Raw genomic sequence first — 72089 nt, 5'->3', positions numbered from 1 at the left:
CAAGATATTATCATGCTGGATGCAAAACGTTATCTTATTGTTAATGCTGACACAATTACAAGATGAATCGATCCACCAATTGCCGACAATTCTGATAATTGATTAATCATTTATGCCATTTATTTGCTGGTACAAACTTCATATAATCGTCAATTTAATATATTTGGGCTTTGGACCGTGCAATTCAAGCACTTAGTAAATATCAACTTGGGCTCTGGGAAATTGTGATGGAGATCCTTTACCATTAGATGAGATTTTATGAACTGAACAATCAATCTTTTTGTTTTAATCCCTCGATTCTGTCCAAGTTGCTATTTTTAGATACATTTCACGACAAAGATAAGTCTGACTGATTGACTCTAAGTCAGCATTGGCCTGCGAGGATCAAGGCTGATTTAACACGGTAAATTGTGTGTTGAGCCATTTGTTTTGAACCCATGAAAAATTGATTTTTATACATTTCTAAAGAAATGTTGATATTAACACCAGCATTGCTTTGTTTCATCACATTAGTCATATTATTTAGTTTACAGCTCAAAAAACAAGTTTAAGTGTGCAGTACCTCATTATCCACTAGCTGACAAGATTGGTGCCTTAATGGGGCTTTCATGCAGACACAGACCTTTAAGGTGGGCCAGCTATTCTTATTTTTAGTGAGAAGCAATTATTAATAGTAGTTAATAATCTATAGTAGGTGAGTTTATAATTGTATTTTGTGAAAGTGAATATGAAAGTTTGGAACATGTGTTTTTTTACTTGTGACTTGTGCAGTCCTTCTGGAATGATTTGCAGAGTTGGTTACAGTCCAAGGGGATTGAGTTGTCACGACGACATTGGCGTAACATAAACGACAGGTGGTATTTATTGTAGTCCCTCCCAAACAGAAAAAGGCTAACATAAATTATGAAAGTGAAATGAAAAGACAATTCAAAATCAAATCTGTTGTACTAACCTGAGAAATTAAGAAGAATGGATAAGACCTTAGCATTGTAGATGATGTACACTACCACTTAGGGGAAATGTGTTGGAATCAATAAAAGAAGCTCTCACAGAGGTTTGGAATTCCTCTGGGATTTCTCTTCTCAAATCCAACAAGCTGGGATTTCAAGAGCTCATCACATTACAATATTGATCATGAAATAATTATCCACTCCTTGTTTGTTCTCTCTGTCTCTCTCTCATCTCACAAGCAATGCATGCAGTCGTAGCCATTAAATTGTTGCCGTTTTCATAAACATAATAACCTCTCTAGTCAGACATTTCTGCACGTCACAAACCCCTTCCTTGCTGTCATTTTCCATTTAGCTTCACTTGTGCCAAACTGTGATGATTTTATCTCCCTGTTTACCATTTGGGGCACACTGCTTGAAAACAGTTTTTTCCTGCCTTATAATGGAATATTCCATTAGGAAGTGAAATTGTTTTTTCATGCCCCCCTGTCTCTTTGTGTGTACATTTGGAGGTGGCGGTGAATTGAAATAAAACTCTGCAGATAATTGTCCTTCCTGCAGACCCCCAAGGCTCATTAAAGTGCTACAGTGCCAGGAGACCATTTGTCTCTGAGTGGTGAATACACAGTGGAGGCAGAGGAGTGATGGCACAGCGAGCTGTGTGGTCTCTGTCTCTGCTGTGGAGGCGGTGCAGGAGGTGGGAGGTGTTTTTATGTCTGTGTGTGTTTGAGTGTGTGTGAGTGGTGTTTGTCGACCTGCGTGTTCACAACTTGCACACACATTTTCACTCTCTAATTTTCTCTGCTTAAATAATGTGCTTCATTTGAATCCAAGGTCACACTGCTTCTAATAGAATAGATTCAAATACCTGCAGCCCAGTCAATATTAGCTACAGTAGAATTAGAGGAATGCAGATTCCAAGGCAGGGAAATGGATTTCTGACTGTAGCCTATTCTGCATTGACATGGTTTAATGTGGTAAACATGGATCCTGCCTAAGCGGAGCGCATGCTCTCTGTTGTAACCTTTTTGAAAAAGACAGAATTTCTTATTGCTGCTGTTGAGCGAAACCCCAATCACTGCAATTTAGTGCTTTTGGTCTCTTTATTTCAGCTCAAACTTTCTTAAGAAAAAAGTATACATCATCATTAAAGTTGTACTTGTTATAGTGGCGCTGGTTGGCCGATTTTGTCTTTTTTTGTCTGTACCTTTGGACAAAGCCAAGCTACCTCCCCCTGTGTCCACTGTCTATGCTGAGCTAAGCTAACCGTCTCCTGGCTGGGGCTTCATATTTAAATGGCAGTGTGAGTAGTGTATAGTAGTGTATCTCATCTAACCCTCAACAAGGAAAGCTTAAACTTGTTTCCCTGTTCCTTTTTAATTCAGAAGAAGAGTTTTCTGATGTTTGTGTACTGGATGTAATGTTAGATTCAGTGTTTTCTAATACAACAATAATATTTGAACAGCTAGAATGAAATAAAGTAACATTAAAAAACAATGTTGAGAAAGCTGAGTTCTAAAACACCAAACAGGTTTGGTTCTATGTGGATTCAGCAATAATGTAGTATATTTAAGATTCCACAAATACCTTTTTATAAGAATTATTTACATGTTATTATCAATAATGATGGCTATGAAGTCACGCAAGTAACCTTCAATAGTTTATGTTCATAATCGGTGAGGTTTTGTTTTTGGTAGCAATTCATCTTTGGTGCTCTGGAAAAGAGTTTGGTCAGCAAACTAATCATTTTACAATTTTGCAAAATTACTGATCCCTTCAAAATCATCACCACATATCACATGATGTATTTTCTAATATGCCAAGTCAAGCATCACAGCTGAAGGACACAATATAAGTGCAGTGGGTTATCATTGCAAAGAGACACTGTTCCTCAACATACTTCCCCCTCCCCAACACACACACACACGCACACTTCTAATAATAATAGGGTGGGATGCCCGAGGAATGTGTCCAGGCAAGCAAAAACATTATACCGCTGGTTTGGCAGGAACTGACTGCCGAGTCTTTTAATTTACCCTCCTACTATTTTCTCCCTCTAGTGCAATCAGGGGTTTGTGTATTTCCATGTTTAGCAGGGTTAGACAAGACAGCGAGCTGCGTCTATTTATTTAGATTCAGTCAGGGTTTGTTGGTGCGTGACTGGGAGACATGCTCTGGAGGCAATGCTGACTAAAGCAGACATGGTGCGAGGATTCAGCTCATCTTTAGCCAGGATTCTATCCATTGCCAAACCGCAATACAAAACGAGTTATTGTTTGCTAATAGCAGTAGAAAACAGCAGGGGAAAGATCAGATACTCAACATGTAGCTGCAATATCAGCACAGATCGCAAATACCGCAGTGTGCATGATGGTGTGCTGTGACTGTTAAATGTTCAGATATACACTAAAATTGAATTAATTCAGGAATATTATCAGGACCCAAAATCAAGCCTGAATCTGTGTTTAGGGAGTGTTCCTGACATGGCGAGGTCATCCGTTCACCCTTCCTCTAAACAATTGTTAACCGTGCCAAACCTTTACATGCTGCACACATGGAAGTGGTTGTAAATGCATGCGCGTTGAGGAAGAATTCAAGTTTGTGTATAATTCACGTAATTGTACCATGGTTTTCCTTTCCTGTCTGAAAGAAAAGGGGAAATACTTGCTTTGCAGTTGTGTTGTGAAAACATTTCATGCCGCTTTCCTGCCTTTCATTTTCCAGCTTGGTCAAGCAAAATGTATTCTTGTCAGGGCAAATTCAATGTGTTTGTATTGGGAGTAGCGCAATTCATGGGGACAGAGCATGCTGTCAGAAAATGACAAATTGCCCAAAATATGCTATTACATTGTCAATTTCCTGTCTAGTCATTGTGTTTTTGAACTGGGGTGAAAATGGGCCAGGACAGTTTAATTTGGATGCTCTATTCCTCATCAGACCACAGGCAGCTTGTATGGTGCTTTTTTTAGTTTACATTTCAGACATGTTTTCAGCACATCCATTCTTTGAGCCGTGCTCTGCTGCACACTTTGACACCTTTGAGCTGCCCTGTCTAAAACCTGTTTGGATTGAGCGTAGGAGGGCATTGTGAGTGTACCTTGATGATAGTTGTTGAGAGAGGAGAGACCATTACCTCGCCTCTCTCATCACCACGGTTTTTGCAGTATGGTCTTGGGGATTGAGACCTCTCAACCTTGGAAAGTTTAATATTGTTGTGGCATGAATTCATAAAGTGATGTTCATTGCATTGCTGCCAATGCAATAGCACACTTGTGACCCTTAAAATCTCAAACCAGTGTCTACTAGAGATTCTTCATCACATGCATATCAATGATTTATGAGCAGCAAAGAGTGACTTTACCTTCTAAGACTATTTCCTTTGTTTTATTTTTTGAGGCCTGAAGATGTGAAACTATGCAGTATTAACCGTGAAAAGGCAAAAAATAAATAAGTCACAAAAATAAATGTATTGTAAAATGTAGTTTCTTTTCTTGTTTCCTCAACCGATAATCTTGCGAGTCATTTCATCTTGCAACACCTTCCTGACCTCCTGGTTGGGAACCAGTGGTCTATATCACCACCAAACACCAACATGTATATTCTGCAAGTTTGGGCAATTGATAATGAAAGGTTTACGATATTGTTCCTGCAGAGTTTAGTGTTTTTTTAACAATATATCTATTGTTATCTGAAACAAACAAACAAGAAACGTAGCTAAGAAGCCCACTGAACAATGGCCACGTTGGCTAAAACGTACATTATCTCTGTCAGTCCTAGTTGACGACACTTTTTGTAATCATGTAAAAAAACTAAACAACATGGTTCTTTTTGCCTTCTGTATCTTGGACATGTGGTGTTTAGTCTAACCTTGTCTGTTTCCAGCAGTGAAGTCAGCAGACAGATAATAATCCCCTCCACCTGGCTAATTCCCCTAAACAGGGTGTTGTCACACCTATCTGCTTAACCTTACATGGCTCACTTTAATCACAACCTAGGCAGCATGGTGGCCTTAGCTTGCTGTTACTCTTCCGGACCCACAGCGGTCCCCAGTCCTTTGAGCTTTCCCAGCCATTCATCATTCAGACACAAACTAATGCTCTGCCTTTCCTGCACTGAGGAATTACTGTATGGGGACTTTTTTCCACATAACTGTCTTGCTCAGCAAGACCTATGCTGGCGATAGTGTAAAAGTAGTCGGTTTATTATGATCAATAATCCATTATTAGCGTTAATGTACCTATTATAGGCCTCAGGGTTAGGCAAGGTAATGGAGGATTAGGGGTGCACTATCGAGCTAGAAAGCATTGGGCTCATACAGTGCTGAGTAGTGTTAGATATAATATAGAATGTGTCCTCTATTCGGATATACTGATGACAGCACACCTGAAGGTCCCCTTACATTATAGAAATATACTACTGAAAAGCTCATAACTATCAAATGATGACCACCGGTGGGCCTGAAAGCAGTTTGAGAAGTACAGAAAAACTGACATATACTAAATGTATTTTGCTGCAGGAGGGGTTTGAGTAGTTTCTATGGATCTTGTTATATTATATTATATTATCTTATTATCTTTCTAAAGTCTGACGTTGTCAGTTTGGGCTTTAGACTTCATGTTAAAGAAATGTGGGCATTTATTGAAAATGCAGTGACTTGCATTGTAGGAACTGTAGGATCCTGGATCTGACTAGGGATTAAAAGTCACTGTATTTTGGCCTCTCCTACTTTGATTTCTTTTTTAAAGTGTATCTGTTGTGCTTGCAGAGTCAAATGCTAATGTACAGTAGTGCCTCTTTAAAACTAGAAGTGGAGAATTACTTCAAGAACCAAAACTGTAACTTCATGAAAGCATAAAAGTACTTATTTGTACTTGGCTATATTCCATACTTACTAATATTATCTTTTTCTGTATTTGACTGTGCGTTTGAAGTTTTTGAAGTTGGGGAGATAGTGATGCTACCACAGAGGATTATAGATTTTGTGTTTGGCTGTCTGTGTCCCTGAAACCATTGACGCGCATTAATTTGTGATGAGCTACTGGACTGCCGTTCTTTACCCCTGAGTATCACAGCAGGGGCATGAAGCTCAGGATGTCCGCTGCCGTTGGCCATACCCTGTGGTAAACCTCAACTAGGAGGTCTCTGTGTTCTTGGCTTTTTTTGCGGCCCTCCTTGTGTCTTCCTGACGTCATGCCTAAGCCGAGGAGAATACCATCTGTTGTCGTCGCGGAGACAGTGCAGTCAGGAAACCCCCCCCTCCGGGGTCTAGAACATGTCCCTCGCCTCCACTTTGAGGCAGCACAGGTAAAGCAACTATGAACAGGTCAGGTATCAACAAGTATGTGAAGTGCAAACCGGTTGGAAAAAAAGAGGCCTATGATGATAAATCAAACAACTTAAGGTAGTTGCAGAGTGGGAATGAATGAATTACAAACTAAAGGGATGAAGAGTTTTTAGCAGAAATATGGGGAATGTTGTAGAAAAGTGTCATTCTTTCCCCTGTCCTCTTCTCAGGTAGCAAATACAAAAGAAAACAAAGGAGAGACAACTTGTTCTCCCCCCCTCCTCCTCCGGGCTCCAGAGGAATATCAAATGCTGTTGCCCTTGCAGTCTGTATAGATTGTGAATTCTGGTTATGGCGCGTCGATCATTGGTATGCAGAGTGTAGGGCACAAGTAGCGGATGTGCCGGGCGGAATCGACATGTACAGGTTTATTGAAATGCTCTCCTCATTCTCCCGGTAATTGCTCTCGCTCTTGCCTCCGCTCTCCTGCTTCCCTCTCTTTCTCTCCGTCTCCCGACAGTCTCTCAATTTCTCTCATCCTGTTGCTTGGTCCTTGTCCTTCTTCCTGCTCGGTCTCCCATTATTAAGTACAGCCCTTGTTACTCCCTCCACTACCTCTATTTATCAATTTTTTTTTTAATCCACTCTGTCTCCCTTACCTTCCTCTGCTGCTTCCCTTTCTCCATTTTCATCTTTATTATCATTCTCCCCAACCTCACCTCAGCGTTCCTCTTTTGTAACCTGTAAGATTGGAGCGGAGGATAACTGAGATTTCATCATGGCTCTCATGAATAGGTTATGCAGATGTCACTGACACCACTGCACCTCATAAATACACAGCTTATTACCTGCCTCTTCTGCAGCGCACGTATAAGGCCTCGCGTTCATCTCGCCTAACTAGCTCTCATAAAGTATATTGAATTTATGCGCCATATGGCATTCAGAGTAGCGCCACAGCCAATGTATGCAAAGCACATCTCCAGCTCACCTGTGCTGGATGGCATTCTCACTCTTCTGTTTGTCTCTGAGAGCAGACGGTATGTAACTGCTGCTTTCAACCCAGCCTCTTTCACAGCCTCAGCTAAAACAAACATGAGCAGTGTGCTCCGTTCACAGCTGGTATTCTCTGAATCTCCTCTGTTGTTGCCGTTGTTCCTTTTCTCTATTTCATGAGTTCCACTCTGCCTTTTCTACTCTAGATGTTTTTACAGGAAGCCTCGCTCCCGGGTTCTCACTGACTGTCTTTTATTTTCTCTCAGGCTCTGTCTCCTGTACCCCTCTCTTTTTTTTTTTTAGGACATTCCAGGGCTGTCCCAAAGAGACTAGTTAGCTTGTGTATGTGCAAGTTGCAACACCAAAATGTGACAGAGGTATGCATCACACACCCAGTGTAGTTAATCTTGCTCCAGTAGTGGAGGTGATATAGAGTTCATCGTGGGGTGACATCTCAGCCTGGGATGAGTGTGGGTCTGGAGGCAGACCTGGGTTGTTAACAAAGACAGGATTATGAACAGGATTCCCTAGTGCAGACAGGAAGAGGCTGAATATCACCCTGACCAGTTTAACCCCGTAATCAGCTGAGGACTGTGGAGAATCCTCCTCTTTATGTCACTATCTCATGCGCCATGAGGGAGCCAGAGATAAGGAAAAGGGAGAGGATGGGGCAAGAGTACATTTTCTGGTGTCTGTTGGCGATTTGTCAGCATTATCGGGGGTCTATGCAGCTTTAAACATTACATGAATAATCTTGATTGGCGTTCATTGTGAAGCATAGCAGCATAACTGTGGGATAACAAACTTCACATCATGCAGCAGAGCTAGTGGTCATCCCCAGATGGCCTGAAGCCGACACCCAGTTTGACTTTGCTTTGCTCAATGATGCATAAAAACCACATTGACCACCAGTGTGATCATCTGACCTCGCGTCCCATTGCCCTGTCTGTGTCATTGCCCATATTCAAGGATTTTCCAAACGGTGTGTGCTTTGTCACTGTTTATTTGACCTACAATTATTAATGTTCAATATGTTGCTTTTGATGTAAAATCTGTTAAATTAACAAAAAACAGCAGAGTTGGTGCATAATTGGCCGCTAATAAACGGGTGCTGGAAGTGCACAACATTAGGAACTTGCTGATATGATATTGAAATATTGTCCTAAGGCTTCAGTAATCTCTGTTTATCTTGTCTTTTCCCCTCTTCATCTACTCCTTTTCACAACTAAAGAGGATTAGTTTGGAAAATGAAATGCTTAATTTGGGTTTATCTAATCAGTCCATCTCTTTTAAAAGTTTCTTCAAATAATGCAAACTCACGTGTTGGATAAATCTACAATTCCGCTGCAGGCTCACACAACATAAACATCGCTTCCACAGTTTCCATGCGTCCCACTGACAGAAGGCTAGAGCACATCTAGGACATAACCAACCTTTCTGAAGTCTAATAAAAGAAAAGACGTTCTTGTTGGAATATATTCACAGCAGTAAATGGGAAGTAATGAGGTGGAAAACAAAGGCTGCGAATGGTTGAGCCGGGTGTCGAGAGGGCAGGGCATCAGTACCAGGGAACAGGATGAAGCTGAAGGAAGGGATACCAGTGAGTGTGATGGGTTGATGGATGGATGAGGAAAGTGTGTAGAGAGGCGTGGAGGGAGAGCGGAGGGGCTCTATCTGCCTGCTGCCTCTCCCCATAGGAACAGCTGTCTCTCAGTCTGCAGCAGATGTAGATTCGCAGAGGGGGCCGGACAACTCCCTTGGTCTTTCTTGCTAGTCTTTATCTACTGAATAAAGTATCTATATATCTGAGTTAGCTTTAATTTCCTGATGAAACAATACTTTGACATTGGAGATCCTACACTCTATTTCTATACCATCATCAAAACATTTTTAAATGCCTCCCTACCAGCTGTAATTTCTGATATTTATATATATATATACACTTCAGTGGTCCATAGTGTAGGAAACATTCTCTGCAGTCCACCGTAACCAGTCTCAGTGTGTGCTGTCTAAACTGGAAGCTCCTGTAATGAACAGTTTAAATTTGATCAGTCCAAGCCCTGTCGACTGGTAAGAGATGTTTTTAATTATTTAGTTTCTATTTGTTTACTTCCCTAAGGCTTCCAATGGATAATAGATTGAAGTTGTCTGGTAAGAGATTGTCTGTCTGTCTGCTTTGTTTTGATTACCGGATGAGGAGGGAACTGATTGTAATCAATTGTTTGGTTCATAGAGAATACTGTTTCGTGACTCATAATGTAATAATGCTGTATAATGTAATAATGCTGTATGATGTAATAACCTGGACAAATGTAATACAATTACCTTTTTAAAAGCTATTGAATTGCTAAAGAGCTTGGTACGTTGAAGGTAATTCAGATATTGTGTAAGAAACAAATAACCTTTTATCACATCCTTTTAAACTTCAAATATTTTATTTGCTTTTAAGTCAGTGAATCAGTAGTCATTATAATTCTCATCATCCAAAATGTAACACTCCAGTAGTGCTAATCAGAAGTTGTGTAGTGTAGCATACTGGATGTTATATTAATGAACAGTAATTATATTTCATTATTCAGGATTCATGTTATATTAATGTACACCATTAAGAGTGTCAAAATATGTATGATGTTCCTTAAAACAGGCAGGAAATGTAAAAGTATTTACATTAGATAGAGTAGCTACCAATTTATTAAAGCTGTGTACGCAAAAAGGATTTTGGTTTCACACGGTACTCCAACTGCCGCCCCTTTGTTGAAATTCCTGCCTTCACCCAGCCATCCATCCTGACCTCCACTTCACGCAGACTTCCACAGACTATGATTGTAAACGTATTTGTGATACGTCAAAAACAAAGTTAATCCCGGAGAAAGTTTCCCTCCAAACGTTATTGACTCAGTTTCGTTGAATGGGAACTTCATTTTCATGAGGCCAGGCTGACCTTCAAGTCCACAGACCCTCTGGCAAATCCATCTTCACGTTGTGCAGAGAAATATTGTTCCAGATTTTTAAAAGAACAGTATCAAATATATCAGGCTGAACTAAATGGAACTCTGTACTATAAATATTCAGAATTTTCTTTTTTCCATCCCACTTCCCTCAGCATAAGCGTGGTATAGCTTCCTTAGTGAATCGTTATGTGGAAAAACAGCCTTTAATCTTACTATGAAGCTACTTTAGGGGAAATTTGACAGAAATATCAAAAACGTTAGGTCTCAAATGGTAAAATATAATGCTAAATTGTAGTTTGCTGAAATTATCATGTACTGCTTATTGTCTCTTCCTGCATTCTGAGATCCAAGACCTTTTGTACAAGCTATCAAATCCCTCATGTTTCAAGGCTGATATACTAACCTAGTTTCGGTTTCAACTGCAGCAAGTTCTCTTCCCTTTCTGGCCCCATTTGGGGTTTGTTTAAAGGATAGTGTGAGTGTGTCTGTGCATGTGATTGTGTGTGTGTGTGTTTGTGTGTGTGTGTGTGTGTGTGTGTGTGTGTGTGTGTGTGTGTGTGTGTGTGTGTGTGTGTGTGTGTGTGTGTGTGTGTGTGTGTGTGTGTGTGTGTGTGTGTGTGTGTGTGTGTGTTGCATGCAAGCATTCGTGCTTGTGCGATTGCATGTGTGTTTTCTTCCATTATAGCGAATTATCTTCTTCATTAATTTCGACACACAAGGAAATCGGCCTGTTCTCTGCTTGAGGCTACGTCTAAATTAGAGCAAATTGGGCTAATCCAGAGATTTCAAGGGCTTGAGAGACTAAGCCTATTCTAGGCTCACATAGTCACATAAAAAAAGGTGGTTATCAGCCTGCCTGGGCAGACGCACTGTGATGTTTCTGTTGTCGCTTTTATTTTCAGCATCTCTGTCTGTCTGTGTCTAATTAGTGTTGAAACAGGTTTGAAAGGTTGGTTCCTCAGCTTTGCGCCATCATTCCTCTCCCCATCCCTTCTTCATTTTCCCCATCTGTCATCCTTTCCCTTGTTCAGCTCGCCTATGTTTGTCTATTGTGTGGGATGTGGGGAAGGCAGACTGACTCTCTGGAGAGCGGGAGGCAGATTCAAAACACAAGACATTTGACTTGCGTGTCAGAGGATGTGCGCTAAGATACTTGACTGTTGAACTGCCCACCCAGAGGCCTGTCTGAACAGCAGTCAGCCCAGACACAATGGAGCATGGGAAAGCAGGAGGAGAGAAGAGGAGGAGGAGGAGGTTAACAGCTGAGACAGCCATGTACTGTGCAGCATACTGCCCTATGGGAGGTCTATTGAGTGAAAGCTCACGGTGCTCCAGTGGTTTGCAGTACAGCTCGGTATTGTGCTGAGCACAAGCACTATGTTGCATGTGGATTAGATTCTCTTTTATTTTATTTAGTTCCTTCTTGTGCGGTTCTTGTTTTCTGCCTACAGAGATACCTCAGTTGTTTAAACCTCAACATATGCAGTCTGTACTTTCATTCTAATCCCATCCCAGTTCAATTTAACTCTGAGGTTGTGTACAGTTTGCAGTTTGTCTCAGTTACAAAAACAGGTTTGTTTGCTGGGGTGTTTCACCGCTTCCCTGACTTGTGCCAAATTATGTTTGTTTTGAACCGACCAGCTCAAACATTTCATAGGAGTTTAGCATCAGAGCTATTCAAACATAGTCATAAGAGACGGGTAGCTCTGTTCTGGGCTGTTACATCACCCCACCAGGTCGTATGCCTGTGACCATAAACCTGTTTTTGGTTGTGGCAAGGAACCGTCACAACAGAAAACTTGCTGCTTTTAGTCAAAGCATTATCACTAATGTGTCCCTAATACAGATATAATCTGCCAAATTCAGTCCAGGTCCCTTGTCAGATGTAATTTTGGACTCATGACTGTCAACTTCCTTTTAAGCAAAAATGGCTCAAAACAAGATCCGGTGCAAGAGATGACATTTAAACAGACAGAGCTCTTTCTGCATGAGACATGGTTGATTTGCTTTAATGGTCAAATTACATGGACATCAACCAGGTGAAGCTCATTGAGATGGCGTGTGGCCAGCCAGCACAGCATGAAGCCAATCTTCCCACCCTGACTGACTTATCTCTGCAAAGTTAATCAATAATTAACTGTAGGACATGCTGCGATGTGGACGGTAATGGCCCCTTTAGTAAGATAGCACCTTGCTATCACTCTGTTTACCTTCTCTAATGGTGTAATGTGCATGTACAACAGACCCAAACTGGCATCCTTGAAAAGTTGGTTCACTTTCTCTTTTTTTGTCTCTCTATTTAAGCGGTGACAACCTCGGAAAAGCGTGGATGTTTAAAAGGTTCACTTTTTGTTGCTATGAAGCATCGATGTTATTCTAGTGGGCTTCTATGTTCACGTTAGACATTTTCACAACCTGATGGAAATTAAGCAAAAGCATGAAAATCACCAAAACTGCAGGATTTTACAGTATTTTATAGTCATGTGTATCTGTGTCTGCTGTTAACACAGTGGGAGTGTTTTGAAATTACTTAAAAAAACTGGACCCTTCTTAATAATTCAGGGAGGCTTTAGTAGCTGTTTAAACAGTTAAAGCTGTAGTACATTGACCTTCTGCATTGCGGTCACGTAAACTGATCACCATGAAGTTAAAACTAGTAGTACATGTACGGCCATGTGCTTGTGTTTAACTAAAGTTCAGATCACATGTATCGCTCCCATGATCTGATACTGTAGGTCTCCTGAAGGAGAGATCACATGACTCAAATAGATTCTCCGTTAGCGGTTGACATAGATTCACTTTTTTCCCACAGAAACCTCTGAAGTTTAAATCAGTCATAACTAATAGATTTTAGTTCTGTTGCCAAGTCAGTGTAAGTGTCGGTTTCCTGAGCCGTTCTGAACACAAATAAATATTCCAGCTCGAGCTGCGGGAGACAGCTAGATGAAAAGATTGTACCTAGCTGTCATCATCTATCAATAACAAATGGATGTCTCTGAACCATTGTTCTTTGAAGTGCTGAGGCAAACTGGTGTGTGCAGAAGATGTGGAACAATAGTTGATGAAACAAATCAGCTTATCTCTCCATAACTGATGTATTTCCAACTGGAGATTCCGTTTTCTTCTCTCTGTGTCAGTCTCGTCCCATATCCACAACTGAATCTAGGTTACATCACTTTTTCGAGATTGTACCAAGCATCATTTTGCTATGTGCCTTCATTTTCTCTCCTTTACTTTAAGATTTTATTCAAATTGGATGTTAGCTTTAGTCACATGAGTAGCAACCATGTTAATAAAGTATGTTAATGAATTCAGGAAATGTAGCTCTGGTCTGTTTTCTCTTCAGGTTAAACTGAGTGAGCATTTGGCAGCTGTCCTTTGTTGCCTCTGAAACTCTTTAAGCTATGTTTTTGTCACTGACAAGACCTCACAGAGAAGAAAAAAAACAAACCAAGCAAGCAAAGTGGTCCAAACAGATGCATTATTAATAGAGCTAACAAGACATTCCGCCTCTGCCGAACTGGCTCTTTTCAAAACGAGCCGCCGAGGGACCTGAGTGGGAATCCAAAGATGTAAAGAATCATGGAGCAGCTCCCTCAAGCTGTCAGTTGTTCATCTTTACCTTTTTGAGTCTAAACTTTGTTATGGTAATAAAGATACAAGTTTGTTGCTGCACACCTCCAGAGCAGAAGCATTCTTTTGGTTTACCCACATTGTGTTGTGTTGGATTTTTCCTCTAGATGAAATGTGTTGCACCATAAATATTCTATTCAAATGAAAGGGGACTGGCACAATAACAACCAAAGCCTTGAGTCCAATCTCTGCGGTCGTGGTGCGCATTTTTTGTCACTCTTGTTTTGTTGTAGTTCGTCTTTGCCACAAGAAAATTGTCGAGCTGCTCATTAGAAATGGCCTTTCATTCCCACTGGTGTCCCAGCACTCCTAACCCACGGCTGCCTTGTTGTTCATGCTGAGCTACCCTCAGCTAACCATCCCACCGGGGACAGTCAGGGCCACGCACAGCAGCACCAGTCACACCAAAAGCAGCAGGCACATGAAATAGAGTGAGTTAGACAATGCTTCGGCTCAATCAATCAAGAATCAATATCACACATGCGTACTGTTTTGTGTGGCCTTTGCCACAGAGCTAATATAACTTGAAGGTTGGTTGAAATTCTACTCCTTCTGCATGCATTTTATCAGCAGCACTTAATGAAGATTATACTTGATATAGCCCGGCCAAATCCACAATTTTAAAACATCTTTCCTATACACATCTTGTACGTCTTTCATAGGCAGGAGTGAGTGTATGTGAACAACAGAATGCAAATCTATAATCACGATAATCTCTAGAACACATGCATGAATACCAACACATACACACCCATGTCTAGCTTTCTGCTTTATCTTCTCCCATTATGTGAGCTGAATGCTTAATATTCATTTTTGATATGCAGTAAAGCTAGTGGCTCCTAACTATGGGCTTCATCTATTTTCATAAATGATTGCCCATATGCAAGTGTTAGTTCGTGATCTTCTCTTCTTCTTGCATCTCTGTGTCCGCTTGTACTGTAAGTGTGTGTGTTTATTGTATCTCTGCTTTTACATCTCAAAGATGAAAGAAAATATACTCCCTTGCTGCTTCCCAAAACTGCATCAAAACCTTTCATCTTGCTGGAATTACGATGCATCCATTGAGTATAAGTGTGTTATTTTTAACATGTTTTTGGGGCTAGCCTGTGATCAGAATGATTTGGATTTAAATGAGTACAACTAGGCTAACACAAGTCTTTCAGAGTCTTTTCATTCAGTGCAGCTGCAAGTTGAAGTGTGCTCTCAAAATAGCTCAAATAATGGGACCCTATTCATTCCATGTGTCTGACTGATTCTTGAACAGATCTCAAAGATAAACAAGTTTAAAGTTGTAATTTAGGAAGTGCTTAACTGCCAGGCTCAGTAACGAGATTCGACAAAGAAATGTATTGAATATTCAATCTTCAAATTTTAGCCCATTGTCAATGTTTTCTTCTGCCTGTTCTACCCTGCAGTTTAAAGGTGCTGCCATTGTATCCTTTCAGATGAGCAGCACAAATGGCAATTACAGCATATGCCAGCGGTATCATTTTCATGTAAATTGCCTTTTTATTTATCCAATGTCAGTTTTCAACCTAACCCAACCCTGAATTTTGTGTTTGGTCTGTTGCCTATTAGCCTGTGCCTCTGTGGGACCAACTCATATGCTGCTTTTTTACTTTAAACACTGGCATGTATTAGTAAAAAGTGGCAATGTATTTAAACAGGAAATTATGAGTTTGAAGAGCAACTGTGTCTGTTTTTTTTTTATTATCAGTCACTCCATTTATCTACGAAGATGAGGAAATGTACACCTAATGCTCGAGTTAGGATAAATCTGGTGACCGCTTTGTGTGTTCTTCCATTTAGCTGGGTGAGTATGCCGTCTGCTAACATTATTAACTGGTGGTTTCCAACAGAATGTAGTCGTGGTTATGTGTAGTCACTACATAGAAAGTAAAGGGTAAACTTCTTTGCACAGCTTGCATTTCATTGAACCGAGTAAAAAAAGACATCCTGGTTCTCTTTTATTGCTCTTTAATAGGAAGCACTCTCAGCTTCTGTTTTATTGCCTGATACCTTTCATTGTGTGTAAGCAAGGGAAAAAACTAAATGCATGAGATAGTTAATATGTAACAAATTGTATGATGCTGAGTCTCAAGTGATAAGTAAAGGAGAGGCAATTCTTGCCACTGAGTGAGGACTCAGTAGCACTTTCTTCTTAGTACATGGTGTGTTCTGTCTCACTGTTTTTACTGGCGCAATTGGTTAGAAAACAAACAAACTAGCCTGTTACTTCAAAGTGTGAAACATCATAGCAGAGTCTGGGTGGTTGTGTGGAGGTTGCACTACATTTTTTGTTATTTTAAGCTGAGCCATTTTCTATTTTTCTGTAATGTCTCATGTCCGTTGTGTTTGTTGTTATTGCATTGTTGGTTATTAGTTTAATTTAACTGTCATGTTAATCTCACAGTATTCATTTTATTGTTATATTGTTGTTTGTTGGATAATTGCATGAGATATAGGATGGCAAGATCAATAAAGTAAATTTTGGTAGTAACTAATTCATTACTTGTTCAAAAGCAGGAGCCAAAACTAAATCATCTTAAGGAAGTTAATATTAATTAAACCTGGAATAAGCCCTCAGTAAACATACAGACTTTGTAAAAGTGAAATGTTAACAGGTTTTCTTTGCATGGACAATTTTAGTATTCCTGGAATACCAATACATGTATTTGCAGTAAGCTTTAAGCACATTCCTCTAAATCTGCAGAATACATCCATTTTATTTCTTTAATCTGCCCTCAAGGGGACAAGGATTTCTCCTGTGTGACTCTGCATATCTTAGCCCCCTCCACATAAAGCCAGTTATTTGCCGTAAATAGCCAGCCCTCTACAGGGAATGCTTTATGGCATGTGGCTGCAGTACTTTACTGTCTACTAGTGTGCTCTTCAATCTATCCGTGTTCCTCCAAAATGTTTTCGTGTTTTTGCTCTACTCTTAAAATTATTAGATTAAAAGGAATTATTCCGTTAAAAAAACCCTTTACAACTGTAAATATTTTATATTTATCATTGCATATTTTATGAAATGGTTTACTCAACTCCGCTGTATGGAAATGCTTAGACGATGATGGAACTTGTATTTGAAAGCAAAATCACTCCCAGTTTTTACTTGCTGAAATGAATCAAAATGCGTATTAGAACATGTTAATGTATTAGTTGGTGGATACTTCAAAAAGATTCATTGTAATAACTTCAAAAACTGATTATCTTATGATAGGAAGGATAACAAATGCAATACAAATATATAATTTTGGCATTATCAGTAAGTGATATGAGTCAGTTACAAATCCATGACACACTATTTTTTTCCCAACCATAAGTAAACATTACAATATAAAGATTACAATAGTACAGGTTAGCCAATACAAATGACTCATATTTGTTAAAGTCTGAATGACACGGAAGTCAGAACGTCTTTTAGTTTCTGTACTGTGGTGTATTTCACAGTGAAACCAATTATTTGAGCGATGTACAGTTACAAGAGGGATGGAGATCAAATCCATTACATTAATTTGGACCGCTAAAAAGTGGTCGGATTCAGAGATTAGCGCCATACAGAGCTAAAGGGGACTGTGGGCGTCAAACACACCTCCCTCACCTGACAAGGGAGAGGTCAAAGGACACTCTTCCGACTTTCAAGCGACTCTGTGTCACTGCAGTGTGGGCAGTACAAGCAGTATGAACGGCGCCCAGTCTCCCTCCACGCCACCAGTCTCAGAGTTCCCACGCTCATCCTCCTGCAAAACTCCAACGGTCGTTTCAAGTCACCCGGCGGATGTTTATCTGCTTTACTGCCCGCTCTGAAGTGTGTGACACATGCCCCCCCCTCCCCCAACTTTTCATGACTCACATTTCGTCCTGCTCTGCCCACGTCCACAATGAATTGAGATTAAAATATCTCACCCTCTCAGCTGTAATTGGACCAAAGATCACAGCTTCACTTCGGTGCATAACTAAGCCACCACCAACGCTTGTACTGAACACGCTGCTCTCACACACGCCCTGCAGTTTAAACAGCCCGTTACGAAATACAGCTAGCCGGTTCACACAAACACAGCTGCAGCCTTATAAGCAATCCCAGCAGGTAGACAGCTTAGACATGAAACAGGCTTTGGGGATGTGCAGTGCTCTAGGCAATGTTACAGCATTTGGAATGAGACCTATACTGACTTTTTTTTAATGCAAAGGGAGAAACAACAATGCAGAGAGGCAGAGGAGTATGACATTGTTTGAGTGAAAACCTCCCCTAATACTGCTGACAGGGAAATTACTTTTCTTTTCTGGTATGTGGAATGCGTTTCCCTCAGCAGGTGACCTTGTTTATGCTAAAGATGTGCAGTGGCTGTATTTGGAGCTCTTCTCCTTTTTGTCCTTCTTTGAGAGGAGAAATTGTGTTTACAGTTGACGTATTTATCTTGAAGATCCCTTGAAATATTAACCCCCCCCCCCGCCTCCACAAAGACAATAGTTAGTGTTGCACTATAACCACAAAGAATATCTGCATGGCAATCAGAACACAAATGCGGGATTCTTATATAAATTCATGTGACACCCCCGCAGCAAAGCATTTGTTCATGCATTTAAATAGGAGTATTATTATAATGATGGATACATTCTACTTGTAGATTCTGCTAGTCAGCCAGTCTGTTAACGCTTCCGCATGCCACTGAACATTACTCTGTAATTGGTTTGAGGGTGTCGACGGCCCCGTAGAGAAAATGTGCTCAAACATTTGACCCCTCGCTGTTCACTCTCTGTTGTAGTTCCCAACGATTCCACCATCAATCTCCTATTCATGCCAGCGCTTTCACAGATGAACCATTACGGATATCGAGATGTGGAAAGCTAACCATTACAAAATGTCAGTATTAAAACTGGCTCGGAAGCAGAAGAGGGAGATGGATCTTGGAAGACATCTGTGCTGTTTCTCAGGTGCTGAATGAGAAATCCTATACATGAGCTTGTGAGAAAAGTAAGCCTACTCTGATTTTAAAAAAAACAACGTTTTCTCTACACTCTAGGGATAGCTCATCATGTTCCTGAGAGGATGAATCCTAATGACTTTGTGTTTAGGGCTAATAAACAAATGTTAGCATGCAAACACTCAAAACTAAAATGAAGCGAGCATTATACCTGCCAGACATCAACATGTAAGCATTGTCATTGTTGATGTTGGCATCAAACTCGAAGCAAACACAGCTTCACAGAACTGCTAGCATTGCTATGGACTTCATAGGTTGATTCATTTGATCCCAACCAAAGGGATAAAAATGACACAATATGCGTTTTAGTTATACAGACTAAAAGGTAACACCTGCATCATCAGGACCCACGTGAGGAAATCAAAGTCTTGTGACTGACTATGCAGCACTTTAATGCTTCTGACGTGTATATTTATGTTCTTTGGTGTCACAAAGGGCTCAAGAACAAATAACGGATTATTTGCGTTGAAAGTAGCCTATTATTACGCTGCACATAAACTGCATATTGTGAATAATGGCATGGTAGAGACAACAGTTTACAAAAGCCCTTTGTGGACTCCCAGATGACTGGTGCAAACGTCGCAGAGTGCACAGACATCTGCATTAGGCGTCGTCTACACCCTGATCAGACAGAGATACGTTGCTAGAAATGTGTCACCAGCAAAACCGTTGTTTTCTTATGGTACAGTGTGCCTTAGCATGCGTTAGTGTCTTGCAGTTTTTAAACACGCATCAAAGTTAAAATATTCTCAAGTTTTGAGCGAAAGATGTGGAGTCGCAATGACCGTCAATGTCACACTTAGCCCAGGCAGCGAATCAAATCAGGCGAGAGGCGGGCTTTACTGCTTGAACACTTCCTTCTTTTTTATGCCGGTAGATGTGGTATAAACATGCTTTTACCCTTTCACACTTTAATGGACTTAATGAACTGACAAAGAACAGAGTTGGATACAAGCGCAAGCACATCAGCAGATGGATTTTTATTAATTTAGCTTTTGAAATCATGCTAAAACCATATATCGTGAAAATCTTGGGGTTGGTTCCTTTGCTTTCACACGACAAACAAACCTCAACAGAGACCCACCTTTTCAAACGGTCTCAGTCTGGTTGTTAGGTCGACACTGGGGTTTGATTTACATTTGTCACCCCCAGCCTAAATCGTTTAAGTCCGTTTAAACAAACTCGGGGCAAATGACCTGAGTTTGTTTTAACCGACCCAAACGCGTTAGGAGTGAAAGCCCCCATAGTGTTTAACAAATCTTTCAAAGTGTAAACAGAGTTATTTGTTTTGCATTAAAAAAAACAGTAAATCATACATGTATTAGTGCTACAGGGAAAGGCAGTATATGAAGAGGCATAACTAGGATTTGTTAAAATATAAGTAAATCTTGCACAGCCTCTGAGTGGTTGTTTTCTCTAAAAAAACACCTTCACCTTACTAGCAACAACAATTGTTTTGACAGGACCGACGGGTTTTCATGCCACCACAGCTAAATGTAGGCTAATACAAACAGACAGTAATTGCATAGCAGACCGCTTATTCTGTCAACTCCTCATTCATCCCTCAGCCATACCTTGATGTTCACTTTTTGCGCTGCTTTTTTTTACCCACAAGCCTCCTGTGGCAATGTCCCTTCCTGGGTATGGTACCTTTCTGTAGGCTCTTACGATTCTGTATTTCATATCTCAGTGATGTTTTCTGTGTAAGTTGTGCTCTGGTTCCCCCAAGGGATCTAATGTTCCTTACTGAGTGCTCAGTATTCTGTGTGGATTCATATGGGGGACCAGAAGCTGTTATTGCCGAACACCCAACTGTATTGCTATATTGCTACAGTAGTGTAGAGTGTGCTGGAGCAATTACTTTGCTGTCTTAAGAATGTTTCATCATTAAGAATGTTTCATCATTTAAACACTTGAGTTTCCTAACAAACCAGGTTCCAATAAGCCCAATGTGTGTTCCATAAAATAGAATAAAGTAGCTCAGATGCAGCTTCTGATCTGCCCAAACAAGCTTCTGAAATCATACAGAGAGCAGTCTCACTGAGATCAAACAGCATCCGTCAGACCTCGATGGACCAGTTTGAAAATGTGCTTTTGGAAGTTGGAAGATTGTGTGTGTGTGTGTGTGTGTGTACATGCACAAGCGGTAGTGCATGAGGCTTTCTGAGTTGCATGCTGTAAGGTGAGACTTTCAGGTCCCGGGGGTTCTGTGCAGTACATCAAAAGTAGTGGAGCCATTTCTCCACTTAATTGTGTAGCATGTTTGAAGGAGCTTACTTGAGCAGAAAATTGAATACAAAACACTTAAGTCATCAGACCAGACCCATACATTATCTTTTTAGAGCAGAGGGGAGTGTTTGCAACAGGGTGACTTCTGCGGAGATGAGAACCAGATTATAGCAGAGGTTCTTTGAAGGATGTTGTTGTTGTTGGCATCTTCAACAGACAAAAGCAATTTTATGACTCGCTTATGCTAAATCATTCTGGTGTAGGCCGTGAAAAATAATGCACCACCCTCTCCCCCGCTGTGTCCTCACATCTAACCAAAATCCCTTGTGCGTGTTCATTGCATCTCACATTGCCTCCACACTATGAGCTTTGTATATATCGTGTTTAGCTTTATCACAAATCCATCCTCCCTTTTCTTGGTATTCAGTTTCCTGTAAAATCAATATTTTCTTCTTCCTTTGGAGCGTTGAGCAAACTTCCCTCAGCAGTGCCAGAAATGTGTGAATTATTTGAGAGAAAAAAAAGTATCTCGGGTCAACTAGAGCACAGTAGAATTGATCTCATTAGTCATGAAGTCTTTATTTACAGTTTTTACATGAGCATTGGAGAGATGTTGCTTGTCAAAACATTGAAGTCATTTACAGAAAAAAAAAATGGTTGCTTGGTTGGTTGGGTAGACCCAAGAAATGGCATAATGACTGTGTATCTTAGAGTCCTCCCCACAGATATGAGGTCATTATGAGCGATCAATATCCTGTATTAGGTCAATGTGGACAAAATAATGGAGACACCTTCCGATATAATACAGTCCATGTAATAACTCAAATACAAGTGATGAATATTCACCTTTCTGACACCATCTTAAGAAAAACTGAAGGTTATAAAGATTATTATGTTTACAGGTGTTTATTATATTGCATCCATCTCCAGTATTGTCAGATATATTAGGAAATATCATGCAGAAAATGCAATGAAAGTGTTATATTTGTATCATATAGTATATTTATAAATACTTTTGCATTAAATTCCCTGTATAAGCAGGGCAGAATATAAAATATAATCACTGCACTATTGACTTTACAGGGAGATATTGGACTTGACATTGGAAGAGAGACGCTTCATGCTCATGCGTCTGGCAATATCATCCAAGTGACCTCATATTTCTTTCTTGAGCATGTTTTCCTCTTTAATTATGGAGTTAAATGTTAACAGTGTACCATAACAGATGAGGTGATCTTCCTGAGACCGAGCTCATAGTCAGACATCGAATCAGTTCTGATTGATGTGTCACGCACTTGTTGGGAACTCGCTTGAGTTATGATGGACTCCTCATCCACAGCCATCATTGTCACCAATAATGACCCCTAATGAAAAATGGACCTTTATTCTTTCCATCTGTCTTCTCTGCGACACTGCAGAGATTAATACAGCCATTGAACCTTGTGTTCGATAACCCATTTACTTTTCACCTTGCTCTTCATATGTCATGGATCTGTGGCAGTAAAGTAAGGTTTATATATTCTAAGATGCTAGTGATTTCGATAAATCATTTTAATTATGCACATTTTCAGTTATTGTCTATCAGCAATCATCCTCTATCCACATTATCCCCATGATCTGTTTACCCACCAATACATTATACCATCACATAGACCCTGAGGACCTGGTGGATAGGTCAAATGCTCAGAGCCCTATTCATTAATATAACATGTTAAGCAACCTGGGCATGCAGCCATCATTTCCCCTTCCATTTGAGACTAGATTTATTGCAGTGAGACTCTGTGGCCGCTGTGTCTAATTGCTCTTTTGTTGCCAGTCCTCCTGAGGTACAGACACTGGGAAAGGGTGGACCCGCAGATTAGTACCAACTCTCTACTTAATGCATAGTGTCTTCTTCTCCCAGCTCCGAATACCAAATGTACAGTGTTAACGCTGTGTTAACTTACTCTTTTTTTAATTTCATTTAAATTCTAAAAAATATTCCATCGTCCACTTTCGGTTCTTTTTTTTTCATCCATTCTTTTGGGTAAAAAATAAATAAATAATAATTAAATATTCCTGATATAGTACGTCTGTTGGGGTGAGTCTGCTTTACTGTATGGCTGTCAGATGTGTGTGTGTACGTCTGTTGGGGTGAGTCTGCTTTACTGTATGGCTGTCAGATAAGAAATAAAGTAAACTCCTCTTAAAAAGAAACATCTGTTTTCATTTATCATCAATCATTAATGGGAAGGTTCTGTCCGTTATTTCATCTAAATTTTAGAAGAAAAAAACAGCCCAACATATCTGCATAATGATTCATTCATTTTCAATCACCTTGTTTTAATTAAGAAGGAAACGAGGTCTGTGGAAAAAAAGGAGCTAATCTTTATTAATTGGGCTTTCTGCACCACTGCTTTGCTGAGGGGATTGTTATAAAACATTCTCTGAAGTCACATGACAGTTCATTTATCATCAGCTGGAAACCTTGCCTTCAGCGTGTATAGCTCCGCACACACACACACACACACACACACACACACACACACACACACACACACACACACACACACACACACACACACACACACACACACACACACACACACACACACTGTCATACTGGAATCAGTTCAAAAGTCTGGGATTCTTTTTCCCATTTCTATCGCCTTGTCTTTTATTGTCTCTCAGGATTTGATTACATGTCTGGTGCAATTCATCTGTCCTCGGCAATGAAACAATCTTTAAGAGATCTTCTGAATGTTCAGTTTAGCAGTCATCTCTCAGCAAGCCGCCATGTTTGCCAGTTAAACCTCATGCCTCTGGGTGTCATTTTGCTGTGAGGTTAGTCGTAGATCATGAGGTGATGTGGCTGGCTGAGATTGCCTTTAGCCAATATCTACTGTCAGAGATCCTCAAGCCCGTCTCTAGCCAGACTCTGACCCCTCTAGATTATCCTTATATCTGTAATTAAAGGCAGCTGAGGAGAGGAGAGATTGGAGGCATTCATATTTTATCACCAGGCAGACAGACACATTAACTAATTTACAGCTCTTTTTATCTCCAGCTTTAATATCAACAGGTGTGTTAGGGGTCTCTGGAGGTTGTTGTGTGTTTAGGTCTATGTTTGTGAGAGAGAGAAAAGAGATGGAAACAGAAATAGAGTAAATATTCGTATCAAACGTATCAAGGATCAAATGTATTTTGTGCATGTACCACTGTATTTTTAATTATGCGTGACCATTGACTGACTGTGAAAATGCTTGCCAGGGTTTCAGCACAAGTACAAGCACAAGTAGAAAAATATGCCACACATTTATGCATTATATCACAACTCACAGTTGCATGTCTCAAACTGCCAGTGGCCAAGTGTCAAACATTTGCATATGTGCATAATCCACTTATGTTGCTGTGCTGGGTCGGTGCATGGCCGTCCATACTAATTACATGGACTCTGGTCCACCGTGGTGGCGTATCAGTGCAGTGGACTGGGTATTAAGTTGTGGTTGCTGTGGGCATGACGATGCCCTTTGAGCCACCCAATCTCTCCTACAACTACTTTGGCTGCTGCAGAGTCGGGTCACAGGTTAGCTGGGTCTTATTAAAGTACTGCCAGAGGCATTAACAGGAGACATATTGCATGATAACTCTCTCTTTGGTAAAGCCTGGGCTTCCATGATAACAGCTTAAGACGACAAAGCTCAGCTTGGTTTCTTAGGTTACTTGGTTTGTGGGAATCGTGGGATTTTGGCCTTTTTCTGTTCAGCTCTGACTTCTGTTTTTAATACGGTTCAACACAAATAAGCTTAGTGCAAACACATAATGTTTGGAGACAGTCTGACCCATTTAAATAGTAATTCATTTATTACCTGGTATGAAAGCAGTTTCTGTGTTTTGCCGAAATGTTTTCAGCTCATTAGCCTGCCATGTGGGTTTTTAATTCTCGGCATAATAAACACAATAAATTTTAACTGCTAGTTTGCACCAAGAGTAATTTTAATTAGCAATGTCTTTACTGAAGTGGGTCTCAGCACATGCACATGCACTGCACAAACTATCTCTTTTTAAGTGCCTCCTGGTTTGTTCCTTGGGAAAGGCTTTCAGGCTATTAATGTATACTGCCAGTTTATAACCAGATTGGAAGTGGCTGAAAGGATGCCAAAGACTTTCTGTTCTGAGCAGAGTCAATAAGAAAAAAAAAACAAAGATCTGTATCACTGTTCTGCAGCTACTTTTTTTTCTGCTTCAAATATCCATGGCCGCAAGGCTCCCTCCAGCCCTGTTCTGGAGCTCAAACTCTAGTGTGTTGCAGGAGAAAAGGTTAATATGAAATGAAGTCTACACTCCACTGAAGCAACTCACCACTATAGTCTGATCAGAGATCTGTCCATTACCTCCCGCGACTCTTATTGAACCACAGGCCAGTGGAAGTTGAGGCGTTGGCTTCCAACTGCAACTCAAAGTAACGGTTTGATTGACGGCATCACGTTTATTGCACCAGTGGGAACGTTAACACTGACATCTAACCTGTTGACTTACCAGATATATTCTGTGGGCTGATTGACAGCTGTCGGTGGCTGATAAGCTTAGACATGCAATCCTTGCATTAACCCCAAGCTGCCACCCGTCTCTCCCTGTGGGTTTGGGGATGTTTAGGTTGATATTGAGCTGCCAGCGGAGTGGCAGCTAGTCCTGACTGATGCTTCACCTCTGGTCTCTGGAGATTGCAGCCCAGACAGAGCAAGCTCTTTCCTGCTCTCTTTTTTTATTGAAGATACCAGAATGCTAAAGGTAGAATCCACTAGATGCCCCAGACCACCGACCGCCGAGGAGAGCTCCTTCATTTTTAAGCTGAAAAGATAGGTTGCTCAGCTTTTGCCTTGCATTGCATCCCAAGACAATAAACAGTGCAATTTTCCACAGATTTTTAGGTTCACCACAAAACTACTCATAATAATAATTTCTCCTCTTATGCTTCAATTTTTTCTCATGTTTCCCTTTTCAATTCTGAGCAATTATCTTCATGGTAAATTTATTTTTCAATGTGAAGCTCGTGTTATCTAGGAACATTGGGATACTTCCTAGTATTCTTGTTTAAGCCAAATGTGATATGCAGCAATCACAGGCAATCATCAGCTCACTTGCAGGACTGTTTCCTGTGGTCTTGGCTGTTGCTGAAGAATCATCTCCAGCCAACCCCTGAAATCTGCAACGGAAAGAGAGGGATACAAAAAAAAAAGAAAAGAAAAGGCAATCCAACTATACAACTGCCCACTGTGCATTAAGAAAAGTAACTGTGTAATGTTTATTGTTGCCATTTAAAGTTTTTTACACAATAATTTCATTTGGAAATCATATATTTGTATTCAATAGTGCTATGGCAACATGACAATTTGACAATATATCCCTGCAGATGTTGCTTGTAAGGCATATACATATTCATTTATATATATTTTTTTTAATTGTCACATGCGTACAGGTACAGAAATTAAATTTATATAAGCATGTAGGAGTAAGCCAACCTTATGGTTAAAAGAAGAACCTGCTTCCCCTACAGCTGACATGAATGTCTCTACCACAGCGCCACAATGAATTCAAAGCGTGGACTGTGAATTGTGTTTTCTATATCACCTTTGCTGTGTTGCTGGCGGTAGAGTCTACATATCTATCAGGGTCTGACAGATATCCTAAACTTAGAAACCAACATCCATGACCCTTCGTGGTACCTCAGCATCTACGTGGACAGAAGCCATTCTCTGCTTCAAAGGATTTTAAAATTGAGGTCTTGAAAGGTGCAACCTAGACGACTGAAGACAAGGAGACCTTAAATTTTCACCCCAAGAAAAATCCCCACCTTCTAATAGCCAAGTCTTCTTTTCAGAGAGAAACAGAGACACCCAGCCCAGACTATTAGCATAGAGAGAGCCTGGCTGTCAGCAGAGCTGCTGTTGTCTGTCTGGCTGTGTCGATCTCCTCTCACCTTCCAGCTCTGTCTACTGGAGCTTTTCTTCCATCGACCTGCCACAGTCACACTCTTTCAATCAACACAGTCGAAGCAGCCTATACATATTTACCAGATCCAATACCGTGCACTCTCACTGCCACATATTCATATTTACCTGCACTAATGCCCTGAGCTGCCTATTGCAGGTTTCATTAAGGGATGGTTACTGAGGTGTTATTGATGTGGCAGCAGTCCTCTGGCTCCAGGGCTAACTGCTTCACTCAGTGGGAAGAGCAATGGGCCTGCTGCTTGAAGTGGGCATAGACTGCCTTTTTATGTCACTATAAAGCAATGAAACAGTACTGACTCTTATGCAATAACAACATATATGTTGGTGCACCTAAAGCAAGTTGTTCTACTTAATATAATAGCCATCATATCTATACAAGCTTTATCATACAGTAAATATTTTGTCTGGGGTTTTGGGCTGATAGTCAAACCAAAACTTTTTGTTTTTGTGGGTTTTCTGAAGAGGTGTTGGGCCATTTATTATCTATTTTTGGACCAGTGGTTTCCAACGATCGAGTCTCAATCCCCACAGGGGGTCACAAGATAAAACTGAGTAGTCGCTGATGATTAATAGGAAAGTAAAGCCCCAAAGCATATTTCATCAACACAAAGTTATGAATATGTTTTGGGAATTTTCTATAATTTATTTTTTGTGTCTATTACTGGATAATTTACTTCTTCAGGATTCTTCAAAGTTGCTCAAAGAGGAAAAATCTCTTTTTAGTCAAAATGGTCCCAACTACTGAAGAATTCATGGCTTGTTTAATGGCTCATTAAATGTACTGTCAAATTTCATAAAAACTCAGGCACACCTGCGGTGCATTCACATTCAGATGATTGCCTCACAAACAAACAGTCCTGTGTATTTCCATATAGCCAGCGATGACGCTTGTGTTAGGTTGCCACCCTTGCCTCTCTCGGCACCTGCTGGTGGCTCTCCATGGCCCGGGGCAGCGGAGTGGAAACGCAGCTCTCCTGGCACTGCCAGCACACTCACCGAGTCCACCCACCGTAGAGAGCACCAGTCTCCCTGCTCCATCTGTCACACGACTCCCATAATGCCCTGCTCCTGAAACAGATCTATGAAAAGTCTGGACAGAGCTGTGTAACTTTTAATCCTTTATACCAGAGCTGGAAATATAAATCTAATATGATAATAGGTTTGTGTTCAGAGTGAAAGTTAGTTTGTTCCTCTCCTCCCCATCATTCTGTCTTGAATGTCTACAGATATTCCACCTAATCTGAGACATTTTCTTGCTAACATATTCTAGTATTGTTGTTTTAATGTTTCCATATTTTAATACTGTGCATTGTTATAAAGGTCACACTGAGACAGATACTTTTGGTTTAATATAAGTCCAAGCTCTAATGCATCATATCACACTCTGCACACGTTAACCCCTGTTGCTCCTGTCAGTCAAACCACTTCATGCGAGTGTTTCCAAAGGACGAGGGACAATAGAGCGTTTCTGAGAAATTACGATGACTGCATCCGACAGGTAGATCACTGGAAATGTCAAGTAACTCAAGTCTGATTGGACTAAGAAATGATGAAGGATCTACATTTTGGCACATTTCTTACGTCGCTTCTCCAATATGAGGCTGTTTGATATGCTTCCCCACTCCCCCTCTCCACTCTAGACACGTTGCATGTCATAATGGGCTGAGGCAAATCACTTCCAGCCCAGAGCCGAGACGGTGATTGTATCAAACTGACCCCTAACAAGCTGTCGACTCACATTTGATGAAGCATGCATCAGCACGGGGCTGGCTTGGCTTCCGTTTGGACAGAGTGGACAGGTTGTATTCAAGCAGAGTTTCCTGTCTCTGTCTCTCTCTCTCTCTTTCCTTTTGACTTGTCTCATACTAATGATGCTGCTGAAATTTGATGAAGGTAGTTGGACTCCTGTTGCTCTCCAGTGTTGTAAAGTCAAAAAGAAATTGCATCAAATGTCTGTTAATATAGATGGATGGATGCATGGATGGATGGATGAGTTACTGCCTCAGTTTCTTCTATTACATCAGCTCCACTGCTGCGATATATTCAGTTCCCCACGTTGCCACATAGAGGGAGCTCATGCGTATTGGGAAACCAAACCGTGGAAGTGCTGAATGAGAGCGTGTGTGTGTGTGTGTGTGTGTGTGTGTGTGTGTGTGTGTGTGTGTGTGTGTGTGCGTATGAACGAGAGAGAGAGAGAGAGAGAGAGAGAGAGAGAGAGAGAGAGCGGCGTGGAGAACGAAATCACATCGTAGGGGAAGAATAACGTGACACAAACCAGCAGCAAGGTTTTTTTTTCCATTTCTACTGCGCGACAGTAGAACTTTAGCCAAGTCAGTGTGAATCTGGAGACCCACTGCGTTCCCCGAGGCTGCGTGACAAGTTGTTAAAGGAGAGAGAGAGAGAGAGAGAGAGAGAGAGAGAAAAAAAAAGAAAAAGGACTCGCATCACTATTTTTAAATGGGTACGGTGAGCTTTTGGGGGGCGTGGACGGCAGAGGAGCAGCAGTGAGCATGTTGGCTCTTGGCCGCGGCTCCAGTGTAGTGATGTGCCGGCTGGAGGAACCGGACTACGCGTAGGCTGGAAGGGAAGGACGCGGAACGTCGCGCTTGCAGACTCGCAGAACGAGTTTGATAAAAAGCCCGTTTGGCATCATTTTTTTTTTTGGGATTTATTCATTCAAAGCGCTCGCGTTTTGTCATACCGAAGACTTTAAGGAAGGAGGGGAAGCCGTGAAAACCAGTTATTTCCTTTAAGACGCAGCAGCTGCCGTGCGTAACGGACGGGATCTGGTTGAGCAGCTATTTGAATCACAATAGTTTGAGACAACTGCTTTCTTTTTTTGTTCAAGGAAGCCTTACGTGTTGTCACCGGAATGACATTTTTTGGGATTTTGAAGCTGTTTCAAGTGAAACTGGAGTGATCTTCATTTGTAAATACTGACAGGTGTTACAGTCACAAGCTGAACCTTTTTTAATTCACCCACGGCTCAGGATAAGGTTAGGCATCGGAACAACCCTTTGGTATGGATTATCCCAAACATGTTTAATGCTGACATCATTACTTTCCTGATACTTGGAGAGAGAGAGAGAGAGAGAGAGAGAGAGAGAGAGAGAGAGAGAGAGAGAGAGAGCAAGCGCAGTCATTAACAACCGCAGAATGCGTCTGAAACGCCGGGTGGGAAAGTAACCATCACTTCAGTGTCCTCTTCCCCTCCAGAGTTGTAGCAAATCTGGCAACAGCCAAAATGACAAGCACCGGGCCTGTCATCGTTTACGAGTGGCTGAAGACCCTCCAGCTTGCCCAGTACGTCGAGGCTTTTGTGGATAATGGATACGACGATCTGGAGGTTTGCAAACAAATCGGAGACCCCGACCTGGATGCCATCGGGGTCTACATCCCGCACCACAGGCAGCGGGTTCACGACGCGGTGAGGAGGCTAAAGGATGAAGCCAACGAGACGGCCAGTGGACTCTATTTCACCCTGGAGCCGATGCCACCCGCGGCTGAGATTTACACCAGTCACATGGTGGACCAGTATGAGTCCAAACTACGGGGATCCAAGTCCTGGACCGAGCCCAACAGTGACCGGATCGGACGCAACGGTGGGTACGTGGGCGCGCAGAGGAACCTGACGCTGGGCAACAGGAGGGAGCTGGTGATTTACCCCAAGCTGAAGCTGAAGATCATGATCAGGGATAAGCTCATCAGAGATGGCATCAACCTCGCCAAGCCGCCCTACTCTAATAAGGTAAGAGGGACATGGATAGAGCAGGTCATGAAGGTCACATGGCACCAAAGGGACCACCACCTATGCAATGTTAAACATGACAGACAGCTGATTGAACACAGCAACATTGGTCCCAACTTCATTTAGTTTGATGTCTACTTTAGAAATATGGATAAAGCCTCTCTCACTGAATTTATTTTGAAATTAGTTTAAATGAGATACCTGATTGGTGTATACTTTTTCAAAACAAAAGCCACACAAATATTTTGCGTTGGAGAAAATATAGTTTTATTGACTAAAACCAGATTGAATGATTTGCAGAGGTGGTTTTTTTTTTTTTTTTTTTTTTGCAATGTGCCAGAGGTGTTTGTGTCTGTGACCTGCTCAGCATCATCCATCATATGGTTGAAAGCCCACTGTCAGTCAGATTAGAGCGCATCTTGTGTAAAAGGCACATTTCACTCGTGTTCAACATCAACATGAGGTAAGAAGCTGAGCCATAGGTAAATACCAGTGTGAGGCCTGACCATTTTCAGCCCTGCTGCACTTTTGCTGAAGTGCGAGTGCTTGCTGTCACGGTAAATGATGGGAATGAAGTCGGTGCCGATCAATAAGCAGAGAATGGAGAGGAGATCCTGAGGAGCTTTCACCCTGCCTGTGATTTCCTGCAGGGGAAAAAAAAAGATTTACACTCTGATTATTAATCTACTCTGACCTCACCTGTCCAGTGACTCACCTCAGCATTCAGCGTGGGTGGATCAACCAGCCCCATGAGCATGTAAGCCCTGGCTCTTTGCTGTGATGAAGAGAGAATGGGCTGTCGATGGCTGGGGCAGTAAATGAAGAGCGCCCAGATGGGTAGGCTGTCTCAGTCCTGGAGCAAGACTGAGAGGGTCTCTTGTTTTTAACAGTTCTGCTAGTGACCTTTCTTCAGAAGTGTCTGAATCATATGCCTTACCAGCTGGGAGGGCTCCACTGAATGACTGCTGTTTACATACAAGGAGGCTTTTGATTGGCGCGTCTGCAGGCCATTGAGGATCCAGAGACAGTGGCTTCTGTAGTTATTGCTAGATTAATACAGCAACATGCACTTTTTTGAATACCTATCTTTCAATGATAACCATCTAGAATTGGTTTAACGGTCAGCACATCATACAAAACCTGTCTTAAGTCAGCGTTATTTATATTTCATAACTTGCACACTTGATTAAACTGATCAAGAGCCTGCTGATTCGTTTCTTTTCAGTATTTGAACAAGCCTGAGGAAGGAACTGTGAGGTTTAGGGATCAAACCTTTCCAAAATCCTGTTTGTGCCTCTGTGTGTCAGTTGGGCTGTCTGTGTGAATATGCAAATATTCATGTGCAGGTGTTTATAACGGCTTCCACTCTCACCGGCCATTCCAACTGAAACTCGATCCATGGTGCTCATGTGGTGATATGACTTCATAACTACATCCACCGTGTGCATCTACATTATCACTTATTTTGTTTGACCCAAACATTAATATTAATTACCCTATCCAGTACTCGCTTGCTTCCAAATTAGTTTTTAGAACTGATACCAGCTTTTGCATGTTTCGTAAGCTCTCTTTCTATATATTTCTCCCAGTTTGGCTGACTGTGAATCCCACAGAGATTTAGGATTTGTGAGGGATTATCTGCAAAACCAGGGCTGAAACAAAGTGCTGGTTCCAGAGGGTTAAACTATCTCTCCCTTTTGTAGGCTGTATTTATTTGGAGCCCAAGCTCTGGCATTGAGGTTTTGGAGGGGAATGAGCAGGTCAAGGTCTTTCTCTGTCGCTTTCTCTTGGGCTCTCTTTCTGTGTGTGTTTGTGTGTTGTGTGTGTGTGTGTGTCTAACCCTGTAGTTTTGAATTGGCTCCAGCCCAGTGCTTTTTCTCCCCCAGAGGAGTGAGAGGAGTGTGAGAGATGGAGCTGTGACCAGCTGATGGAGGTTTGACTAGCTGCGCTGTGATTGGTCTGCAGATATCTCCCCTCTCTCTGTGCCTTTGAGACCAGAGAGCTAGACTCGGGGCAATTACAGGACACAGAAGTCGGTCTCAAGAGACGTTCATTGTGTAGTATAACCAAGACCTCCATCCACATTTAAACTGTCCTCTGTGCTCTCAATATGCAGGGATGTTTATGGTCTGACAGCTGTCTGTTCATCTTTGTGTCACTGGCTTTGTCTCTGTCTTTTGTCATTATGCAAACAAATATAGGCTACATAAGCACCAGAAATAACCAGAAAACCTCTCCAGTGTGTGCTAGATTATTATCAAACCATTCACTCAAAGGACTCTGCTGGGTGTAATAAATACCCATGATCCTTATCAAGGCCGCAGAGACCCCTTGCTTGAGAGAGAGCATTATTTCTTATGATGTAAACAAACACTTGTGCTACAGGCTGCACATTTCTAAATCCTTCATCAGGGAACAATATAAGCAGAAAAGATGGTGCTGCCGTTTGCCTGTTGTCGATTGCACTGCAGACGTAGAGTTTTTATTAATCCTTTTTGTTGGAGCTTTCTCATAAATCATAAAAATAATCCTTTTTAAGTATTTGTCATGTGAACAGTCTGGTTTGTAATCCCACAACCACTATTTAAAGACCTTGTTTCAGATTTGTGAGACTTTAAAAGAGTCAAATCTTGCATCTCTCCCTGCTTTTTATTTCATATTTTGTTAGTGTCAAGGGTTGGCATTAGTTACCCTTCTCTTTACAATGTTCATATCCTTGTTAGACATATGTTTTATACATCTCATCAAGTTTTATATTCAAATCTGTATTCTGTCCTTCACATAGCTGCTAGACAAATTTTCCTTTTGGGACAATATAGTAGGAATTGAATGGTTTTGTAGTTGTCAGTTATGTGCAGTGAACAAGCACAATAGTTCCTCTATTTTTTTTTGTCCAATTCTATTTCGGCCTCTGTTTCCTATTATCTCTCCCGTGATCTCTGAAGATTTTAATTGTTTTATCTTATCAGATAAAATCCCCTTTTACTTTATATAAATTCTGCTCAGTGCCAGACTATTTGAAGATGCGCGCTCATCCAGAGACTGTAGCTAGAAACGGCAGACACAATAGCGCCCCATTGTTAGTGCTGTGTTTCAGAAGGAAGTAGCTGCTAAACACTGGAAGATTCTCCATTGTTTGTGTGGAGGCTGATGGAGCCGTGTGTCCTTTCACTACTGGTCTGTTTTACATTCCCAATTTCCGTCCATTGAAAGAGGCTGCTGAGGCAACTGTCCAGCATTGTGCTGATGGGTGAGTGATAAAAAAAAACAAAAAACTGGGTGTCATGCAGAGAGAGGAAGGGTTGTTAATAGATGGCAACATTGTTTTTGCTGACTAAACTACGCTTAGTGGGTGCTTGGGTAGGAGAGCTACTGTCCTACATCACAGTTAGATGTTCAAGGCCTTTCTCCGACTCCCACTGAACAGCTGATAAAATGTGGAGGTTGGGAATCGCGAGGACTCTGGTTTGACCGGCCTGAAGATTGTAACAAATGCAGTGGACACCCAGAGGTGTTGTGTCTGTCAAAGGGTAAGCAGAAGGAAAGGTGGCTTTTAACTGAGTGTTTTATTACCCTTCTAAAGCAAAAAGGAGGAAGTTCACCACCTTACATGCCAAACACTCACCTCACTTCCTGTTCCAGTCCTTTTATCTTGATTAGTGTCCCAGCACTTCTACCAAGCAGGAAATTAGGTTTTTGTTTAAGGTGAGGGTCATCTCGTGTTGGTCCATTGTGGTTATTGAGGGCCCTCAGGCTGTCTACACAGCTCTATTCTAATTTTTTTTAAATCTATTTCCACTAATGCATGCGATATGTGTCTATATGTTTTTGTAAGATGAAAAAAAGCATATTATGTAGCTAAACCAAGAGCTTTTTCATTGCTTCAGTGGAACACTCTACTTTTCATGAGCTTCTCATTTAGCTTATTTATTTTGGCGAGTATCCTCGTCATCTCTGTCCCATGCTATAGTGCTGGCAATCCGCCATAAGGAGGGAGAAAGCTTTTCACAACAGCCTCAGAGTTTTTCCATGGGCTTTGCCGAAAGTTCTGTTTGCTAGTCTTTATTAAGGGCTTCTTAAAGGCACAGCCAACCAAGGACTCATAAAGGGGGGAGTCATAAAGGAGTCAAGGACCAGCCTCTATTGTCCTGAGAGGACGGAGAAAGTCAATTAGCAAAGTGAGCTGCTGCTGACATTATAGAAAGGCAGGGTTATGTGGAGCACTAAAAAAGGGATAGATCACATTCCCATCAGATGGAAAAAGTCACATACACACTTACTTAGTGGCTCTTTATGGAAAAACCCATGTTTAGGGCCTTTTTGAACATTCTTATTTGATCATAAACTACAAGTACCAGTATTTAGCTCTTTGGAAAGCAGCTGGGCGTAGTGAGGACTGATGGCTATCACAATGACCCTTGACCTTATTGTTTTGACCTGCGAACTAAAACGCAAAGCATTGACGAGATCTCAGCAAAGTCAACAAAGCACTCCACACGCTCTTCTGCTTCTCTGTGGGTGTCACAGCTAAGCAATGTCAAGTTTAGCTTACATTTAATAGTCTATCATCTCAAGTGCAGCTGATCACTTTTCCGTCCGTAGAAAAGTGTGTGCAATAATTCATGTGACAATTTGCACGTCTTTGCTCCTGTGAGTCCAAAAACAATAACTGGAAAAGGAGTCACATCCAAATTTCCTCAAGCGCTATCACTGAAAAGGCATATTCGCTGGATGGTTTTCCTCTTTTTGTAATTTAGTGAGGGAGTTTCTCTCTTGACCAGCCATCTCCTGGGATCCTGTGCAAATGTGGGAAAGCTGTATTTGCAGCTGGCCTTCTCATTTGAGCAGGAAGGGGTGAGAGGGTCTCACTCCTACTGTGCTGTAACTCACATGATCAACTGGCTTTTAAGCCACTCTTGTGTTCCCAGGACATATGAACTTGGTTAGGAAGATGACATTTCACAGAGCTCAAATTTACAATACAACAAAAGTTCACAGAGCTTTCTCTCTGTTCGTCATCAGGAGTTGCCACATGATAATCTCAACATTTAGACATCTAGTTCATGTGGAAATATTGAATTTTGTGCTTGTGGCAATAAATGTCACTACCTCTAGCCTTTGGAGATATATTGTATTTAAATGACATATGTGAGCTGCAGTATATGTGTATCACTTAAAGTTATGCAGTCATGGTAACATCTTTAAATAAAGCAGGCTAGGCAGGCGGTACAGCCATTTCGTTTTCCACTGTGGTGCCGGGAACAGGCTGGATAACACACATTCATGACAGATACATTATCAGAGCTATTCTGGTCCAAGGTTTCAGCCGCTTCAAGGCAGCCTGTCAACAGGACCTCATAGTTTCTCCATCAGCAATGACTGCAGGCTGCATGGTCAATACTAAAGTATATAGGCCTTTTCTATTTTTTACTTGTTTTCTAATGGAAGTCATTGGAAAAGACATGTGGTCAGTTTATATTATTGTATTTTCAGTATAATGAGTGTGTTCTCTGCAATAAGGTGCAAAAATGTTTTTTTCTTGGCCTCATAGAAAGCCCATTAAGAGGAATTATCCAAATGACTTTTATTTCTTTATATTAAATTGTTTGACATGTTCAAAAGAGTCATGCTTGTATCATTTATTTTGCCCCGGAGCAATTTTTTTATGGTTCAGTGCGCAGAAGGCAGATTCCAGTCAGCAACAGTAAACAGAGAAACTAGATGCTGGGTCGATGCTGTAAACATGTTTGATTTGTACATAAATTCTTCACCAGCTCTCACTCGGTGCTGGCAATTGCAAAACACAAAAAAAACTCCAACTTGCTTTATCCAAACCGTGTGCAGTAGCTTTAATGAATATGATCATAATAGTAACAGTTACAGTACATGTACACAGTAATAACACTGTAGTCCGCTTTGAATAGCGGAGATGGAGAAAAAAAATGAAGATATCAAGTGCCCCGCAAGGATGGAGAGTGACAAGAGAGCAGGCCCGAGCATCTGTCTGTGTCATGATCCAGATTGCAAACACACTTGCAAATGAACACATCCGCACATGTTTTCCCTCTCTCTACATCTCCGTCAGGCACACACTCATTACTACACTGGCAGTGATTACTCTGGAGGGGATCATTACATATTTTTCTCATAAAAACGCGACCATACATTGTTGCATGCTGTTAAGGCGCTGTATGCGTGCTGTCAGTCATCTCAGGGATTGGGTTTTACTGTACTGCCGCATGTAGTCGCATGTAACCTGCAGTCCAAGAGGGCTAATTACGTCTGACTCCCACGCATCTACAAGCTGGGAGGTCACACACTACAGGGGCTTTGTTGCGAGTCGCCGTGGAGACAAACTGAAAGATATATTTAAAAATCAAACCAATTGTTTTTCCTGTAATCTCACAATGACAATGATTAACATGGCAGACATATAGGGTGGGATTATTGCATAGTTCTTTTCATTCCATCAGCAATATGTGTGCTTCATAGAGTTTGAATATTGCTCAAGCTATTTGGTGAAGCAGCTCATCCTCATCCTCACATTTGAGAAGCTGCAACCAGCAAATGTTGCACTTCCATTTGATAACTGGCCTAAACTATGCAGTGATTGTCGAGATTGTTTGTAAGTCATTTTCTATGAATTAACTAATCGGATAATGGAGTAATCATCTAACCACTACACTACCAGTCATCTGCTTGATAGAAAAACATCTAGATGGTTGTAAGCTCCTTTCCATGAGTATAACTGCTCTTCTAGAAACGTGACAAAGCACATTCTTGTCATTTTTTTTCTCAAGCCCTTCTTCCACATTCTGCCCCAACTGTAGGAATTAATCCTCTTTCCTATGAAGATGCTGTTAAAAATTAACAATGACAGTATTCCTTGCCGTTCATGGGGCTCAGACAAGCTCCATGAATCCTAACGATGAAGGCGTAGAGGGTACGCTGGCTGCTAGTCGGCTTGGTGTTACCTACAGCTCGGTGGAGGATTTCTTAAAGCGCTGAGCAGTTCTTGGAGGGTTAAAGCACCACCACCCACAACAGAGCTTAATTGTCCTACATGTAGCTACAGTTTGGCTCATGTCAGCTCATATTATCTTGGACTGTGTTTTAGGCGTATAATGCAGGGGTGTAGAGAGATGAGTGAGGCATGATAGCAGTGAGAATGAGTGTTAGAGGGACAGACGGGGAGAGCGTGTATAATTACCTCGTCTGAAGCCGCTGCCAGCATGGTGGTGTACGGAACGAAGCACAACCAACTCTCAAACCCCCCCCTTATCCCTAATTGGTCCATTTCCAAGGCATGAGGGCAGGGCCGCGCTGAAAGCTTTGATCATGGAGACCACACCAGTGTCGATATGTCCCTACCTGAGTGCTTTTGTAGTGGCTGTGCTCGGCGGGAGATTAAGCCATACTAAACCCACAGAGTGTCTGTCAGTCTGTCTCTCTCTCTCTCTCTCTCTCTCTCTCTCTCTCTCTCTCTCTCTCTCTCTCTCTCTTACTCTGGCTTCCCCGCGGCTCTGCATACCTGAATGTGAACCCTAATTACCTGGCAGTTACTGCATTCCTCAAACACGCCTACGCAAACTCACGGACTGTGTGATGCACATGTTTCTTTTTTAACAAAGGCAGCGGCATTTTTGCAGGTATGCTTTTGTCTTGTGTGGTTTGTGGCGTTTGATATCATAAGCATTTACAAAAACATTTACGGGTTGCAGCACATTCCAACAGAAATGTTAATCTGTGTGGGAAGCCGATGGTTTTGTGTGAATTTATCTCCCTGCAAGTGAACATTATGGGACATATATCTCTATAAATACTAATTGAGGGAAGTGTTGTGCTGGTGACAGGTGCTTAGTTAAACTGAAAAAGTACACTGATGATAGCATTCATGTATCATGTATGCTTGACGTCATAAATGGTAAGTTTTAGCTCTCTAAGTCAAAAAAAACAGGGGACAGTACAGTTCAGTATCATCTAACCTGAAATGAATACAAAATTCGGCACAGTCACATTATGTTTTTTATTTTCTCACCATTTCCAGAGTTTTCCCTGAGGGGAGGTTAAGCTGACCGGAACGGCTCTGTCTGAACGTGCTGCAGCCGGCTAGTCAAGCCCGTCATTAGTGGATCAATCTAGACATGCTCAGTATGTAGGGCTGGAGTTCATCACGCTAATTGCTGCTTTTTGACCCCTGTTACACGTTAAGCGTTAATTGTTCTATTCATTAAACGTTAATCGCTCACTCCGCTTCATGCAGGGTTGAATAGGGAATCCACTGCGACTGCTGAGGCCATCCCAAAAGCATTTTTTGATCTGAAACTGAGTCTCGCATCATTAAAGCTTTAGTAGGGGTCAGAGTCCTGTGGCTTCTGCAGAGAAAAGTCTGGTCAAGTGTGTTATTGTTTGGGCTAACTCTGCAAGACATTACTCTGTTCACCCATTCTAAGCTTACCAAAAATACGCAGCCTGTGAACCCTTGAGACAATGCATTATACTGAGATTACAAACTGAGAACTTGTGTAAAACAACTTAGCATTCTGGTGTTTCCACCTCTGTGTAAACAGGTTTTGAGTCATCAAATAACCAAAGAGGAGCAAATGTAAAGAATTGGACATGCACCAGACGAACAAGGCACTGTGAGTGTGTTTCCACGTCTGCAACCAAATCCCTCAAAGCACATTTATGGATGTGTTTTGTATTTTGGGATGCTCATGTAGCCATCTAAGGTCAATTGTGTTAACGCCTGAGATGTGCACTCTTAGTTCTGCTCCATCTGCTGCCGTTGAAACCGCAAAACCACAATTTTCATATCGGCAAATCTTTAAAACAATACAAAACCAACCCCTGTTTACTTAAATAACCCTTGAGACTTCTTTCTAAAGGAAAGTCTCTCCGACAAATCTGAAATGAGTGGTGTCTTCTCTGGTCCCACAGCATTTTTTTTTTTTTTACACGAAGGGGTTGGCACCGTCGTCAAAGGATCATAGATCATTCTAACCTCAGTTTGGTTTTAGGAGTCATGTTACACAGTCAACTAGAGTCTTGGCCTGAGTTCAATGTGTGAACAAAGTCATCAGAAAGCTTGCCTTAATTAAATTTGGCCTCTCTGGTAAACACAGCCATCTGAAGGTTTCTCTTCATTGCAGCTGGCCTGGTGTGACTTTTCCTAGGAGGCACTAGTTTATGTCACCAGTCAAGTGACAGATTTCTAATGCTCAGCTTTGTTTAAAGAGGATTAGGCTAAATCCATATTTATTTCGACATGGGGGCATATTACAATGATAGAAGCTTATTATGAGCATTTGAATATTCTAGTTTTATTCGTGGAAGAATTATGGACTAACAGGAAGGAGAACTAAAACACAGGAGGTTTCTCAGGACAGCTTTGAGATATGGCTCAACACTTGTCCTTTTGAATATTTCCTGTGGCCCCTTAGGCCAAAGTTTCCTGCATAGCAACAGCAGACTGGTAATCTGCCCCTAACGTGCAGCCGGTCACGGCCTTTGGTTGCAGAGGAAGTGCCGTAAATCCGCTAAATCACCTCTCGCTATGAATCCACGCAGCACAGAGCTGATGTCACACACTAAAGCCAAACAATACACTGGCCGACTGACAGCTCGCCGTCCAGGCCTGAGCGGAGGGGTCATGCATCGGGAATTGTCTCTGCTCCGCCAAACATCCTCCCCCAGTTTCACCTCATTCTCACTTACTTGCAGGCAGGGGAGACAAACTGGAATACAAATAGACAGACTGGCACACCTGTCAAGCCGACAGAGGGAGGGAGATAAAAAAACAGCTTTAGACCGATGGAAAAACTAACAGACACAAAGGAGAGGCCAGTAGAGATGGAACTGGATTGAAAAACAAGTAAGTTAGAGTAAAAATATGCGCCTTAGAGTAATTAATAATCATCTCTTATTTTAAGCTTTTTTAAAAGGAAGCACTACCACTATCACACCCTGACACTCTCATAATATATTTATAATAACCTGTTTTCATCTGCATGTACAAGGTTGTTTGCAGCCTTGAGCGTGAGGCAATACCTCTCATCACTGCTCCAAAGCAGTTAAGAGCTGAATAATTAATGCAAGAACCATTAGATCATGAAACAGTTCATAAACCATGTAAGGATGATTGCTGAGGTTTCATGATATAGTGACTGTGTGAAGTTCTGGCCCATGGTGCGACTAAATGTAGCATGGAAATGGAGTGCCTTGCAGGAATTTGTCTCATCACTTGATTAAAAAACATCTTTTTTTTCAAGGAGGGGAGGTGTAACATACTTTATTGTTTGGCTTTCATCCTACTCATTTTCAAACCTTCATATGGCAATAAGTGTGACCACAGAGGAAGTGTATTCCAACGGCAGCAGCATGGGAACGCTTTGCATTGAGCGCCTCTCAGGACGACTGTATTGTAATATGAGTCTTTATTATGGTCACTTAGCATGTCCCTGGCCTGGACCCAAGAGTCCCCGCCCCCCCCTCAGATGAGAATACACTGTCAGTCCGGAACAATGGGCTGCAGGATTATGCTTCTTCTCCCAGCAGCCCCTGCAACTCTGATTCCCAACCCCTCCATCTACGCCTCTTAAACTGCACCCTACCCACCCTTTAAAGCTAGCGGTGCCCCCATATCACCCAGACATGGTCAAAGCCCAACTCCTTAAACTCCAGGAGATGCCCTAAATTATGCACCAGCTGGCAACTCTCATCCTCAGGATCCACAAGTGGAACAAGCATGGTTGAACCGAGAAATAGATTATCTTGCTAACACTTCCCTGAAGATGACAAAAGGTCTTAACTGACACTAGTGGCAGCCAAACTCAGGATTCTTTGGGAAGTAGACGATAATGCAGCAGTGGAAGTTCAGGGCAGCCATTATGTGTGGAGACGGTCTTCATTGTCATGCGGGAATCCCACAGCCGGGGTTTACAGCAATTGTCATGTAAAGTGGCCATTCATATTTTACAAACTGCTTGGAATGGAGGTTCTGGATTGGGCGTTATGTGAATAAACATGATACTGTAGAGACTAGGAAAGGAAGACATGTCTGTAAATATGTTGTTACTGTGATGCTCATCTCTTTTTTTTTATCCTCCTTTTAATACAACTATGCCTGAACAAAAACATACACAAACTATCACTTGCTCTCTTTTTTTTTCTCCATCAGCTGCATATTTCTGTAGAACAAAGGAGTCCCTCCTGTTCAGCAGATAAATGTAGGACAGACGCACCATCTTGTTTCTTAAATATGTTTGTCTAGAAAATCAAAGCCCCTCACCATTTCTGTGATCACTACACTGCAAAATCACAACAGAGTGCACAAAGCTCAAGTGCTCTTATTGTTGATTAGGATTACAGGAGAAGCCTCGTGCTAATCAGTATATTGATGATGAACGCTCTTCACTGGAGGAGAGGCTGAGGAGGCTTTTGTTACGAAATGGCATTATGTCCTCAGAGGCTGAGACTCGGATGAGACCGTGTATTCCCGTCACTCAAGTGATGCTTTTTATGCAATTAATGATTTCCCCATACTGCCTCACTCTCTCTAGTCATAGTAGTTGTGGTTGTTTCTAAGTGGTAGCTCGCAGGATTTGTGCCTTACTGCTCAAACTCAAAGTTCTATCAGGACTGGTTTTTTTAAGGTGCTGTTCTTTTCTCCGTCTTCTGTTAAACCATGGAAGCTGCTGCTGCTCATCCACCCACACAGTTGTGTTTGGGGAAGCTAAGGGGTAGTAAATACTGCAGGCGCAACTGTTTTCAAAGTAAACAATATAAAAAAGTAAATATCGTAGCAACATTTGTTATATTCATAATACTATAGTTCTATATCTGCTGCTGTAAAGGGAGGATCTTGTGTTCCTTCTGCCAAGTCCCCAACCCAGCATCATATGCTTGCTCTTGCTTCAACAAGCTGATAAATAAGTTGCTTTTAGACTGTCTAGAGAGCCATACGACATAAAGTCCAGTTAAGAAACAACGCTACGGAGCCATGTGCACAGTTGTAGATGTTGTAGATTCTCTCAGACAGAGGGGGAAATGTGCACATGCGTTTTAGTAGCTTCACAAGCAGTGCCAGTTTGCTTATAACCACTGGTCCAAAACCAAGCAACCTAAGGCTCAGAGATGGCACAACACTTAAATCACAGAATGCACTTTTTCTGATGCTTATAGTCACTTGAAATCAATATGAAGAAATGTACACATAATTCTCCAGTGTGGTGATTCACAGCAAAGTGTACAGCTGTAAAATCTCAATTACTGACATTATAGTATCTGCTAACACCTTGTTTTTCTCCACGTCATGTTTAAGATTTCATTTTAAAATCGTTTTAATTTCATACAAGGCTTTACATTACCAACTAAATAAAATTTTTTTGTTTTATAAATAATGTTTAGAAAAAATGACCACTTTAAATGATGAGTTTTCTGCAACTTACAAACTTCTGTTTTCCCAACCATCCCACTGTTTCAGATTTGAGAAAGGTTGAATGCTTAACTGCCTGTCAACCAGAAGGTAGTTCTGAGAAAAAACCCAGCCACATCTACTGTTTGAAACCAGATCTTTTAAAATCTTTAATAAAAGATAATTCACACCAAAATGGACACATTTTGCCTTCATGAATATTTGTACTGCTTGTTCCCTCCTCGCCTCAGAGGAAGCGGCATGTTTTTTTCCCTAGCTGCTTTGTAATGGCTGTCTCATCACCACCGTGCCGTGCCTGCTGTGTAACAGGCCCTTACACTAGATGCACATCACTGCCACTGCTGTGCGAGAAAGCAGACATGCATCTCAGTACCAGTTAGTATCCCAATAGGCCACAGGAGTCTCTAAATTCATCTTATGTAAGCTACTCAATATCTACAAGGCTCGGAGATTGTCAGAAAGAGTCTGATGAGACGAGTGTGGCACATCAAACGTTTTCTCTCCGGGAGTTTGCACACTGAATGTGTTACACACTGAATTGGGAGATGATTACAAAATTAGATGACATACTTGTCTCTGCAAGCCCCTTAAGTGGTGAAAAAAGTATTTTCAACGGAGGAAAAAAATGCATTTGGTGAAGTTTGCGTGACTAATATGTAGCACATTTAATAAATGAACCTTACTTGCCTGTATTGTGCAGGAGTCCTCTTTCTTCTGCATCACCTTCAGATTTAAAAACTGATCATGTTCAGCATCTCAACCTCCCCTTGCCTCTGGAGTCAAATGGCTGATTAAAGGCCATGCTGGCTCTTGCCAAGGACACTTCCTACCGAGTCATCACTTTTGCCCCCCCCCCCAGGAGATGGAATCAGCCCCGGGACGTAAAACACGGGCAGAAGTGTGTCATAGCTTTTTTTTTTTTTTTTTTTTCATTGAGGCCCTGAGCTAAAGCTGTGTGTGTGTGTGTGTGTGTGTGTGTGTGTGTGTGTGTGTGTGTGTGTGTGTGTGTGTGTGTGTGTGTGTGTGTGTGTGTGTGTGTGTGTGTGTGTGTGTGTGTGTGTGTGTGTGTGTGTGTGTGTGTGTGTGTGTGTGTGTGTGCGCTCACATACTAAAGGCTCTGTTTGATATCTGCCATTGCAGAATCTTCACTCCTCCAGCATCCTCACTGCATGTCTGCTACTTCCTAACACATTAACACTGCACCTACACTTAGCCTAGACTGTAAACAAGTACATATTTTGATGCTGTTAAGCCTCTTCACATTTGGACGTTCCCAGTGACAGCTTCTCCTTTTGGTATTCTCCCCTTGCTGAAAGGGAGCGTGAAGCCTGGTTATTTATGTTGACAGTCCCCACAGCCCCGAGTGAAGCCCCCCACTGAAACCCCATTCACAACCAGCTCATTATGGGATGTCAAGTCTGGCATCCTTCCTCTTCTCCTAGCCGTGTAAGTGTGTTTTTCTTTTTTACTGTGATAGGTTACCAAGGCAACATGTTGGAGCACCGCTGAGAGTTTTTGGTGTTGTGCTCTCCTGTGATGCGGTGGACAATAAGCCCAATGACAGGCATCGCTGACATGCCTGCTGCAGTAATCATAATGCCATTTATTGACAGGCCGTAGGTGACTTAAACCCGGTGCTGCAGTTCCCCTAAACTGCTTCATTTGCTTCCCATCTTTCATGTCACATCTCAGGATTTGAAAGCCGGGGTGCTAGCCCAAGCTAAAGAAATAGGTCACCATTTATTAAAAGAAGGAGCAATTGGCTGTGTGGAAGCATAGTATGCTGTGTAAGCCTTGGACACCTTTCTGAATACCAAGCCCTTGGAGGAATGCCTCACAAGAGATGAGGACCTATAGTCATTCAATCCTGAAGGGTTGGACTCCAGGCATGTCCTCTAGGAATATCCCATCTCAGCCAATCCTGGCATGCCCGCAGGCTCTCAGCTGCTAGTGCGCTCCTAACTGCGTGTCACGTATCTTCCAACTGAAGGTCAGAGGTCGAGTAGAAGCGTTCATCTGGTCTCCACCGAGGTGGAAAAGACGGTGGCAAAAGGGGACGTGTGGCTTGTCGACGAGAGCCGCTCGGGGGGCATTGAGCATGCCAAGTCCCCTTAACCACACATTTCCATTTTTGTCGTTAATAAGCTGCTTAGTCAGAGAGAGGGGGAATGTTTTTCCTTCTCTTGCTTTGTCTGTTCAGTGCAGCTGGGAGATCTGAACTGTGAAGGTGTGATTCATCATTTGTATGCGTTGGTGAGTCGGGCGCTCATGCCAGTGGAAGCACAAAGCACAAACTTCAAATCACGCACACACTGCAAAAACTATTTTAGATTTTGGAACCCTAAATCAACAGTACAAGACTAAATCTTTTAGACACTCTTATAAAAAATTGCATCAAGATCCAGCTTTTGTTCTGAATGTTTGCTTTGTAACTTACTAATCGTGACTATTCTTGTTTTTCTTTTTGGTGCATTCTATGATGGGAAACACACTTTCACATAAAGGTAAGCCACTTTATTTTTATGTTTCAATGTACTATAATGATCCACACTCCTCCAAGTCTCCTACTCTGGCAAGACTCAGGGCTGTTACAGGAACAAAACCTTTGAATCACACTCAGATGGCCTCAAAGTCGTGGGTGGATTCCAGCTTTAAGTCTGTTATGACCCCTCCTCCTCCTCTTTTTTATCTCCTCTGTAAATAAGAACAACATTCATAGACATGTGAGCTTGAGCTGCCAAATGCAATGTGGGTCACAATGACAGAAACCATGCGCTACACACACTACGGATTTTAACAATTGTTTTAAACCCGATCAAATGGCTTCATAAGATTACTTAGCATTGTTTAAAAGCCTGGATTCCTTTGGAAATGTCAATTTATGCAGTCTAGTCTCATCTCCAGATATGTTATTTAGCAGTGGAGGCATACATTACATCAATTACACAAGTGTTTGTTTTTTTGTTTTAGTGTTTATTTCATCTGTTTGCTTACTTTGAAAGAGTTTCCTCTTCGTTATAATTCCAGTACAGCTAAGACGGAACAGAGAAAACTAGGCTTATTTGTTTATCTCAGTTTCCTTGCAAAGTAGCTTCATCTATTGTGTGTGTGTGTGTGTGTGTGTGTGTGTGTGTGTGTGTGTGTGTGTGTGTGTGTGTGTGTGTGTGTGTGTGTGTGTGTGTGTGTGTGTGTGTGTGTGTGTGTGTGTGTGTGTGTGTGTGTCTGCTCTGTCTGCTCTGTCTCACTCTCCTCTGTTTCTCAGCAGAGGGAAACTCGCTGACAGAGGCTCTTTGTTAATAGAGGGGGGGAGAGATGAGACTAGGTCATACAGGCAGATTAGTGCTCATTGAAATCCTATAGGAAAGGTCATTTACATAGTGCTGCCTAAATCCACTTGTGACCTCATTCGTGAACCCATTCACAATCCTGACACCCTCCACTCCCCGTCTGACACTGTTTTGTAAACAAACGGTGGAGCATGCTTATCATGTGCTTTTGCTACGGGTGTCTGTTCCCTGCAGTGTAGTGGGCAGATCCGTGTGTCGAGTGGCCATTTTTTTTTAGCTGACCTGAGGAAGCTCATGTACAGAGTTTCACCCTACTGTGATGTTTGTTTGAAGGTGCTTTGGCTGACCCCAGCACATTTTTTTGTATGAATGCTCAGTTTGTTTCGTATTTGTCAGAGCGCTGAGGCAGACGGCAGCAGTTTGTCTGGTGACTTTATTTTCCGTAAATGAGGATGCGGATGTGGGAATGACTAATGCCACTGTGAAGAGAGAGATGCCTATAGAAAAAAATCTTCCTGGCTTTTTGGCAAATTGGCAAAACAAAAGCACTGCTGGATTAGATTACTATAATACTGCAATCAAATTGTATAGAAACAATGTGATTAATCCACACTGCCTGCCTTTACATGCGTGTAACATTACAGCCATAACTAGATTATATTGTTGCATGACAGACACACTAAGCTCTCTAGCCAAACATGCCAAAATAGCTTACAATGCCAAAAAAGGCTATATTTTTGCTCTGAATTCCACAGTTTACTGTACTAGACATTAGAACCAACCCCCAAAGCAATCACAGGAAATCAGTCTTTTCAAGAGTTGGCAGAAATGTAATACTCTTGAGCTTGAACAGTGTCCCATCAGGAGAGAAAGAGGAAAGGATGAACCGAAAACCACGATCCAAGTGCAGAACCTTTACCATGGCAACAATTGTCTTTGAAGAGGTTGCAGATGTGTCTTTCACATGGCACTTTATCAGAAGTCTTTGTCTGTTGCCAAATATTGGCCTTCAGTGTGCTTTTATTGTCTACACTATATGCTTGTCGCATTGATGTACAAGTGTTAATTGTACATTATTTTGTGTTTCCTCCTTAACGGATAAGTGAAGTCCTTGATAACCAGACGCTGTCTGCACTTTTGTCTGTTCAAATAAAGCTCAAGATCGACTGGCTCGCTCACGGTTGGGAATGTGGCACCACAAAATAAAGAGACAGAGAGAGAAAGCGAGGCAGCAGAAGCAAGCTCACATGTTTTCTATTTGTTTTCCCTTGATTGCCTTCTGTTTCCCAAATTTAACATCCATGCGCCTCACTCGTCATTGTGAATCACACTGAATCTTGCTAAAAATGAACAGACTTGCGGAAACTACAACAATAAAGGGTTTAAATCTGTGGTTTGTCACATTTGTGTTTTGGGTTAAGCTTTGCTCGGCAACAGCTGCTTTGCCTTGGTTCAGCTCTATCTCCCTCTGGCTAGCACACCTTCTGATACATAATGACAACCGTAATCTGATTGGTTTGAGAGGAATCTCTGCCTCACAGGTCCCAGGTCACTGTGAACACGACGACACTGCATGGCGTGTCCCTATCACACTGTGACAGGTTTTTCTCTGTTTCGTATCGGTCACAGTAACATTTTCCACAGGAGCAATGCCTCTCTAGTGTCTGGTCTAATTTTGCTTGCTTGTGCCGTGATGAATTGGAAATGGTATTAGTGCTTGCGGAGGTAACGTTCCCTGCTTGCTAAACACCCCTGTGCAGTGTCGCTTGTAGAATCACTGCTACAGTTCTCATTGTGTAGCGTTGCACATCTCAGTATTGATTTACCATAGCTTGTACTCAGGTGCATTAATGCAAATGCATGCATAGTCACAGTGTCCATGCTGGAGGAGGTGTCAAACACTCCCAGAGATCAAGAGAGGCCAGAGAGGATTGCACGCTTGTCTGATTTGTCTGTGTCTGTCACACACATATACACAAGAGAAGAGAGTTGTCTTCAGTAAGAGCTACTTTGTAAGAGTCTGCTAAAAAGAGGATGAATCGGATTTGAGCTGGCACTGGGCAGCCATACATGCACGACAGACTTTAAATTATATTTAGATATTCATTATTTGGATCGTTTGAGATATATCTTTCAGAAAGTATTCTCCACTCCATGAAAAAACGTATAACGCATTATTATTTCTGGCGATAGGGTTAGGAAATATGAGCTTAAATTTTGCGATCCCACAAGACGACAAGTGGTATTCACATTATAAATCTGACCTGTTTTCAGTTTATTTCTCCCCACAAAAGTAATCTCTGAAATATATAACGCAACACTATCAGCTCCTGATAGGTATCGGTTGATTAATCGTCTATAACCTTTTCCTGCTCCAAACTATTGTTATTATATCAGCAATTAAAAGTCCACTATTAGTCCACCTCCATCCCACAGGTGATCTTCTCTATCTCATTTGGCTCACTAAACCAAAATAAACCATTTACTTACGTTCATCAATAATTGTATCCACTTATGGCTACAGCAAGAACGCTAATGTGTGCCTGTTTCTACTCACATGTGCACTTGTGTGTTTGTGTATGTCTTCCTCTGGATGGTAATTCATGTAACACTGCTACAGTGACTCATTTACAGTTGTAGCTGTTAGCCTGTCTCTGTTCATCAGGATTGCTGAGAGCAGCACTGACCCAGGGTCACCTGTTTTGCATGAATGCCCCTTAAATGGTCTTGGCTTAATAATGCCATCATAATTCTTCACTTTGAACAATGCATGGTGTCCAGCTATATTTCCAATTTTGCAGACACTGTAGGACTTAAAACCATTCCTGGCAACATGCAGCAGTTTTCAGTGAATATCAAGCACATGTAAGAGCAGCAGCTTGACTGTAATTGCCAAAAATGAGGAGGAGTATTTTAGAAATGGCATACTTTTCCTTTTAAAATATTGTTTCATCCTTACAAACTGCATCATTATTGGACATTTCACTCAGGCTGTTGCTTCTTCTCAATATTAAGGCAACTCTTGCTTATCCTAAAAAGGAATAGCAAAGGAGGTTTTAATTATTGGTAATTGAAAACCCTGCTGGGATTAAATGAGTCACAATCTGACAACAGAGCTGTGCAAACGCCCTGCAGAACTCCAACTCTGCGTCTGCTTCCTGTCTGCTCTCTTTTCCCCTCCTCATTGCAAAAACACTAGAGGTTCCTAATCCTAAATTCATATGAAAGCCTCTCTACATTTCATCATTTACATCTCTAGTGAGTGACATGATGCAGATCAAGCTGCACCAACAAGGGACCAATCAGACTTCCTGTCAAAACAGCTATTTGATTCTTTTTGCAGGGCAGCAGAATAATAAATGTATATTGAATTGTATTTAAATTCAGTCTATTGCCTTTGGTGAAGGTGAATCACTTAATTTGCATAGTATGAAAGAATAATGGGCACTTGGGCTTCTTTCTGTTATGTAAAGCATATAACTTTCATTCCACTTTAATCTTGCTATAACTTTTTTAGGTTTCACAGAGGACTCAGTGACCTGCAAATACAGGAATAATTATTTTTTGTATTATTATTAGAAGATATATACTGTATCAGTGACATTTTTTTTTTTTCTAACAAGGCCATCACATTGATTCTGCATCCATTTAGTGCTAATGACATCGACTGTACCATTATCATTATCTTGGATGAGTGGCCAGACTTATGTTTCAGAACTCTCAAAACACTAGAGGAGGCTGTTAAAATAGTGAATGAGCGTCTAATCCAAGCATTAACTAAAGTCTCTAAACATTTTAATTGTGATGATTTTTTGGTGTTTTATATCACTAAATTGCAAATGTTGGACTTTGGGCTGTTGGTCATTCAAACCAAACAATTTGACAATGCCATCTTAGGTTCTAAAAGTATCATTATGGTCTTTTCTTTTTTTTTTTTCTACTATTTTCTGACATTATTATTAATTATTTTTTGGCAACAATTAATCAAATTATTCAAAATGAAACTTGGCGTGTAATCAATAATATAAATAAACATTGGCTGCAGACCAATTTCAATCATTTACATTTGTAAATCACTTTTCTATTTATACAGATCATGAGCCTGTGGATTATGGAGGTTAATATATCCTCCTCCGGGTCACACAAAGGCCATGACGCGTTAAAATGATTTTCCATATCCAATAATTGAGCGTTGACTGTGATCGGTCAGTTCAAGGACACGGTGTTGGTTTCTGGGTCGTCCAACTATTTAGACCAGAATCACCTCTGTTGCATTTGTTCAATTATTCACTCCAGTTGCACCCATTGAGTCTATACTTTAAAGGCCTTTTGTGATTTACTCATTGATTAATGAGTGGCTAGTAATTCCTGTATACTCCAGATCATCGTGGGTAAAGCAACCATCTGCCAGCTTTGCCATGCCTTATTACCACAGAGGGAAGAGAATTTGGTTAATAGAGATGAGCCAAGGAAAGCAAATTAGCCCTTAGCTTTCTTGGGGTTGGTCGTTCACCTACTGTGTGTTCGCACATATTTGGCCATTAACTTTTCAGAGTGGAGTCGCTTGGGCAGCAGAGGTGATTCTCCATTCTGAAACTCGTTACTCAGATACAGTGAATAGCACTCATTGTGAGGCGAGGAGCTACGAGGGGCCAATTCCAGAAAACATGAGATCAGAGCTGATGTTGCGCTGCCTTGCCAGATGAGTTGGCAGATGGTAAATAACCACAACTATTGGTCTCACACAGAGGTTTTAATAGGGTAGTTATTGTAAATATGGTGTAATTATGGATAACGACAGTTTCAGTGTAGATGAAGGGTATTATGTGGAGAACCTAAAATCTTTCAACGTTCAGGGTGAATGAAAGCTACATTGTTATTGAGTTAAATAAGACCCAGGGTTATAGTTTTGTAGCTGATTTGCAAGCAAACTACAATAATTGGGCAAAATTGAATTAATCCCAAAAGAACTGTAACGAAAGTCTGGGAATCATTTTTGACTTAACCATCGAACCACCACACAAGAATTTGCATAAGTCATGAAATTGATTCTCTCTGTCCTTGGTTAGCTGTGAGTCCCTGCTTAATCTTTGGTCATGGTGTGGAGTTCAAAGAGACTTGTAAATTTCATGTGGAAAATTTGGACTGCGATGTCTTTTACTTATCACATCTCAAGCTCCCCGGTTTCTTATATTGAGGTCAAAAGAACCAAGTCCTGCTGATCAGAAATGTTTCTGATGTTCTAGACACATTCCTTGGCCTCTCCACACTGATCATTAGAAGTGGTTAAGCCAAGCCCTTCAGTCAGATTGTCCATAAAATGCATGTTGGATAACATATTCATACTTTTTGTATTCTGATGCTGCATACGTGTAAATGTTGTAGATGTGTTAAATTTAAGTTGCTGCAGAAACTCTTATCTGTGTAATTACTACACAAGCATTTTATGTAATCAAATAAAATAACCCTGATTGGTTAAGTGATCGATTCCTCTACTTATGGATATTATTGTATTCGTTGTGTCCATGTGCTTCCAAGTGTCAGAAGTGCTGGAAAATTTGATACAAAATTAGAATGCGTGAAATGTAAAAAACTGTCAAATAAAACACCATTTCTAAGATTGTTTAAAAGGACATTTGTAGATTTCAATGGAATTATAAGTATTTGTATGACAATGTTTCAGATTTAGTCAGAAGGTGGTGAAAAATGAATTATTCCATTATTCTTTTCATTACATTCTGTCCCATTAGGTGTAGTAGGTGTTTTCTGAGTGGCCCCTCTGTTTTAAACCAGCACAGGCAGACACAAATCTGAAATGCATCTTTCACTGTCCTCGTGTCCAGTTCGTATGTCTGAAGGGGATTACAGCGTGCTCCGTCTCTAATTTAGGCACTAACACCCCAGAAAGCGTGAGAAATGGATTGGGAGGCAGCAACAGGGAGAATGTGCTCAGCTGCTGTCTGCTGTATTGCAGCGAGCCATAATTAGTCTATTACAGCAGGGCAGTAGCGATGGGTTATATGATCTAGTGCTATTAGAGCACTTAAAGTCAGCATGTCTCCCAACCATTTAGCCCCACTGAGCATGCAGCCGGATGGGCTGCGTGGACTCTTTAGCATATTCTCTCAGCTGAGCAGATGTGCCAAAAACCACACAAACCACAGTGATAGAAATACATTTTACATGTTTTTATCTTGTCTTTTTTTGCACATGCTGCTTTTTCCCTGTCATGAAATATATATTTATGCTGCTGTTCTGACTTTAATGTCACAGAGCAGCCCTTACAGACGGTGCTACCTCTGTAAGTCCACGTGCAGTTTCATAAGCAATCGCCATCATAAACTGAAAGCCATCGCAAGGTGACACGATAAAACTGAAAATGATTTAAAGCATGGGCCCACTCGCCTCTACATCCTTCCATCTAGTGCATAGTAAAGCTGATGGGGATTATTTGTGACCTACGTTACAGAGTTACAGCGTTGCCCAGCAGTTAGGCAAGATGTAATTGGGAGTTCTCAGGTTTGATCCTAGCAACAGGCAGTATAACAGAAAGGTGACTTTGGACGGAGGAAAGCATATTACAAGCAATAAGTCATTAGTTGGCTTGATAAAATATTTCAATTGTTCGTATATGTTTTAAAGATGGTGATTCAATCAGCGGTTGGAGAGCTTATAGCTGTCAGTCATATTTTGTATGCTAACCTACCAGCTTCCATGGTGATTACTTACTAGTGTGTCTGTTAGCCTTCACTGCAGGAGGGGCCGACTACTCCAGCTGTATTTCAAAACAGACGGCTCTACTGCAGATTTTGTTTGCTACGTCTAATCAGAGGTGAAATAAGGGCTGCTTCGCTGCAGTGGCATGCAGGATGGAGACAGAGGCAAGATACTCGCGAACATGTGGGGAATCACTAAGCAGTCTCTGTAATTATTTCTAAATCAATATTGTGACAAGCAAAGCTCTAGAGTGCCAAATCCCAGCCCGTCAGATTTGATCGGACTTATCCCGGTGGAATCTCCAAGGCTCGAATGCTGCTGCCTTGATTGATTCCCACATGGTACCTTTCACATGATGGCCATCTGCAATGCTAACACGGTGATCCCGATCGATCGGGTTCTTCTGCAGTGCATATGTGGGGCTTGTAGAAGATCAGACTGTGTGTGTGTGTGTGTGTGTGTGTGTGTGTGTGTGTGTGTGTGTGTGTGTGTGTGTGTGTGTGTGTGTGTGTGTGTGTGTGTGTGTGTGTGTGTGTGTGTGTGTGTGTGTGTGTGCGGCTGATTGTGAGCTGAAACGGTATAGCTTTAATTGGAATCCTTCTTCCATTTAATTAAATAGCTGCTTGTGTTGAAATGATTATGTTAATGTTTAAATTATTGGTAAATTGATACTGTTAATGGAGGCTGTAATCGGTGCTCATAGATCACTGGCACATAAATCGCACAAACAGAAGCTCGCCTTGACAGATGAAACCATAGGTATCCATTAATGAGTCACTAAACTTCTGCCTTTGAACCCTCCTCCACTGGCTGTGCACAAAAGCTGTACTTTATCAACCTACTCAAATTATCATACTCATGTATTTCTTTTTTCATCTTGCTCTTTCTTTAAGTATGACTGTCGAGCCTGGCAATTTTCAATTTCAATTCCCCATGTCGATCTGTCTGCGTTGCTCAGCAACATGTACCATAATGGTTTTTACATAATGTAAGATAATGGTTCTGTTTTGTACATTAATTTGAGTTCAGAATTGTGAGTCTTTAATCTTTCATAGACACCTAAGTAACCAATTAGGCAAACAGAGGAAGAAATATATACTTCAAAGCATGTCCATAAGGTCATATGTGACTTACTATCTCTCAAGCAATGCAAATTCTTATTTTGAACTATTAAAAGAGTAGTTGATATTACAACATGTAAACCCATTAGTGCAAAAGTTGAAGTGCGGTAATATAAGAGATCTGCTGAAGAAGTTAGATTTAACAACCCATACTGAAAGTGATTTTATTTTCAACGTTTCATGATCCTTTTTTACCCACGGGGGTAATTTCACAGACTGGTTCCACACAGAATCAATCTCTTCCAAGCAGACCTTTCTGGCTCTTTTATTTAAGTTTAGTAACCAGTTGGAACATAGTTAAAACATGTATATATATATATATATATTGACCTGCTTCCCCTCACGACTTTTCCTTTTCCTCATTTCTTTAGGTTGTGAGACACATTCCTCACACCCATCAATTCAACCTCACACCTCCTGACACACTAGATTATTCCCGCACTGCCTCGCCCAGTGCAGTGCCCTATACTCCACAACCCCCTCCACACACAGACACATGGCCCCCGGCCCTTAACAAACAGACCGACACCTGACAGCAGGCCAGCTCTCATTCGAAAGTGGCCTGAAAACAACATCTCTCTGAAACAGTCAGGATGAGGATGTTATACCTTATGACATGGGTGGTGTTGTTCAAGGATGGACTTTACTGTCACAATTTCAAAGTGATGAGTCACAAAATGAGGCTGCAGCCGGTCTAGGCTGTTCCATAACAGGTTGGCTTATGCAGAGAAAAACATGTCCATGTACAAACGAAAGCATATACATTTTCATTTACAACATGAGAAAGGTGATAGCATTGTAATGAAACCATTGAGCAAATGTTCTGAGCAGTATGAAAGTCTAATTTGAATCTTCCTGCTTTTCTCCAGATGCAGGTTTGATTGCAGCTACATAAGAACAGCTGCTACCAAGCCGACTGTGAAAAACTCAATTGAGCCTTGGGTTTATATCTAGATAGCAAGCTCCTGCGTGTTAAGATTTGAGTGTGCCTACATCTAATCAAATAAGATCAGGAGAATGAAAATAACAGTACGTGACTACGCCTCCTCTAAATCACTTCTGTAATGAGGACTTAGATTATACTTAACGATGTATTTGTGTTTGAGTGTATTTGGCTAAAATGCCCTTCCTGGCTTTGGTCAGGAACACCTTGGTGAAACTAACCTAAGACCAACAAAGGGGGTTGTCTCTTTTTAGACAAAGGCATCCAAATAGCAGCACAATTAATATATTATGTGGTTATGTTCTCATCCTCAATATACATGGATATCAAGTTGAGCTTCAGATCGATTGAAGATCATAGAAGTCTTGTTTTGGACAGCAAACCTCCTCCCATACGGTGGAGCTGGCGTGGTTGGCCAAACTACTCTAGCTTTGTTTACAATCAAATGGACGCCAAAGAAGGTCTCTGCTGAAGTTAATGTGGCCATTTGTTAATTAGGCTGATTCCACAGGAAGTGCTTTGGCCAGATTTAATACCAGATGGACAAGGAGAAGGGATAGAGGACGGACATTGGGATTGAGAAAAAGAGTAAAGAGGGATTCATTTGTATTTAAATTCCAAAATAATGATCAAACTTCAGTTCAGATTTCATGCTTCTATTTCTCTTGAACTTCCCACAATTCTCTCCTGTGTTTGAGGGTAAATATTTTGTCCTGGTCCTACCGTTTGAATAGTAGTGTGTTTTCTAGTTTTGTGTCTGGTTAGTTAAGAAGCAGAATACACTGAACCTGACTGTTCTGAGGCACAGAGTTGTTATTTCTCTCACTGGCCTTTGTGTGACCCCTTTTAATCATTCTCCACTTAAATGTGCATTTTCTTTCCTCTTATATACTTGCATTGGAATTAAGTCTGCTTTGAATTCCATCAGGAGTAACAGAATCATGACCCTTCCTCTCCTTTACAAGAGAGCTGAAATGTCTGCTGTCTGCACTCCCACCACATGATTCTTTGCTTCCTTTGAGATTAATAACTTTATCCAATATAGTTTATAGCAGCGCTGCTGTCCTGCTGAACTTTAGGATAACTGGCTCATACGATTCTTTGTGGCATTAGAAAGTTTCACGACATTGGCAGCAATAAAACTGCAGTCAGCTCTGTTAAAGAATTTATAGTCGTCAAAGTGAAAATAAGGCAAAAAAATCCTTCTGCACCATTAATCGCCTGCTACAGTATCCAATGCATTATCAATTATCCAGCACATATTTTTGGCATTGGTAGCGATAGCGTATCTTGAACAGGGTTATCAACCCCCCATCGGCAGTTCCTCTAATCCCACTTGACGTCCTTCATAGAAAACCTACGCGGGATTGGCTGAGTGGGCAATTGGCATACTTTCTTTGCCGTCTCTTTTTGCGTTACTTTGTTCCCGTTGGCTGTGTTGGAGGTGATGTAGAGTTCATTTTAGGATTACAGCTTAGCTGCAGGGCCTGTGGCAGAGCTCGGGTGTTAACAAAGAGAATTATGAATCTTTTTGAAATCCTGACAGATGAATATCTGGTGAGGAAACGTATAAACGTATTCCCCCTCGAAATCAGTACACCAAACCTGAGCAGAAGCAGAGCCGCTGCTGTTGTCTGTGGGTTCATCTTTAAGCATCCTGGTGTGTGTGGCTGTGTATTCATGAGTATTTTCGAATGTGTTTGAGTGTCTGTTCATGTGTAAGTGTGTATTCTGACATATGGCTGCAGTTTGCGCCAGACAGAGGGAGAAATTAAAGCTTTTCACAACGACACCCAATACACGACACGTCCAACTGTGATTTCGCCATCAATAGAGCAGCACATGTTCAGCTTTAGCACTTAGGTGAGACATTTTTTTCCTCACCTCAGTCCCCTCACTGTGATCAATACAAATATCCTGTCCAAGTCATGTTGTCACATCTTACTATGGAGTTTTTACAAGATCGGTCTCAGCCAGCTAGCTCAGATTGCTGGAACTCACTACAAGAAATGTAGCCATTTTTCCCCCCCGATCAAGCACTAGTCGAATGAAGCCAAAGCCAAAATCTCAATTATTTGTGGTTGATGAGGAGTGCTGCAGGCTGTCCATGCTCTCTTGCGGTGCAAAAGTATCTGTCAATGTATCTGCGGAAACCCTATTTAACCCCAATAGTTATTTTCCAGTCACTGTTATAGCTGAGGTATTTGCAGTTTCTGTTTTTGAACTATAAGCAGTTTTTTTCTGTATGAAAACTTTTAATGTGCAATATTCACAGTTTAAAAACCTTAGAAATATTTGTTTATGCATCATTGAGAGAGCATTTTAAAATCCTTACTACTAAGATGACCGAGTCATTTATAAAAGGCAACTACTGAGTGATGACACGTCATGCTAAAAATATGATACACTGTCTTTTAGATTAAAACCACTAATAGATTTACGTGACTGTATGCATGCGAGTCCCATTGTCACTCTGTCAGTAATGAAGGGGCCCCTGACCTTCCCTCCTGACCTTGTGCTGTCTGGTCACCACCTGGTTCCAGGGAGAATGTGGCGTGAAAGTGGACACACACAGGCTGCCTCACACATACCTGACCAAGATTAATGGCACCTTAGATATTCATCATTGTTCTCCCTAACAGCAGTCAGATATGGCCCTGGGCCAGGCCTCTGCCACCAAAACCCACTGAGGTAAAATATGCGATGTTCACTGCTTAGCAGCAACCTGGCAAGAGACCCAAGGTACTTTGGAGCATGTTCAACCTTTATTATAAATGGCTAACAGTGCATCAAATGGATATTCATCAGGGTGCCATGGTCACAACTGTAAATAACTGACCTCTGCTCCACTCATTTATATGCTCCATCATCTCTGCTTGACAGTCCAAAGGCCTTTGTGTTTTCTATCTCGGGGTCGTACGAGCAAGCGGTGGGTCCTCCTGCCCTTGTTTTCCGTCCTAATTGTCTAGAGATGAGGGTCAATGAAGCTCAGACAAAGGGCTGCTGCAGGGGGAGAGGTGGCGGTGCTTGGACAGGGTGGGGGGCTATAGTTGCTGTCTGATAGATAGAGAGGTAATCTTATGGGGGGATGGAGGGTGGAAGGGGGGGGGGCTGTCTATCTGCCTGCTGCCTCTCCTCATAGGAACATCTGCCTCTGAGACTGCAACAGATGCAGAGCCACAGAGGGAAAGATGGAGGGCGGTTGCGGTGGAGGGAGTTGAAGTATCCTGCCAGCTAGCCACTGTGGGTTTTTAAATATGAGTCAACTCCTTTGCTTTGCTGCTGATGTATCTTTACTCCTCCGACAAACAGCAGAGAAAAAAACACAATCACAAACATTGTTCAAATCATATTCATATTGTATCGACGGCTCTGAAGTGGGAGCTGAAACACACAGCCGTATTAGACCGCACCGCTTGCTGAATCAGTAAATGAAAATAAACAGTCACTCCCTAACAATTAGGTATAAAAAGGCTAACCGCAGAGCAGGTAAGAATGCAGAAAATCACAGCTAGTGATTAGAGAGCATTGGGTGTGTGCACTTTTGGCTCCTTTTTCATGCATCGCCATCCAGAGGTCTGCAAATTGTCCATAATAGGCTGAGAATTGTTATCTGTCAAGAAGGTTTGCCATTTTACAGGGAACAGTTGAATAGAATTCTAATTATTTGCACTATGTTACCTAAGATTGGCTTCTGAATGGCTCCACTCACCATCTGTTTTATGACCTTGCATCATTCCCACTCTACGGTCCGAATATTTACAATATTCACGAACCCAGCACCGTTCCTTCAATCTCTCGGACTGTTGTGTGTCCGGGATACGGTAGCACACCTCGGCTGATAGCCTGCTATTAAATCTGAATGAGCCAATTTTCCCCTTCCAATGAGATTCACCCAATTATCGTTGTGTGTATTGGTTTACCACTGGACAGCTGCTACTGCTGCTGCTGGGAAAATAGATTGTGGTTCGGTAAAGATTGGCTCCAGTTCCTGGTAGATTTGTTTCAATCACATGCGTTTGATTAAATAACCATAAACGGACTATATAACGAATGCTGCATTTGTAGTTGGCTGTTGACGTTAAATGAAAGAGGCAGATATTTTTTATTTATTTTTTACACCAAATTGGGATTTTTTTACAATGTGGAAGACGCCTTAATGTGTTGTTTCTGGTTCCGTCTCCCTAGTCTTTCTATCTCTGTAGTCCTGGATTGTCTGTAGTTGGGGGACATGTTAGATGCTAACGTTTGCTGTTGTCTGAACCATACTTGTTACACACATATCTGTGACATCCACTCAACAGAGATCAGGACACAGCCCAGAGAACTGCCTTACAGATGTAACACATGCACTCTTGTCTTTTCTACTTCTGTCTCCGCTTTGTATTTGGTCATAAGAGCAGTCTTTCAATGACCCTGAGCTCAGCTGATGTCACGAACATATTGAGCAGACGAGTCAGCAGCTGTTCTAGAGCCTACACGGCAACAAGGATTCATCCTGTGATTTATCAGGATGATGCAACCTTGAAAAAACTCAATCCACAACTTTGACTTTTTCCTCCACTCTGTTTCATCATTGCTCCCGTCTGCTTCACACAAAGGTCCTGTGAGGATGTGAGGTCTTATCTGTCGCTGAAGTCTGGTGTGGACAGTGATCTCTCAGCAGACCACCAGGCCTCAGTGCTTATCAGCCTGTACCAGTGGCACCGGCCTGGAGTGCTCTTTATCTCTTATCTGTAACGCAGGTTGTAGAGCAACACAGACAGTGGTCCAACACCAGCTCAGCAGAAAACCAGGAGCTTTATTATTATTAACTGTGCTACACTAGCTGAGGGTGTGTGTGTGTTTTGTTTGTTTGAACAAGATTTTTTTTGTTGTGTACGAAAGATGATTCCTGTTATTTTCAGTGAAGGACATGGAAGTTAGCAGTTTTTTGGCATCATGTCAATTCATTGTCAATGTCAAAAGATATAAGGTGTTTTATGTTACAGTATTCATCTTACAATATGCTGATCTTACAATATAAAACGGTCAATATGTCAACACTACAAACTACGCCCTGAAAGGGGAGCAGCATCTGTCTGATGTATTTTCAACAGAAATGTGATGATATGAGCTCTACAAAGGTAATGTTTGCTGCAGGGTAGATGGATTGGATTGCACAGGTGTTCATGATATGTGTGCCCAAAACACCGTTGAGGTTTTTTTACCTCCAGGTGGCAGAGAGTGCTGCTCTCCAATTCCCACCCAGCTGGGCAAGGGCATATCCAGATAAACAAGTGATCAAAAACATAGAGCTAACGTAGTACCTGCAAAATGCTTATTGTATATCCAAATGCAGAATTGCACCTAGTGTTTTGTTGCAATTGGATTTTTCTGTTCTGCATTACTTTTTGTTGTGAATAAACAATAGAGAGCTGCTCCCAGTGATCTCGGGGTATAAGCTCAACAATCTCTAGACAATTGCAGAATTGAGCAGAATGATGGGGAACAACTGGGTCTTAGGTGAATATAAATAGGATTGTGTTATTATCAATGAGGGTAGGCAGAATCACCTTTCTGTTTAATGCAAAGCAGCTTAACAGCACCACAAACTGTAGCCTCCAAAATCATAATAGTGTTGAATCAACACCTGTCAGACATTTTCAATTAAAACTGAACATTGTAAACTCCATGAAGGTTGGATTTCTACAGTGTTTATACTGCTAACAAATCACAGGTAGGGTTTTGTACCATATTTATTCCTTCACTTTTATCACAGGCTTTGTGTTATAAGTTTCAAATTTGAAAGTACACCCACTCACAGTAGCTTTACTGGGTGTCCCTGTCAACCCCCCCATAGAGCTTTGCAAACTTTGACCTCCAAATGTGTTTGTTATGACAAGCATGATTAACACGTGTCTGGCCATGCCAAGGATTTATACGAAAGCCAGGATACCAGAGGGGAGAAAGAAGCCATGTCTCACTGAACTAGTTTACATGTTTGAATGCCATACTGCCTTCTCTTGCCTTTGGCATGTAAAAACCCACACCATATTGCTGCCTCTGTGATTATTCTCACTTATGGCGCAGTGATCATCTCTCTCTAAGGATTTAAAACAACAAAAGGTGCTGACACTGGCACTGTATAATTGCATGCTGTTTGGACGTTTAGCCGTAGCTACAGAGTGGGCCTGCTTAAAAAACCCTAAATAGGGCCATCATTTAATTTATTGACGATTTAGTGGCAACAGAGAGCTGAGGCATTACCATGTCAGTTGACCTTTCTGGTATTGGTGTGAACTTTGATGCATTCTGCACATGACTCATTATAGAACCTGCTACAATTCATGACCTTTTACAAGATAAATGGGAGGTGCCAAATGTCAGTACCAACCTGCAGCAATGTGGAAAGCTGAGGCTGTGATTTCTTTGTATCAACTACGAAGGGCAAAGGTCTCCTTTAACCTATTTAACAAGGCAGATGCTGATTCGCTACTGTATAACACCTCAGGGAATAAACCGTGTAGCCTTTATGTACACAGTCCATTCTGCAATGCGACAGTGACTCAGATTGAATCAGAGGTTATGTGTCACGGCAGGCTCTGGTTTACAAGGGTTGCTGTAGGGCTGCAGGATTCAGACCCCTGCGTAGAGAAGATGTTTTCTACTGTCAGTTTACATAATTCTCTTTTAGTGAGATACAACCCCTATTGGGAAATGCAGGCATACTTTGTTGACGTTGCAAACCCCCATAACCAGGTCCTTCCTCCTTTCATTTAGAGAGCAGGACTCCTTTGTAACTGGAGATGTTTAATATGCAAAATCAAGAACAGTCAGACACATCCCATGGATTGACCTAGCCAGTCTGTTTCCTTTGGAAAGAACATAATGTTGTATCACTTAACAGGACAGTGTGTTTCAAACCTGGATGGAAAGGTTTGTTATTATCCGGATATTAATGTGCTGCCCAGAAATGCTACTTCTTTATTGGCTCTCAGTATGTTTATAGGGAGCTCTGAAAGCTGTCCTGCCTTAACCCAGGGCTCCAACTTTAAAACTGGGCTGCTGAATCAGGCTCCAGAAAGAAAACAATGCTTTACTTTTGAGTAAAACCTGCTCCAGAGATTAGCCAAGAATAACACGACCCATCAGCTTGCAACTAAGAACGTTTTCCAAGTTGAACATTTGTATTCTTCCAAACAGTGTGTGTTCTCAAAGTCTAACATAATCATCCCAGATTTACATGATCAAAGCCGTCCCTGATTGCCCATTGCACAGTTACTCACACAAGTTTAAATTTAGTGCAGCCCTAAGGGCACACACGTCTCTGTAAGCCCTTCCGAGTCCCACAAAAAAACAATATTGCTGATCCTCCAGACCTCACACTCCCACACAATGCACCACTGAGCCACAGAGGAAGAGTGTTGTATATAAGCGCAGCACTTTTTGCTGCGACATAGATTAGTGTACGCACAATTAAAATGGGTCAGTCCGCCATGCACTGCCAGTAAGGTATTTTTATTGTTGGAGGTATCCCATTGGATTAGCCTCCGGTTACATCCTCCCTGATGCATTCTTTTGCTGCGGAATGAAAAGCCAGACTGGGTACGGAATGAAACTCCCATTTTGATGGTGCAGCATTTTAACGGCCTATTAACTTGGCTAATTACGGAAAAAATAAAATAACTTTTGACAGGAACGCATGGTGGTGCTGAGCAGGGATATGGGTGGTTCAACATTAAGAACAGACTCACACTTTTGCAAGTACTCTACACTTCAGTGTGTGTACATGCCCACCTGAACTTGTACACGTGTCTGCCACCATTTGTGTGTTAATCAGAGTATAGGGGAGGGAGTCATTCCAGATAATACCTATAAAAGTCCTATTCATGCCTCCTCCCTGCTCAGAGTGCCCTCATGTGATAAACCCGTGGCTTATCGTCGCCTCGAAAACATAAAGCTCTCATCGCTCTGACAAGGGCTTTTAAAAAGGAGCTGAGGGGAGCATGGGCCTGAATCAAGTCGCTTCACAAATAATCTGCTGCTGGAGGGCTGCTGCTGTCAGCGGCACTCTGTCAGACGGTTGAGGTGAGGGAATGAGAAAGTGAAAGATGGGGAGGCGAGTAGAGGTCTGCGTCTGCCCGTTGCTTAATTCCGCCATTTGAATGCAGAGCTGTCATTGATCTGATTGCCTGTGTGCAGCGACAACGCCAAAGTGAGATTCACTGCCGTCTCGACTTGACAGGGAGTCGTGAGTAGAAGGACGTACGCCACGCGCCTACTTTCTGACTTAGTTACCGATGTTTACCTTGCTGTTTTGCATTGTTTTAGTGGTTGTGTACACCGACCCTGAACCCTTAGTGTTTAAGTTTGAGTACGTTTGTTGAAAGGTACAAATTACTTTATGTTACAGCAGTGTTTTACATTACAGCAAAGTTTCCAGTGGCACCTCCACAGTGCACTCCACTAGTTTGGTCCTTGGCCACACCTACAAAACAGAGCTTTTGGGATCATCTGTTATTTTATAATGCAGATAATAATAATAATATATTGTCCAGATCACAGTTATCTGTCAAATACGCAGAAACCCTCTAAAATGTATGTTAAATAAAAAGTAAACACCGCTGTGTTGAAGCATTACGGTGAAACGGCTGTCTGAATCTCCCTAACGGCACTTTTTAAATTGTGTATATTTCACTATAATGTTAAAGAGCAATCAATACATTTTAAATATTTGTGACACATAGCCAATGATCAATATTGAAAATAGAAAAAAAACATACTTTGTAAGAAATTAATAACACTCACAATTATAATCAGTTTCCTCAGTATTGTGTGGGTTTGGTTTGATCAAATTTGAGTAATAGTAGGTTCACCTTTGACACAGGAGCAAATAACCCATCATCTATCAACAGCTTCTGATTGTGAGCCTAACATGGTTGAAATCTGATTTTGCTGAAGAAATAGGTGTCATCACTCTTCTCCAGTCGAGTCCACCCGACTTAAAATCAGTGAGAAGAGCACAGACAAAATCCAAATCTCTCAAGGTAACTTTTAAATCAATCTAGGCCAGTTATAATCCGCTTATATATATATTGTATAATAAAGTCATAAGTTTAGGAGGATATGACTTCTCAGCTCTGGGCCTGATGTTGTTCTTTTTTCACAATGAATAGGGCTTTCTGTACTTCAGTCTGGTGAAAGGTTATCCATCATGACATTCTGTTCAGAGTAGCTGTCTTTCACTGTCAGCGTCTGTCAAACAGACAGGAGGGCTGTGTTGAGCGTAAAGCCTTTCTGACAGGAAATGTGTCTTCTGCTCTCCTCTCTCCTAACCAGCCCTCCATCGCTCCTCACACTAAACCCAAGGAGTGTGTGTGTGTGTGTGTGTGTGTGTGTGTGTGTGTGTGTGTGTGCGTGTGCGCGTGCGTGTGTGTGCGTATGTGGGTCGGGTGTGAAAATGGATACAGACCCTATTGGGCTCCTAATTAGAGTAGGATGCTGAGTTAGCAAATTGTTGATACTCGGTAAGCAGAGGTGCTGTTGATGCTCCTTCCTCCCAAACCCTTTCAGTTTCAGTTAGACAGATCCAATACCCCTGAGACTGTAAGACCTTTCAGTTTCTCAACTAGTTCTACTGGTCCATTGAACTCCTCATCTGTAGCGCCTAAACTTACTGCCCTGCAGAGAAAATGATGCATGAAGAAAATCAGAACAAACACAGATCAGCATCCTACTGTAGCCTGCATTCTTTTTACTGTCTATCTATCTTGGTATAATTTCTCATTTAATCCAAATGGAACATCCGAGTATTGTAAACCTAAACCCCATCCCTGTTGGTATTTAATTGAATAAGCAAATTGCAACACATCAGATTCTGTGTTAAAAAAAATTCAAATTAAGAAATGCATGATTACAAGCTCCCAGGTTGACTACAGGAACTCTTATCAAGAGGCCAACCAGTGTCTGGATACGTTACCGACATGTACTTATTTTTTACTGCTTACTAGAACTGAGGGAATCCTAGTTATTGCCACGCTTGTATTTCAGAGCTCCTTGGCGATGCTATAAGTGTAGCCGTACGCCGAGAGTGAAATCTGTGAGAGTGCTGTGATCTGCGGTAGAATGTACAGAGGCAGGCAGAGGCGTATTGGTCTGGAGGGCTGCTGACAGACAGTTTGATGCAGTGCACACTCCTTAGAGGGATGATGAATGGCTTTCTGGTCTGTTTAGAGAGTTGCCAGCTCCCCTCAGCCGCGGGAAAAAACTTTGGCCCCAGAGAGTGGAATACGACTTCTGATGGCAAATGCAGAAGAGCAGTGGCAACGTACAAGCTGGCCTTGGAGACGTTTCAGGTTGCACGTACAGTATGCTGATGCTACGAAACGCTCAGCTTAACAACAGTGGAAAATCCTCTCATATACTTCAATGAGGCGAATGTAAACTTCTCTTGTCTTGAGTGTCACACGTTCACTTTGTTATGATTCCCGGCCGCGTAGAATGAGTCCTATCTCGTTTGTTATTCTAAGTAAGACTTGTTGGCTGAAATTCCACCTCTGGAAGGAGTGTTTGTCTCTATCGTACAACACAACCACTTACAGAGTGAAAGGAGTTCAGCATGTGTAGGTGAAGATTGTCTGCAGGTTGTGCTTTTAGGTTTCACACTGTTGTTTTCTTTGTTTTATATCTGTGTTTCTCTAAAGCTTAACTTAACTTGTACATGTAGCTTTGTCTCTGTTTGGTAGTGGTAAAAGTCAACCACAGCTCCACTTATACAACCCTGCAGCGTCCTGTTTGGCTTTCTGTACAATTTAACATTTATGCCATTTATGCTTCCTTAAACATTTTGATGGCCTTAAACTGAAACTCAATGGTGTTTTTGATTACCCAGGCAGCACTTTTAGTATGCAAACACTACACGAAAGAAACCGTAGAGCAGATTATGATGCAGGGGGACCTCGTCTCAGAAGGATCCCGCGGAACCCTGTGATGTTTGGTTGATTAACGGCATGGATCGACATGCTCCTGCTGGCTATGTAGGTCAGACAAATTAAATCTGGAGTTCTTCACTTAGACCTGGTAGTGCCTGCACCCAGATTTAACAGCATGTAGTATTTCATCACTAAAGTGCATGTCAAGAAGTCTTGACATGACTCCATTATGTGAATATGACTGGCTGTTGCTGGAAGATAGTGTCTTTGATCAGATTTGAAATATGCTCTCAGAGCAAAATATCTTCTTTTTTTTTGTTGTGTTCTCCGTGGATCTCTTTGGCCTCCTCTTTGGTTGTTATTGCCTGAGGCCTGTCCGTGTGGCTGGTGTAGAACCAGCACATTAGGGCTACTTGTCATCAGGGAGATGGATGGACGGTGGCTGTTTGGTCGGCTCTCCGATAGCGCTGCAGTTTCACAGGCGGCTCTTTCAACAGGGGAGACACGCCAGCAGCAGTGAGGATGGATGGGGCTGGGGAGAGTCTGGATTAATGAGGGGCGTCTGATGACTGATGGGGCGACATCAGTAGATGGCTGTTTCAATTTCAGCCTCCCACTCTACATCCTGTCCATGTTATTCATCAGGCATGAGTACAGAAACTCTTCAGCTCCTCGACTCACACCACTCGTCAGGCTTTTGGGTTTTCCTATTGTTCCCTATCAGTAGTCATGGGATGAGTCTTTCACCCCATGTGACCTCTCGATCTTCCAGCATTTAAATTCCTGTTTTAACAACCGACAAATTGTCTTTACATGTAAAACTAGCTTTGTTCTGGCCTTTTCTATTAAGCTGTGAGCATGAGAGCTGACGGTTTTTCATTGTTGTCAGGATGAAGTGTAAGCAGACACAAGTGCCTCCCTCTCCAGCTAACCAGTCCCGTGACGCCCGGTCGTAAATTGTGGCCTACGTTCCCTTCAGGTCCACTTCATTGCCCCCTCTCTCCTTCCTCGTCCTATCCCAACCTCCCCAGTGGGACCATTATAATCAGTATGATGGTGTGAGTCTGTCTCTGAGCCCGCTGCCTCCACACTGTTCTATGAAGTTGGGGGGCGGGGGTGGTGGAGGTGGAGAAACCGTGAGGAGCAGAAGAGAGATAGATGAGAGGAGGAGATGAGCGAAAAGAGAAGAGGGGGAAGGGACACAAGGAGCACATTAACTATTTATGGGTCTACTCCCATGGCTAATGGGAATTACATCTGTTTTAATTATTGATGGCCTAACCGGCTGTCTTTATAAGCATCTCCTCTGGGGACTGAACTGCCTGACAGATGTATTCCATTGTTGTTGTTGTTGTTGTTTATGTATGATATGGGAGCACATGTGGATTTGTCCGAGGTACTCCACTATTTACATTTGGTTGAATGGTGACTGTCTCTAAATCTATTTCTTTCTTCCTCATTCGTGGCCATGACTTCATTTAATTCAATTTTTTTGCAAAGGATAATGGCGAAATATCAGGTTTTCGGCCATTGTTGCCGTTGTGTGACCTCCCTGGGGATTGTGTGGAAGGGGAAGTATTAAAGCTAATCCAACTGTTCTGTTTTTCCCAGGCAAAAAATATGACTATAGGCAGATATAACAAACTGGAAATAGCAAACTGTCTAGAAGGATAAATCTTTGGAAAACCAAACAGCGCACCTGCATAGATAGAGAGGAATATCTATGTTATATTTTCCTTAAACAGAAATTTTTTATCTTTCATGAGAACAGATTTTATGTTCGCTGAAATTTGGCCGGCTTCAGTTTGGCCGGCTTCAGTTTCTGCGTTTTGCTCTTGCTAGTCATGTCTCAAGTCTTTCTGTACTCAGATTCGTTGCCAACTGGCCCTGAGTCAGCTTCATTGTGAGAAGGTATTGGTATAGCAGATGGCACTGGAAGAGCCTGAGGTATCTTCACAAAACAGAGGTCCTGGCTTAGTTGCAAGTCGGAGAAAGATTATTTTCACTTGAGATGAACTCCAGTTTGTGTGTGTGCTTGTCTTGCATTTCTGTGGAGGGCCTGTACGCTGTGTGTGTGTGTGTGTGTGTGTGTGTGTGTGTGTGTGTGTGTGTGTGTGTGTGTGTGTGTGTGTGTGTGCGTGTGCGTGCATGCAACTGATGCATTCTCTCCTTCTCCATATATTTATAGATGGAGTTGCTCTCAATGAGTGATCTCTCACTCCACGTTCTTCTAATGGGCCCTCAGAGAGTTGCTATTGAAAGGCAGGAGAAAACACAGACAGTTATCAGTACCTGCCTTCTGCTAGCCGTCATTAACATTACCACAGCCAAACATTTATCACCTGCCATAGTTGGGCTTATATGATCAATGTCTGAATTAGGCATTCTATGCAAAGACACAAAAGGCATGCTTTTTTACATTAAAATGTATTATCCTGTATATAAGAATATCACAAGCTGTCCAGCCATGTCCACGTCAAAGTGTTCCGATGCATGTGCGCTACGCAGAGGCAGCGCTTTTCTTATTGCCAAAGATGTAGACGTCCTTAAGGATCGGCCCCTCCCCGCTGAATTACAGCCTTGTCTTTTCTGGATGAGCCCTCTGATTAATGGGTCCTATTAAACCCCGTCTGCTGGACGTGGATAATGGGAGGAGGCGGAGGAGACAAGTAGTGGGGATGGGCCATGGGCTCGTCCTCCCGCTGATGGATGGTCTCAGAAATGGTCCTTACCGCATGTGTCATACAGCATCTGGAGATGTATTGATGTGCTATAGGGGAGCCAGCACTGTTACAGCAGGTTGCATCAAGAAGCATGGAAAGTAGGAATAGGATAAACAGAGTGTCAAAGACAAAGAAATATTTTAAAATCCAGATGCGCTGAAAGGCAAAAGAATGATGTAAGAGGTGGTGAACAAGTGTGTTAATCAACCAAGTGACAAATACTAATAGGGTGATGAGTGGATCTAAATGAAGAGAAGCGGTCCAGCACCTCTTACTGAGGTGTTATCTTACTAAGTGTGCAGTGTATTATCGTCCTAATTAGAGCATGCCCCATGGTTAATTATTGATCAGCTATGCAGAGATAAGTCCCTCACTGAAGGCCTCATGCTGGGCTTTGGGGCCCCAACACTTCAACCTGCTGGGCACTGGAACGCACACATACAAACACACACTCATCACATACACAGATAAAAACTGCTGATCATTGTTTAGTCTCACACCAGCATGTCTCCATCCCAGTGTCGTGTGATTAACAGGCTCACTGAGAATCCCTGACTACGGTTTCGTTTAATAGAATGCTAAACTCCAGAGACGATGTGGTTTATTAACACACTAATGGCTGTTGGTGTCATAATTGTGTTAGTAGGGCTGTAATTGAACGATGCTTCCTGCAATAAAATATATATATTTTTTACTTTTCACCGTGTCGTTCACATAATGTGCCCAGCAGACAACAGGATACGTATATGACCTGTGTTCGGCCCCTTGTTTATGTTTAGTGACTTACCACTGGGATTGCCTACATTCAGTAATTGTCAGAATTCCCCCATTGGTCAACGCATTTTACATCTCAGTGTTATGAGATGGTGGAAGCATAGGACTTTTGCAGCATGTCTTCTACCTTATCCGTCCACTTTGACTTGTGATTAAAGGAAAATATATGCAAAAAAATAGGAATTCTACTTCCCCTCTCTAGATTCAGATACAGGATATCAACAGATAGAGACTGTGACTGGATGAATTTAACTGATAGCTGATCCACTGGATATTCTAATAGCATTGACAGAGAAACTGTATTTAATGTGGATTGATCATGTCTGGCTGAAGCCTGATCCGCTTCATAATGTCAGCATTGGGACAGATACCGATCCGGTGGATCAGATCGGTGCATCCCTTCTGAAAACAAACCTCCTGTATCGTTTATGGCACCTGCTTTAGATCGTAATGATCTAAAGCAGGTGCCATAATGAGTGTTTCGTCATTGCTGTGCAAATATCACTCACTACCAGTCTTAGACCTGTCTGTGGTGGTGTTTGTGGATGTGTGCACATACAGACATACAGTAACGGTATGACCGGGTCATGGTCTCTCGGTCCATTAACTCTCCCCTCTTAGTGGGACAGACAGATAACAAGATATGAAACATGATGAATCCAACTATTCCGGAGGTCATTTACTCTGGCTTTGTTCCATTCCTTTTGTTCACTGTGTATATACACTGGATTTCTCTACATTTGACCACTAGACATTCATATCTGGTTTTATTGCTTGATTGCACTCAAGAGCAGACTCAAGGTTATATGAAGCTTTCAATGGATCCTTGACCTTTTGTTCTGTTAAACGGAGGCAGAGCCTTTTTATTAGTGCTTGATAAATTCACATGCTGTTGGTCTAGTGGATGAAAATGATGAGACTCGGCTTCAACCTGAATATGCCATGTTCTATTCTAAATAACATTTTGGGGTTTTGTATTTCAATGAAGTAGCTTCTCAATAAGCTGCTACATACATTGTACAGATTTAAAGTGGTGTTCTATCTCCTCCAGAGGAAACAAAGGGAATACTTGCTTGGTAAGTTGCTATATTATTGAGTTTGCAGTCATTGATTTTCTTGTCTCTCCTCTCTTGCAGGTAAGTGGATGTGTTTTGCCGCGAGGGGTCCGAGGGGCTGTGGGGTGGTAAGTGCAGAATCATTTTGAACAGCGAGTCATTTTTCAGCACAGGACATGGTTCCACTCCTCTTTATACCCAGCCATGCCGAATGGACTGCTGCTCGACTAGACAGCATAGATTGTTTTCGCTTTCTTCTCTCCACTGGGTAACTCCAGGGTCCCCTTGGCACAGAACATAAACAGATATGTATCTGTTAAGGTGAAAAGGGGAAATATGTAGAATTGATTAAGGGGCCTAGACTGTATCTGAAGTCAATCGTATATAAGCAGCTAATGGATTTTGCTGCTCGTCAGTGGCATCTATTGATGTTTGTATCCCTGTTGTTCTAAAATGATTCACCACTAATGAAGGACCAGCGTATGGACTTACTGTCAGTGGTTGCGGTCTAGCTTCTTTTGCCTGAAGGAGGGCAATACTAACTTTCTTCTTAACTTCATTCAATAGCAAAGCAGCTATTGAATGAAGTTAACTCTAAGGTCTCCCCTAAGCTCATTAAGGAAGCATCTTCTTTATGGGACAATAATATGACTTTACATGCATTAAAATTATGTTTTATATTCATTTAATTGGCTTCAGTGCTCCCCTTCGCAATACTCAAAAGACTGCGATTCACTTGAGCTCTAACTCTCTCTCTCTCTCTCTCGGGATTAACCTCTGCCCACTAAGAAACACTCTTAAAATCCCAAACCGGGGAGCTGAACAAAGCTAATGACTGAGCAGCCGACGTCTCCCACTCTGTGAGTGACACAGAGATAAAGCACACCGCAAAGTGAAAGTGAAATAATTGTTTAACAGACAACCTGACAAGCAAGACAAAGACAGAAGTGGCCCATATAAGGCCTTCTTCCCTTTGATTATGCAAAGCAGTTCTCCCTCCATCCATCTCACAGTGCATTGTGGGTAGTCATTACTGTAGATCAGTCTCAGTGAGGTGCCGAAAGACATACGCTTTTGTCAGGTTGGATTTGTCCGTGCCGAACGGGGCATGTGGGTATCTGTACCAGCAGAGGTAATGGGAATGTGTGTGTACAGTATGTAGCTGACAGCTGCTACTGTACAGCTCCATTTACTTTTATACACAACAGCAGATGATTGTACTCAACCCATATGTCTTAATATAGACTTTACGACTCGCTGCCTGAATACTGTGCACTGTACCACTGAGCAGGAAGAGGCGTTATGAGCTGCAGTCATTTAACTATGCTGGTATGTGTAGGCATCACTAGCA

The 72089-nt window shown here is 41.7% G+C and overlaps 1 protein-coding gene across 1 annotated transcript; it reads left to right on the top strand.

Annotated features, from left to right (window-relative positions):
* The first annotated feature begins 30265 nt into the window (after window positions 1-30265).
* On the top strand, window positions 30266-54863 carry LOC129107576 (sterile alpha motif domain-containing protein 5-like). The gene is made up of 2 exons (XM_054619079.1): window positions 30266-30769; window positions 54702-54863. The coding sequence occupies exons 1-2, from the start codon at window positions 30266-30268 to the stop codon at window positions 54861-54863; spliced, it is 666 nt and encodes a 221-aa protein (XP_054475054.1).
* The last annotated feature ends 17226 nt before the right edge of the window (window positions 54864-72089 follow it).

Source organism: Anoplopoma fimbria, chromosome 18 (assembly GCF_027596085.1).
Source record: "Anoplopoma fimbria isolate UVic2021 breed Golden Eagle Sablefish chromosome 18, Afim_UVic_2022, whole genome shotgun sequence".
Taxonomy (NCBI): Eukaryota; Metazoa; Chordata; class Actinopteri; order Perciformes; family Anoplopomatidae; genus Anoplopoma; species Anoplopoma fimbria.
Note: the sequence above shows the minus strand (reverse complement) of the source record. Positions and strands in the feature narration are given on the sequence as shown.

Coding starts and splice junctions, on each gene's coding strand:
- LOC129107576 (XM_054619079.1), top strand. CDS start 30,266: ATGACAAGCACCGGGCCTGTCATCGTTTACGAGTGGCTGAAGACCCTC. Junction 30,770..54,701: donor AGCCGCCCTACTCTAATAAG/GTAAGAGGGACA, acceptor TCATTTCTTTAG/GTTGTGAGACACATTCCTCA.